Genomic DNA, 72,089 nt, shown 5'->3' with positions numbered 1-72,089 from the left:
TGACTGTTTATAATTTCTGTTTCTAATTATAAGAAATTTTTTTCTTTATATAAAATACATCATCTTTCATCTTTTATTTTATGGATCTGGAAGAGAAAGATGCCAAAGCTAATAAACTTTATACTCTCTCAATCTTTAAGCCATGTTTTCTCAGTCTTTAGGGAAAAAGTTAATAATATTCTGACTCTTGGGTTGCCTGGAGCTCCCCAACTTTCAAATTGTCTTGAGAAATGACTATTCAAAATGTGAATTGGCATATTGTGAATAGGTTCTTTCTAGGTTTAAAAATGTCCTTGTCAACTTTTTTCTTTATCCATAAATTTGTTAAAATTAAATGACAATATCATTATGATTTTATCAGTTTTTGAACTGTTATTTTTCTATTTACGTATGTAAATACATGTATATCTAGATCTGCACGTTTAAAAACAATAGACTGATTATGATTTTAAATGGTATAACATTCACTTAGTTTAATATGAGCATCAAAATATATCTTAATAACAATAAAAACTGATTTTTTATCCTTAAATATACATAGTCTTAATTTAAAAAATTTATATGTATGTATGTGTGTGTGTGTGTGTGTGTATATATATATATACATATATATATATATCACAAGCCAACAGCAACGTGAGTGTCTTCAGTGGTCAAAATGCAGTCTATAGAATGCAATTTAATATCATAAATGAGATAAAAGGGAAATCTCGTCATTTTTTTTAATGTGACATCTGTTAACATTTAAAACTTAAGATCATAACTCTACTCTAAGTTCTGGACGTGTTGCTGTACTCCATGCTTCTCCCATTTTTGCCAATAAGTCTTTTCCATTAACAAAATTAGAAAGTAAAACTTCAAAAATACATGATCACAAAATTTAAAAAAATGTGTTCATATCGAGGCTTATCATTCAAATCTATTTTTACAGGGTGATTGCTTTCTTCTTCTTCTTCTTCTTCTTCTTTTTTTTTTTTTTTTTGTCGGTGATGGGGCTTGAACTCTGGGCCTGGGCGCTGTCCCTCAGCTCTTCAGCTCAAGGGGAGCACTCTACCACTTTAGTCACAGGGCTACTTCCGGTTTCCTAATAGTTTATTGGATAAGAGTCTCACAGACTTTCCTGCTCAGGATGGCTTTGAACTGCAATCTTTAGAACTTCAGCTAGGATTACAGGTATGAACCATTGGCGCACACCGAATCATTGTGTGCATGCTGTGTGTCATTCAATATTTTTGTCTTCCTTTGGTAACAAGAAGACAGTCTCAGAATATTAGTACTTTATTTTATATTTTACCTTAATTTCACAATTAGTAATATTAAAGCATCCACCAAAAGGAATCCTCTCAGGCAAACTTCAAGAGTCTTTTAAGCTCTTTGGGTTTAATTATATAACTGTAAACATTCATAATAAAATATCAATTAAATGAACTAATTTTGGTATGGATCAGTAATGCAGCTATATAATTTAGTTTGTTTCTGCTTTTTATTCAACTTTTCAAGTTTATTTATTTATTTATTTTTGCTCAACCTTGTAAATTTAGTCTTATTTTAGAGATGGGGAAATACATACATATATCAAGTTTAAAAAGATACTTGTGAAAGTGTTACTCTTTATACTAATCATATTCCCATAAAATAAAACTATATGAAGAATATGCTGGAAGTGGCACTCACGTGACTGTGCTTCTTCATAGCAGTCATGAATCCCTGATTACAAATCACAGTACTACAAACAGAGAAGATACATAATATTTGTAAACTAGCTTTTATATTTAATAACATATACCATATATTTTTCCCTTATTTTTGTCTGTCTAATACTTCCATAAAACACAGCCTATTTATTATCATCTTCTACTGATTTGGCAATTGGAAATACCACAATAATCAAATATTTCCATTTGTTGTTTCATATATGTAGACATGAACCTTAAATTTAGTCTTATATATAAAATACAAAAGTACAAATATTTGTGTTTGTAGCTACATAATTACATTAATAATTGAGATTAGACATTTCCTCATAGCCTCCAGAATTAGCTTGTCCTGATCCATCAGGTGAGAGCTATTCCATTAAATTAACAGACTTTTAAACAATGTCTGTTCATTTTATAACATATAGTAGCTATTGATAATGATTCTACTTGCATTTATAAGGAATCATAGTTGTGGATTTTCTCAAGCCACAAGTCTTCTGATTCAACCATGTCCAGTTTATTCATCTTTGTTAATAGAGGCTTGTAACAATTACACATGGACACATATACCTGTAACATACACAAAACCAAGTGATGTTGATTTGTTTTCAGTCAGAATTTGGGAGAAAATGAATTGTGGCTGACATCCAGGTGCTATTTTAGTTTAGAATGGGAATTACTTCTCAAATTTAATAAAGAAAGCATATGAAGTATTTATACCAAAAATTGGTCTCATCCTGCTCTTTTAATTTCTACATCATCAGGTATTAAGCAAGCAAAGTAATTTTTTCTTACCTCTAGTCTAAGAACTGAAATATGACAATATATTGTAGGGTACCAACACAGATTTTAAATCCCTTGTTCAAAGTTACTATCATCTACTGAGAGGATGAACCAGTTTGTCTTGAATTGACACTGGTAGGTTCATCTCACTAACACTGTTAGAGAGAGGCACTTTATCAAACCTCTGCCTTTTAAATAAATGCTATTACCCTTCTCACAGAAAGGGAGAGGTAGAATTTTTGATATTTCTGCATTTAGAATTAAAAATAAGAAATATAAATAGAGTGAAAATCAACTTACCTTCCAATGTTCTAGACTATATCCACATATAATTCACACATATAAATTGGTTTCAGTTTTAATTCAGAACATAATTAAAATGGATTCTTAATGAAGTTATAGACAATATGTTAAGTGCTTTAAAAATTCACACATTTTAGAGAGAAACTAGATTTTCCCTTTACTTAGATTTCACTCTTAGGTGTTGGAAAAATGACAATATAACTATAAACATATAATTGATTTCATGCAGATAAAGAAGTTTTATAGGTTTTACAAATGTACTGCAAATCCAGTGGATAGATTTTCTGCACTCTATCCAAGGAGATCTTAAGATGCAGGCATGAGAATAGTGGTATGATCCCTCTCAGTAGAAATGTGACTGCATTTCTTCCTAATACCAAACTCACACTCAGAGTTTCATATTCCTGATGATCATCCTTACTTTCCTATATTAAAACAATATCTCCCATAGAAGAAACCTAAACACATGCCTGCTACTTCCCCACCAGACCTACCTCAAATGCCCAAAATTAAAATATTTACTTACCATCTTTTCTTACCATTTCCAACATTTATTCTGTATTTAACAATTAGAAAGTAACCATACTTACCTTCCTAAACAATAAAAAATTAGATAGATAGATAGACAGACAGACAGACAGACAGACAGACAGACAGACAGACAGACAGACAGACAGACAGACAGACAGACAGACAGATAGATAGATAGATAGATAGATAGATAGACAGATAGATAGATAGATAGATAGATAGATAGATAGATAGATAGATAGATAGATAGATAGATAGATAGATAGATAGATAGATAGATAGATAGATAGATAGATGATAAACAGAATAGTAATATGTGTTGGCTTAATAGAGTAAAGATTGTGATAATGGAAAGGAAAACAAATACGTTCTTGGTTCATGGACAAATCTCTCTCACCCTCCCACCCCCCCCCCCCACCTCAGGAATATTTTTGTTTCTTTGTTTTTTAACCTTTCTTAACTGATTATGGAAATAAGTGAAATTCTGAGATAAAATATGATTTTTCAACATAGTAAGCTTTCAGTTTTATAGAATCTCCTATCTTTTGGTAACTACCACTTTGTTGTCACATTGTACTCAAATTATGGGTGCTGTTTTTCCCCTCAATCTTGGCTCCATACATTTTTACACAGTGCCCTTGGGTTTCTTCGGGCCTATTTAAATACTTCTGATAGAGTTTAATTTCTTTCTTTCTTTTTTTTGGGGGGGGAGGGTCCTGTCGTGGGGCCTGAACTCTGGGCCTGGGCGCTGTCCCTCAGCTCTTCAGCTCAAGGCTAGCGCTCTACCACTTGAGCCACAGCACCACTTCCGGCTTTTTTCTTTTTGCTTATGTGGTGCTGAGGAATCGAACCCAGGGCCTCAGGCATGCAAGGCAAGCACTCTACCACTGAGCCATCTTCCCAGCCCCAATTTAATTTATTTCTAATTAAGAAACTGATGCATGAACAACAAATAATTATTAAGTAATTTATTTAATCACAGATAGGAGTACAAAGTCAAATTTATTTCAACATCACTTTTTTGTATATCAATTTGGTTGAGATATGTAACATAATCCAAAAAGCTATACATTTTCATATAGCCATAATTTATCTGTTATTTTACAAAATAATATTGTATATTATAGTTTTCTGAGAATACATTTCAGTACAGTGGAAAGGTAATACGGAATAGTGAAAAGTAGTGAATTGGAGAAGACAGAACAGGACTGACAGATACAGATGGCCAGTTTCCATTATTCAGATTTTTCCCTATGCGTTGTCCACTGATGTTATAAGACTTTTTTTTTTTTTTTTTTTTTTTTGCTGTCAGGCTGTGCTGTCTGCCCCCCTTCCCTTGGTCATTCTGAGAAGATCAGATAAGTTCTATGATGCTGTTCCAAACCAATTACTAATTTGGGCCAATGCAAAAATACGAGGAAAGCCTTTGAGAGCTGAGAGAGACAGACAAAATAACAGGATCAAACATGCTCACTGAGTGTGTGGGCACTTGCTCAGGGAAAACTGCCACTATAAAATTTGACAGGTATTCAGTGCCTATGCCCAGTCTAGTGAGGAAAGCTTCAGGTAAAAATACTTTATCATGAGCATACATCAGAACTTTTATTAGAAGAAAAATCTGAAAACAAAGGGTCTACATTATAATACTTAAGACATATGTTGGCTGATGGCTTATGTACATAAATATAAATAAATTTATATTTTATGGAACAATGAATAACTTTTTTGAATAAGGACTCCAGGTACATGTAGGTGTCATTTCAATTATATTGCCCTATTATATGCCATCAGTTTAGTAGTTCCAATGTTAAGAACTATGTGTAGGTACAAGGAGAAAATAGAACTCCAATGAATTCTGATCAGTATTCTAAAACTAATTTAATACTAGAAAATGATAACTAGTCCACATATTACATAAATTCCTATACCATCAAGTATTATGGATATTGTTTCAAGCAAAACACTAGTTACTTTGAACATATTTACAGTATTAGTATTTGCTTTTAAAGCATTTCATCTATTTTGTTCATTTAAATCCTATATATAGTATGTGTTTTAAAACAGTATTTTGTCTCATTCAAAATTCACAAGAAATTTTAGACTTGAAGATAACATGGTATTTAGGTACAAAATGGAATATTTTGGATTTCCAATATTTTGCTTCTAATTATGTTAGATCTTCTTCAAAGCATATTTGCTAGGGTTATCATTCAAGTTTCTGGCAGGAAAATTGTTTTTGCCTGGTCAAATTGAGCATGAATTTTAAAACTATATTGTGAAGAAATTTAGAGTAAACATGAATAAACGTATAAATAGAAGTAGATATGGGTAAACAGGTGGCTATAATATTTTGTTTTAAAATATATAAAACATGATTATAGTGAAAAATATTTCTGTTATGAACTGGAAAATAGTGGGATATTAGTGATAAAGGTCTACGTTTGCAAAATTACTTTGAAAGTGTTGTATTTATAGGGGTGAAATACTGCCCATCTCTATCCTCAAATTACTCACTTGGCTTTTATTCTTTTTTCACATTTTACTATTATTCTAAGTAACTATACAAAGGAGTTTGTTTTTAACAAAGTAGTTTTTAAATACAATGCATTTTGATCAGTGTTATCCTTTTTAAGTTTGACACCTATCCCTCTTCTCCACACCCCTTCCTTCATGCTTAATTTTGTGGCTTATACATTGGATTCTTGACTGTATTATTCCCACTTCTCTTCTTTATTCATCTACACCTGTCCTCTTAACCCTACCTCACTACATGTGAGTATCTGCTTCATGATATTTTCTTTTGCTAAATTTGACTTTGGGTTTCTAAGGAATTACACATTTGAGATCCACTTTCAATTAATACATTTGTATGTACTTGTATACCACCCATGTATTTACTTATGCATTTGAATCTTAATCTAATTTCCACATGGATCTTTCTTCTTTCTGGACCTGACTTACTTCACTTAATATAATTTTTCCAAGTCCTTGCATTCCTGTACAATATCGTTCTTTATAATGTATGAATAAAATTCCACTGTGTACGTATATCACATTTTCCTGATCCATTCATCCATTGAGGGTCATATGGGCTGATACCTTGGCTATGGTGAATAATGCTGCAGTAAATATAGTTGTGCTATATCCTGGTTTGTGAAGTTGCTTGTGATTAAAGTGACTACTGAACACTACCATGACATTTACATTCATATGTAAGAGGGACTGGTATTAATATAACACTAGGATTAATGGTTCTGTCAAGTTCTTTACAATCATTCACTCAAAATTTCACACAAATGTCTGTTTTCTCTTGTCCAGAATTTAGTCACATGTGGAAATATAAGCTAGAAATCTAATATTTCAGTTGGATATATTACAGTACTCTACAAAATACCATGAAACAATGTTGTATGGTAAGTAATTGCTTTAGCTATTGGATAGAAAAGGAAGATAAAAAAATTATTTCAGTATTATAATAGACATTGCTCTTGGGAAATAATTGAAACTTAACAAACTTATTCTGCACTTAAATCACTTTAATTAAAGAACTAAAAACTGGGTAGTTTAAGAGAAATGTCTATACTCAAAAGTTTGAAGGCTAAAAGGTTGGAATAAATAATATATGTGAATAAAAACGTATGTGTTTGTTTCAAACACAGTCCCATTTCTTGATTTATATCTATTGTCCTCTGTGAGGACAATAGTTGAATTTGATTAAGGTCCTTTAGTGTTCTAGTTTCAGCTCAACAATGCCTAAGCATATTGTTTCACATTTTTTAAATAAAACATGAGCTGAACACTAGTTGTTTGATCCAATAATCCTAGATACTAAAGAGGCTGAGATCTGATGATTGTAGTTCAAAACTAACCAGGTTCACCAAATGTGTAAGACTCTTATTTCCAATTAGTCAGCCAAAAGCCAGAATTGGAGATATGCGTCAAGTGGTAGAGTATCAGCTGTGAGCATCAGCAAGAACATGAGGTCTTAAAATGAAATCCTAGTATTGCTGAACACACACACACACACACACAAACACACACAAACACACTACATGAATATCTAACACAAAATCGTTGTTTTGGTTTTCTTTCAGTAAATGTAACATTGATTTTTGTATTTTCCCATATTCTTGAGTTTGCATTTTGAAATTGATACAAACAAAATTCTTGAAACACTGTGCTTTTAGAAGCAGAGATGTACACATCTACATTGACTTCTATGATACAAAGATATGGCCAAGTGATGTAAATTGACTATTTTCTTCACATAATATATAATTAGTATCTTTCTAAAAAAATAGAGTTTCCCATTCATTAAGGTAGTGGCATATTTCATAATAATTCTTTAGTTTATTTCATGTAATCAACCCTTTACAAAAAAACTATCTGATGGTTTATTTTTTATTTTCAACTCAGTAAAACTAGCTGCAGCAAAGAATAGGAAATTATTTTAAATATCAATAATCTTAGTCTTTGTTCTTATCTTATATGAGGGAGATATTTTTTATTCATCTTTCTCCTAAATCATACCAGAACATCAAGATAAAGCATGTATCCTATAAAAACATCCCAAGCTAAATATGCAATCCCATTTTTGATAATTTAAAGTGATGGTTATTTTCTGTCTGTTTTATAAGTAGAAAAAGCCCTGGGAGAAACAATTTAAATGCAAAAACCAAGGGTCTCAAAACAGACACTTATAATAGAGCCTGAATTTTAAAAATGTTATTTGGCTACATGAGATCAGCTATTCAGAGGAAAACTAAATGTCTAAGCAGTATTGATAGTGACACTGTAACATTCCCCAAACAATTGAAGCAGTTGAATCAGAAGATCTTTCAGTGAAATTATGCAATTAAAGAACTAGTGCTCATAATTACTCAAGGTCAACAATGGATGATATGATATACATGCTGTTAAAGCAATTGAAAATGTTTTTTTTTTCTTTTTGCTTCTTTTCAGTTTTAACATTTACAAACAATGCAGTTTATCACCTTTACTACATTCTTTATTTTGCTCATTTTCTTTTTTTTAGCATTTTCTCCATGGTAAATTTATGAAAATAGCAGTAATGTAAAAAAAATACTAAATCTGAATTAAATCTATACTATAAGATGTGTGTGTGTGTGTGTGTGTGTGTATGTTTCTGTATATACCTCACTGGAGTAGTATTCCAGTGTCTTCAACTATAATTTGTTCACTCCACTGTGGAGTAATTTATAACTTTTTTCTTCTTTCAAAACATATAATTTAGTCCTTTATTAACTATTGTTTTGTTCAACTTTCTGAGACTCATTTCTGTTTTTGCAAGTAGCAATGGCTTCGTTATCATCATTTTTGTGTAGTATAATTTAGATACCTGATTATTTGGTTGCCTTTTTACAAACAGACATTTGAGTTTTACTCTATTAAGAATGCAATTATTGCCTGGTGCCAGTGGCTCACGCCTGTAATCCTAGCTACTCAGGAGGCTGAGATCTGAGGATTATGGTTCAAAGCCAAGCCAGGCGGAAAAGTTCATGAGACTCTTATCTCCAAATAACCACCAGTAGACTGGAAGTGGCACTGTGGCTCATGGTAGAGTGCTAGCTTGAGCAGAATTGCTCAGGGAAATTGCCCAGGCCCAGAGTTCATGACAAATTTATCGCCAGTGCCAATGATTGACAAAAAAAAAAAATAGAATGCAAATACTTTTACACATACATGTTCGTGAACATATACACATACATGATAAATAACTAGAAATGGTGTTGCAATGTCATGTGGCTTGGGAATTAAGTATACACACAAAATTTCCACCTTGTTTTTTTTATTTAAAGTAAAAGGAGCTCTGTGTGAAACTACACATACACATGAATATATATATATATATATGCATAACTTGGTGCTTATATGATATATAATATGTATTACACATAATAGATAATACATTATATATTATATAAATATACAATATGTGTGTTTATATATATATTTATATGTACATATGATACATATATAGATGATATATAATACACACTTATTTATATTATATTATATATTAATATAACAATATAGATGTATATTAAAGTATATTATATAATATACATTAATATATGTAATATAATACATATGTGTATGTATATAGAGATATATCTATATATTACATGTATATAATATATACTATATAACATATATAAGTTTATATACATATAAGTTTATATATTCATGTGTCTATTAGCTGTTATTTCCTCTTCAGAGAAGTCTCTTTTTAATTCTTTAGCCCACTTATTAATCGGATGGTTGTCTCTTTGAGGATTTGTTGTTGGAGGATTTAATTTTTTGAGTTCTAAGTATATTTTAGATATGAGACCCTTGTCCGTTGTGTGGTTAGTGAAGACCTTCTCCCAATCTGTGGGCTTTCTATTGATCTTGCTAGCTATGTCCTTAGCCATGCAGAAACTCTGGAGTTTCATGCAATCCCACTTGTCCAAACTTTCTTTGATTTGTTGTGTTTCTGAGCCTTTATTAAGAAAATTTCAGCCTGTACCAAGGAGCCCTTGAGTTTCTCCTATTCCTTCCTGTAATGTTTTCAGGATGTCTGCTTTGACTTTGAGATCTTTGATCAATTTGGAGTCGATTCTGGTGCAGGGTGATATATAAGGATCTAGTTTTAGTTTTCTACAGGTGTTTAATCACTTTTGCCAGCATCATTTACTGAAGAGGTTGTCTTTCTTCCATTCCTTTTTTTTTTTCTTTAGATCCCTTATTGATATTAGGTGGCCATCGGTCTGTGGGTTCATTTCTGGGTCTTCTGTTCTATACAATTGGCTCTCAGATCTGATCCTGTGCCAGTAGCAAGGTATTTTGATTATCATGGCTTTGTACTAGAGTTGAAGTTTGGTATTGATATTCCTCCAGCACTCTTCTTTCTGCTAAGGATTGCTGTTGTTATTCAGGATCTTTTATTGTTCCATAAGAATTATTGGGTTGCCCCAAGGCCCCTCAGTAGATGAATGGATCAAGAAAATGTGATATACATATATATAATGGAGTTCTATGCCTCCATCAGAAAGAACTGAATCACTCCATTTGTTATGAAATGGAAAGACTAGGAAAGAATTATACTAAGCGAAGTAAGCCAGGCCCTAAGAAACATAGGTCCCTTGGTTTCCCTTATTTGCGATAACTAGTACATGTTTAGGACAAGCAAAAAAGGTCAAAAGCTATGTACATATGATCATATAAGGTGATGTTAAGCGAAATGAACCCCAAGACAGGGTCACAGGTGTTTTCTTTCTTTCTTTCTTTCTCATCATTGTTTTTAACGTACTTATAATGCACCATGTGATTCTCTTGTTTCTTTTGTATGTTCTTCCCCCACGGTATAACCCCTGTTTTCACTACACCTAATTCCAGTGTCCTGCATCTTTTATATGCATTTTTATAATTTGGGGAGGGGAAGGTATAATAAAATGCTTAAATAAGGATACAGGTTGACCCATTGTAACAAGACACTATGTTGAAAACAAACTTTACAATTTCGAGGGCGGGGAGGAAGGAGTTGGGGAGATGGAGAAGGGAAGGGATGGTAGGGGAAAAACAAAGGAGGCGGTAACTGTAACCCCTCTGTACAGTATTTTTAAAATAAAAAATATGGGAAAAAAAGCATTTTTCAGGTTTTTAGAGTTTTCATCATAGAGGTCCTTCACTTCTTTAGTTCACTCCCAGGTATTTTGTGTGTGTGTGTGTGTGTGTGTGTGTGTGTGTGTGTGGCTATTACAAAAGGAGTTGCTTTCCTGATTTCAGCTGCACTCTTCTTGTTATTGGCATACAGAAAAGTCATTGGCTTTTGAGGGTTAATTTTATACCTTGCCTACTTTGCCAAAGGTTTACATCACCTGGAGTAACTTGGGGGTGGAGTCCATGGGGTACATTAAATACAAGATCATGTCATCTGCAAAGAGGGAGAGCTTTACTTCATCTTTCCCTATTCAGATCCCCTTTTTGTTTGCATCTTACCTTATTGCTCTAGCTAATCATTATAATACTACATTAAAGAGAACTGGAAAGAGTAGACATCATTGTCTTGTTCCTGAATTTAGAGGAAATGGGTTTAACTTTTCTCCATTAAGTATAATCTGGCTGTAGGTTTGTCATATACAGCCTTTATTATACTGTGGAGTGTTCCATGGAGTCCTAGTTTTTCCAGAACATTCATCATAAAGGGCTGTTGGGTCTTGTCAAATGCTTTTTCTGCATCTATTGAGATAATCACATGGTTCTTATCCTTATCTTGTAGATGTGATAAATCATATTAATTGATTTGCATATATTGAATGAGCATTGCATCTCTGAAATGAATCCTGTTTAATCATGGTGTATGATTTTTTTTGATGAGTTGTTGAAGTTGATTGGCCAAAATTTTGTTGAGAAGTTTTGCATTGATGTTCATCCAAAAAAAAAAAACAACAAAAAAAAAACCAGGCGCCGGTGGCTCATGCCTGTAATCCTAGCCACTCAGGAGGCTGAGATCTGAAGATTACAGTTCAAAGCCAGCCCGGGCAGGAAAGTCCGTGAGACTCTTACCTCCAATAAAAACCAATAGGAAACCAGAAGTGGCGCTGTGGCTCAAGTGGTAGGGCATTGGCCTTGAACTGAAGAGTGTAAGACAGTGCCCAAGCCCAGAATACAAGCCCCATGACCAACCAAAAAAAAAAAAAAAATGCCTTTAATGAGTCTGTCTGGTTTTGGGATGAGGGTAATGCTGGCTTCATGGAAAGACTTTGGTAGTAAATTTTTACTTTCAATTTCATTGAAGAGTGAGAGGAGTATTGGTGTGAGTTTTGCTTTGAAGGCCTTGTAGAATTCTGCTGTAAATCCATCAGGTCCTAGGCTTTTCTTGGGTGGGAGGTCTCTTATTGCTGTTTCTATTTTAATGTGTGATATGCATCTGTCAATTTGGCTTAAATCATCTTGATTTAGGTTGGGCATGTCAATATTTGCTAGAAATTCATCCATTTCTTCCACATTCTCAAAATTATTTGCATAAAGGTTTGAGAAATATTCCCTGGATCTTGGTTGATTCTGTGGTGATGTTTCTATTCTCAACTCTGAGTTTGTTTAATTGAGGGTATTCTCATCTTTTTCTGATAAGATTTACAAAGGTTTTTTTTCAATTTTGTTAGTTTTTTTGAAGAACCTAGTCTTTATTTTGTTGATTCTTTCTATGTTTTATTTGGACTGTAATTCATGTAATTCTGATTTAATTTTAATCATTTGTTAGTTTCTACTGGATCAGAGTTTAGCTTGTTGTGTTATAGGTGCCTCATTAAATTGTTGGTTTCAGATCTCTACAATTTGTTGATGTAGGAACTCAGAGCTATAAACTTGCCTCTGAGTACTGCCTTTACTCTGTCCCAGAGGAGCTGGTAATTTGTGTGTTCAATTTTGTAAAATTTTGTTAAATATCATGATCATTTGAATTTCATTTCTAATCTTTAAACCACTGGTGGTTTAACAGTGTGTTTTTCAGCCTCCATGTGTTACAAGATTTTCTATGATGGCTTTTGGTGTTGAAATCTAATTTTATTCCCTGGTGGTCTGAGAGAATTCAGGAAATAATTTCAATGTTTCTGAATTTGAACAAATTTGCTGTGTGACCTAAAATGTGGTCTATTTTGCAGAATGTTCTATGTATGTGCTGATGAGAAGGTGTAATATGATGCTGTGATTGATCTTTTTCATTGACAGCTGGGTGAAATATTCGGTAGATATCTGTTAAGTCTAGTTGATCTATGCAGTGGTTTATATCCGAGGTTTCTCTGTTGAGTTTTTGCCTGGTTGATCTATCCAGCCGGGATAGTGGAGTGTTAAAGTCCTCAACAATTAATGTCTTTGTATCTTTATGAAATTTTATGGAAAGTAATGCTTCTTGGATAAAGTTGGGAGCTCCATTATTTAGTGAATTGATATTTAGAATTGTAAGATCTTCCTGAAGGAGAGATCCCTTAATTAGTATGTAACGACCTTTTTATATCTCTTCTCGCTAATTTTAATTTGAAGTCTATTTTATCTGATATTAGGCTTGCAACACCCACCTGTTTATGGGGGCCATTTTCTTGGTAGATTTAATCCAACCTTTCACTTTCAGAATATGTTTGTTTTTGTGGGCACATTGTGTCTCTTGAAAGCAGCAGATAGAAAGATCTTGCTTTTTGATCCAACTAGACAATCTATGTTTCTTAATTGGAGAGTTAGTCCATATAAAAATATTGAGTTAAGATTGAGAGGTGTTTGGTAGTTCATGCTATATTACCCATCTTTTTAGGAACTGTGCCATCTGGGTTCTTCCTATGATTCTTGAATTCTCTTTTTAGGGGCTGTTTCTTGACCAACACTTGTTGGTTTTCTATGTGTAGGATATCTTCAAGCAACGTTTGTAGGGTTGGTTTGGTAGAGATATATTGTTTCAATTTTTCTTTGCTGTGGAAGGTTTTTATTTGTCCTTTTGTTATTAAGGAGAGTTTGGCTGGGTACAGTATTCTTGGTTATTGGTTGTTTGTCTTTAGGGCATAGCATACATCATTCTAGGCTCTTCTTGCTTTAATAGTCTCTGCTGTGAAAGCTGAAGTGATTATCTTTTCTCATTGACAGCTTTAAGGATTATTTTCTTGGTCTCAATTGATTCTGTGTGGGTTGCAATGTGATTGTGGGATGTCCTGTTTTGTTCTGGTCTACTTGTTGTTCTAAAGGCTTCTTGAATCTGAATGGGCCTATCTTTTTGCAAGTTTAGGAAGTTTTCTGCTAGAATCCTAGTAAATACATTTCCTGGGCCTTCACTTCTGTCTCTAGGCCCTCCTCTACAGCCATTAACCCTAACTTAGGCCTTCTGATGGTGTATTCTAGATGTTGAATAGATATATCATATTTCTTGGATTTGCTTTGAATATTTGTCTATTATTTCTCAATAATGTCTAGGCTGTCTTCAATCCCAGAGATTCCACTTTCTGCATGGTCTTACCTACTTTCAAGGCTTTCTACTTTGTTTTTTATTTCATTTCCTTCTAATCAGTCAGATATGATGACTTCAAATTCTTTGTTGGAGCTTTGTTTTAGATCTTGTATGGACTTCTTTTCCTCCTTAATTTGGTTTCTGGTGTTCATTCTCAAATCCCTTAGTTGATTGCTTATAGTTTCTTTGGACTACCTTTCCTTCTGTTGGGCTTCATTCAGCATTCCTTCTGTGGTCTCCATGGATTCTTATGGCTTTCTATTTTTGGATTTCATGAATGCCTCTATTAATCTTTCTTTATTTTCACCCTCATCCAATTCCTCTATTAATCTTTGATTAGCCTCCTCACTCTCACAAAATTCCTGTATTTATCTTTCGTTCACCTCATTATACTCATGCATTTCCCTATCATGCTCACACAAAGTCTTTTCCAAGCTTTCAATCTTTTCATTCAGCATGGTTGCTAGTAGTATTTGTAGAGCATTTTGGGAACCTTCCTCTGCATTATTCATTAACTGCTCTGTTTTCTGTATCATGAGCAAGAGTTGAGATACCTGGACTTGCCTTTTTTTCTTGTGTGTCTCTGGCTTGTTCTGCCCATTTGGGTATGAAAGCCAAACCAAATCCATGCTAGAACTCTATTTTAAGGCAAGCATCAACCAGAGCCCTGTGGTGCACAGATTGTTTGATGCTGTCAAAGTGAGTACATGTACAACCTAGTTCAACAGATACAATCTATTTCAACAACAAACAACTAGGGATCAATGGACTAAGAAAATCTAAGAAGAAGTCAGCAGACCATAAATAAATAGGTTTAGGGAGAATTTTGAGGAGATAATAAGATTAGAGGAATGTTGGGAAGAAAAGGGAGAGAAGGAATATAACCAAGACCTCCTGAATTTAGAAAGATGAAAAGGATAGAAGGAAAGGAGAAGAGAGAGAAAGAAAAAGGAAAAATGAAAAAAATTAATTGAAATACTTTAAAAATTACATAACTATAAAGAAATAATACTACAATCAAGGGAGCTAAGATTGTGAGTTTGTGAACTGAGTAATCAATATCTGAATTAAGTATGCGCAAAATGAAGAAAAAGGTGTAATATTCGAAGATGAGTATATATCTGGGGATGAACAGAAAATCAATTAAATAAAGCAAAATAAATAAATAAATAAAGCAAAAAAAGACCAAAACAGAAAAGAGTAAAAAGGGAATTAAATAAATAAATAAAACTAAAAATTCAAATTATGAAAAATATACAAAACAATTTTTAAAATTTTTTTAAAAATTAGGTAAAAAAGAATTCTTTGATTTTTTTGGGGGGAGGATCTTATGTGTCCCCTGTGTCCATAACTAGTCTCTTGGTCAAGTGTCTGGTTTGCTTATGGTGTTTGGTTTTCCTCTTGCTTTATTGATTTCTTAAATCAGTTTGAGCAGGCAGAACAAAGCTCTGCCTTACGAATTACTTTATGACCCTCTTCCCAGACTACTTCAGTGGGAGGGCCATCTGCTTTGAGTATCACAAAAGGGGGAGATGGCTGTTTCCTCTAGCTTGGAATTGCTGTGATTGAGCTAGATTGTGGGTAGGGTTGAAGCCTGTCAGCAAGAGGAAGCTTTTCCCTGAGGGGCTAGTTCCTGAGACACTCACACAGCCCAGCCATTCTGAGGATTTATGTGTACTGAGTTTTCAATTGTTTTTCATATACCTTCTGCAGCTAGGTCTGCTGTCTATGCTTCAGTGCGGTGGGGCAGCCTCTATCACTGTTTTCCCAGTGAAGAAAGTCACTCCTCCACAAGCAGAGCTTTTTCTGCCTGGGAAAGGCAACTTTCTCCTGGGGTGGAGCTGAGGCCTGCAGATCAGGTTCCTTTGTCCTGTTGAATGGCTCCTATTGTCTTTTTCCAAGGCATTAGTTACTGGTTAGCTGCTCTGGCCCAGTCTTTATCAGTATCAATGAATGGAGTTCTTCCTCAGTGGTGGGGGAGAGGTGACCTTGCCACCGCTGCTCCATGAAAAGGAATGAGGATGTCTTGTGTGGTACTCACACCTTTCTCTTGGTTTCTGGACCATCCATGGTTTGTAACTGTGGTCAGCAAGATAAAGATTCCTGCTCCTTGTAAATTCTTGCTGCTAGTGAGTAAAATCTGCTCACACACTGTCGCTGGTGCCTTTATCCCTGGCTCTCTCTATTGATATAGCCACTGCTGCTGCTGTGAACAACAGTGAGTGCTCAAATCTGTCTCCTTTTCCAAGCTGCCTGAACTTTTCCTCTCTGGCCAAACTCTCTGTACTATGATGGCACACTTGGTAAATCTCTAGCCTTGGACTTTTCACTGGAACATTAAAACTGGTTTCAATGCAAGAGCTTGTTTAGCCCCCAGCTTCTCCTCCACCATCTTCCTCCAGATTCCCTGATACTATTTTTAACAAGTAAAGTTTTTAACCACATTTTTACTCAACTTACATTTTTCCTAAGTAAATTAGAAACCAAATATTCATAAGAAGATTGGCTAGATGGTAACCCCTTTTTTAAAATTTAAAAATAAATTAAAGTTTAAAAAGACAAGCATCATAAATGGCTAAATATCATTTTCAGATTCACAAAATTTAACATTATCACAGCACTGATTTCTTCTCAGAGCTAAGTATATGTAAGGATGGATTAATAAATCGTGTATTTACCTCAGTTATTAAACTAAGATAGAGTTTTGGATTTTCAAATTGATTTTAAGAAATAAAATTGGTATTTGCTATGTTTTAATTTTGTAGCCACCCCCATACAGGTTTCTAAGTAGCCCTGTTGAAATGGCTTGAAAAATAAATTCTTGGCTTTCTGACTTATTGTTTAGAGAAGAAGAAACTTATGTCTCACATTGGATATATAACATATATTCAGAAGCCATGGTAGAGTTTTATTAATAATTCATTCTTTGCTTCAAGTGATCAAATACAGAGAAAATATTAATTGGTTTTTGCATCCCTTCTTCCTGATTTTAGCTTGAATATGGCATCAAGAGAAGATAGATGTACATAAAATATTATTCTATATATGGGATTGTTTGGGGAAAAGGAAATAAAATAGAATAATAATGATAAGTTATATGAAATTATACTGTGTCAACATATGAAAATAATAAGTCATCACACTGAAAACTGTTGATAATAATCCTACATGTATAGAAAGAGCAATAGAAGGGGTCATTGTGATAATAATACATTTGAAGTTGTAAAAAAAAATTTCCTCCCAAAAGCAATAGTACATTGTTTGCATTTTCTTAAATCCTATTAAACTCTTCCTCAAAAACCTTTTCTATGTTGTAAGAAGTATTTTTTTTTTTAATGAGGAGGAGCTGTCTCTTCCTCACTAGGATTTTATGATTGCCCATGGACTGACACTGACAGAAGTGTGGGATAAAGCCCTTTCTCAAACCCACATTTATTTCCTGCCATGCTCTATCCAACATGTCAAACTAAGGCTTGTACTTTTTTTGAAAAGGTTCATCTTTGTTGGATAATGTTTTGTGCGTAGTATCATTCACACAGACAGACCTGAGTAGCTTTGCTCTAGGCCAAAACCCTTGTAATTGTGTAAGCTTAACCATTCATAATTCCAAAGATTTTGCACGACAATTTTCATAGATAAATAACTATACTGTCTTTATCTGTTTCCTCCATAGACAGTGACTTTCAATTTCTTAAAGAATCATAGTAGTCGAATATTCAGGGAGGACTGTACATGTCCAAATCTTTACAGTTATCTGAATTTGTAACCTGTTTGGTGAACTCCTTCCGTGGCTTTTGCCCTCATTTTATAAAAACATTTCTTTAAAACATTGACTTTTTCATCCCCCCATATGCCACTTTTCTTGGATGTTTTTTTGTCTATCATGGGGCCTGGGCACTGTCCCCCAGCTCTTGAGCTCAAGGCTAGTCTCTACCACTTGAGCCACAGTGCCACTCTGGTTTATTGGTTGTTTATTGGAGAAAAGAGTCTCATGGACATTTCATGCCTGGGCTGGCTTTGAACTGTGATTCTCAAATCTCAGCCTCCTAAGTAGCTAGGATTACAGACATGAGCCACCAGTGCCCGGCTTTTCCTTAACTTCTGAGTCAATAAAATAGTTGCAACCTTGTGTGGGACTCCATTTGCTATGAGAAAATAGACAGGCATCCTATCTGCAGGAGTCTAACTGATCATGACCTACTGCTTTTCCATGGGGAAAAATGAGTCAGTGGATACATATTCTTGTTGGGACTCCAACTTGAATTTTTCACAGTGGGTGATTAAAGGTTTGAATATTCTGTTCATTTATCTTGCTGTGTTGACTGACTACCTAGATAGTGTAGCTCATGTCTTTGTAGCTTGCCTCACTCGTTAAGAGACTCATTCAAGGTGTAATGCCACAAACTACATGTGACATAGGACTAGACCAAAGAACTAACCCTTAGTGAAGTACTCTACCAAAAAGTGACATATTTATAGCATATATAGCTCTCTTTGCTTTGCTTATATTATTTTTTTCATGCTTTTTAAAAAAAAATCAAGGCCTAAACACTTTCCTTGAGCTTCTTTGTGCTCAAGGCTAGCATTTCACTACTTGAGCTCCACTTCTGGTTTTTGAATGGTTAATTGGAGATGTGAGTCACACAGAGACTTTTCAGCTTTGAACTGCGATCCTCAGATCTCAGCCCCTGAGTAGCTAGGATTATGGGAGTGAGCCATCAGTTCCTGTCATTGTTCATGCAACCCACTCATTTATTGTACAATTGATTTTCAATGTAGTGTCAAGTACCACTGCTACATTTGTTCATCCTTTGTCCCTCTATTTCAATACATAACTTCCCTATCCTCCAAAAGACAGATTAAATGAACAAACAAAACAAAAAAAGAAAACAAACAACAACAAAGAAAAAAATATTCTGGCTTCCATTTCCTAAAGTCCATTTTAGTAAATATTTTATATGATCAGATGTATATAGATATTGTGCCTTTTATTTACTCATTTTGTAAAATTTAAATTTGACTACTAATATTTTCAAAGTTGTCCTCTCACCTCTGGAAAATCCACAATTTCTAAGACATGATACTTAGTTTACTTTTTTTCCATGTTCAGGAACAGGTGCAAGAAAGAAAACAAAATTATTACCCATTAAGCAGCAGATCTATTGAATGGGTGATAGGAATGCTACCCACTGCATATGCACTTTAATTTTACTCCTGGTCCATTAATTTATTATGTAATTTATACCAACTACTATTACTTTTGAATTTTACCTGTTACTTTACCTCTAGATTTTCTTATGATATTATCCTTCATTGTGATTTTATGTATGCGTGCAAGTATTTATGCATGTATGTTCTACAAAGGATAACCACTAATTAATGGTCAATCTATGAAACAATGACATAAGATGGGAGCAAAGAATATATAGAAACAAAATTGTAATCATTTCTGTTGTTATGTTTTATATTTTTAAAACTATCTTTTCCTAATCTGTGAATTTTCCACGAATCTGTCTGTGTCTTACAATGACTAAGTGAATAGGAAATTGGGTAGTAAAGAGAGAAAGGCACAGAGACACACAGAGAGAGTGAGTCAGACAGACAGTGATAGAGGCAGAGAGATAAGAGAAGGTGGAGAGAAGAAGTGAAAGAGGAACAAGAATAAACAAGTAAAACAGCAAAGAGAGATGAGAGAATGGAGACAGAGGAGAGAGAATCTCTGCTGCAAAGTCTTCCCTCTGTTGTCAAGTTCTAGATTCTTTAATAAAATATAAATGTTTCCCTTATGTGGAAAAACTGAGTTGCAATTAAATAAAATAAAATACTATTTAGTTATCTATGTCTCAAGTTCCATGCATTCCATAATTTATTAGATTTTATTATATTTCCAAGTTTGAAGTATTAAATAAAATTAGATGTTTATCAGTAGTTCTCAAATAGTTTCTTTGATATTTTGAAGAAGAGAAAAAATATTATCCTCAAATAAATTTAAGTACCTAAATATCTTTGGATCTTCAAAAAATATAGTCTCTATATTCATTTGATGTATATTACTGATACCTGAATAATTGTATAACAGAGCAATAAAAGGAAGCTGTGATTCTAGTTCACTGACTTTTAATGAATATGTAAATGAAGCACCATTAAGTAACACTTTTCAATATTTTAGGCTCATCAGAATTCCACTGTCAGCTGCCTAAACTCTGACAATTACAGGTTGTGATATTTTGGCTTATGATTGCTCACAATTCCAGCTGACAAAAATAAGGGTCTAATAAAAAGTGTCCCTAAAACTTTATTCATTAAAACAATTCCTAACCAAATAAACTAAAATTATTCATTTCTTGAGGGCAAGAAATCCTTAAAGAGATTGTGATGATACAGTCCGTAATAAAAATTGAATGCTTGTTGCTTAGAAAAAGTCTGTGGGAATCATATTTGTAACAAAACAAGTAAACACATTGTCTCAATGAATTATTCAATAACTTTTTAGTTACTAGTGACATTGATGAAAACTATATTAAGCCCCAAAGAGATCTCTTGTTCACATACTGGGAAGGCTCAATAGCAGCACTGATTCCATGAGAGTAGGATCCCAGGGTTCAAATATGTCAGAACAATCGGTGTCACTTAATGTTTATCTCCATAGTGATTTCCTTTGAAGACAGCTTCTAATCAGCAGTAAGTTGTTTCTAGGGTTGAGATATGACTTGGTTGGTAGAGTGTTAGCCAATTATCAAAAGGGTCAAGTACCATGGTCGAGTCCCAGTCTCAACCTAAGAAGAAAAGTGTAGCTTCTAGATAGTACTGTTTATCCCAAAAATCATTTATTATTATTTCACATATTGAAAAATCTCTATTTTCATGTCAAAACTCTCCTGACATCTTCTACCACTCTGACAGAAGAATACATCCCAACAAGTAAATCTATCAAATAATTCTATCTCAGCTTGAGACATATGGTCAAATCTAAGCCAATGAAGTGTGCAAGGAGAAGCAGTATCCTAATCAAAAGTTTGGCAGTTATGTATTGCACTAGTGGTTAGTTCCTTTTTTAAAAAAATATAAAAATCTAGTTGTAAAGAAAGAAGCCTTCCTTGTGCTGGTGGATTCTTTGTGTCCAAGACTCAGGTAGGGCCCAGAGGGAAAGATTTGCTGACTTTGCATGCTTTTTTTCTAGGGCTACTCAGCAGCTGTTGTCTGAAATCATCTGAAGGCTTGCTTTTACATATCTCTGAAAGCTGATACTAGATGAAGGGAAGTGCACACGGTCAGGATGGACAAGATTCTTCCAACATCTGATGATCTGATCTGATTTCCCAGCATGAAAGATAAGAGAAAAAATACCCAGACTTTCATCATGGCAGAACAGAAATACAGAGACTGAAAAGGTGTGCCAGGTGAAAGTTGCATTGCCATTTTCTAATACAACTGGAAGTCACACACTGGTACTTCTGAGGAATTCTATTTGCTAGAAGTTGTCAGTAAGCCTGCCAGTAATCCAAGATTTATACTTTGTGAATGGAAGCTTAAAGAATTTGAAGACATGTTTAAAATAACTTCAATATTCTTAACTTTGAAAGAAATAAGACATATTGACAGAAATCCCCACCAAATAGAAATATATGTATTGGAGAAGGTGTTTTTAATCATCAAAAATAATGTAGAACTAGTAATTACAATTAGGTTTTTCTTCAGAAAACCATAATACTTTAGACATCATTCTATGAATTATAATTTGCTGTTATATTTCTCACAAAATTTATAAATGTTTGCACTCTCTGAGGGATGTTTTGCTCACTGTTAAACATATTAATGAACTTTAAGTATATTTTTATATTTAGTTTAATTGCATTTTAATGTGCATTGATTTTGGTTTTTCCTCTCAATTGTTTAGAATATGTCTGCAAAAAAATACTTTTTAGATTTGTCAACCCCAGTCAATCAATCCGCAGCACTTCAAAAACCTACATTTTTAAAAGAATTAAATATTTTTCTGCTTTCTTTGATCCATATTTACCTACAGTCACATTTACCTTAAAAGATCATATGATTAGACAAAAAATAAACTGGTTGCACACTAATATTTTCACCATTTCATTATCAGAATCACTTTCACTCTTGTTTTTCTTTCATCCTTTTGCGTATCAACAGAAATTTGAACACTATTAATGTGTTCATTTTTGCTAGTTTGGAGTTGATATTTTTTACTTTGTTTTAAGGCGTTTTATGGATTGAAGATTCTATACTATCCCCACTTGTTTGTATGAATTAATTTTTGTCCAAAAATGAATCCTTCCTGTAATTTGTGCACCCCCCCTCTGCCCTTTGTAGTTTGTTCTAAAATAATCATCAATAATCTGAATTTTAAATGACCACTTTTGAGTTACTGTTGCATCTTTTTTGGGCTAATTTTCATCTTTGTCATCCACATGCTGGGAAAATCTTTTAATTTATTACTCATATTACACAATCAATAATTTGTTGTATTCTTTGGAAAACAAAATGCTATTTATTAACATTTTCCAGATACTTGTAATGGATCAATTTCAAAGCCAATATCTTCCTTTGACTCTTGAATATTGCTCAATAGATCTAATTCTCTGTTGTAGTTTAATGATTGTTATCACAAAGATTTTTTTCTTTTAAAATCATTTGATTTATAATTTCCCGAAAATTATTTACTAAGAGATAGAATATCCTAATTACATTACTATATCAATGACAGTGTCTTGGATAATGAAATTCAGAAATATTCATCACCTACCTTTGTTCTTTTTAAAAAATATTGTTTATACCTATTCATACACTCATTTTTTTCTTGTGTAAGTTTAGATAGTTTTGCTTTTTTTGTAAACTTATTACCCAGAATAATTTAATTTATATTATTATATATTTTCTTATAACACTATAAATGTAATTATACTATGACAGTATATAGTTCCTGTACATTATTTCATGAAAGCACATTCATGTTGCTATCAAGATGATTTATTTCTGTAAGACTGTTCAGACTTAATTGCAATAATTCTAATATTATATTCTTTTACATGATCATACTTAGCTAACATTGACTACCACATTTATCTTTTCAAATATTTAAATCTTGGATTTTATTGTTTGCTATTACTATCAACTTTGCTGTTTAGTGTTTTTCTGTCACAATTTATATTATTTCATGTTTTCTTATTACTTTGGACTTAGTTTACTCCAATTTTTTACATGAAAGTTTAGATTTTTGGTTTATTGTCTTATTTTCTTAATTTTAGCAAGAATTTATTTTAGTATAACATAGTTAATATAAGGAGGAGAAGAAAAAAAGTAATATTCTCTACTCCTCATGTAGGAAATGAGCGTTAAAAACTCATTATTTTGCATTTCATTATAAAATTTTAAATATATTAATCTTACTTTAACCTCCACTTTAGTGGCACCTAAGTCATAGTTGATCAGCATAAATTATAAAAATTAATTGGCATTATATTTCTTTTGCTTAATTGACCAATATTAGCTTCCATATTAATATATGCTATTCTTAATATTATGCATTCACCTAAAGATTTGTTTTAATTCATGAAGTTTTCCTAATGCATATCTCCTGTGGCCTCTTCAATTGTATCCCAGTTTTTCCTTAGATTGTTATTATTCATAGGATGTTTAGATGCTGTATTGCAACAGAAAGGCATAAATGGAAAAGTAAAGCATAAAATTTCCCTGCCAACATCTTTCCTGCAAGGATGTTCAATGCGTAGTTACATGCTATTTTCTTGCTTTATGGATAAAGGCCAGACTGCATGCAGGTTTTGCTGAAATCTGTTCAACTGTGAAATTATGAGCGACAAGGTAAAGATATAGGTTGGATGCTTTTTGTAACTGCCTTTTCAATTTTCCTCACATTGCAAAACAAAGAATCAATTGTTCTGATATTCTTGGAGAGCCTGGCCAACTGATACTAAACATGTCCCTTATGAAGGACTTAGGCTAATGACAGAATCTCAAGATTGGTATGTTTTGTTTTGTTTTTTTTCTGTTGTTGTTGTTGTTTTCTTCTTGGAACAAGGTCAAGAATTTGAAGTTATATCCAAAGTGGAAAGCAAATATGAGACTGTGAACTTTTACATCTTAGATGTGCCAAAATTCAAGAAGCAAAGGATCCTACCTATCTGAGAAATTGGAAGAAATATGATATAACAACAAAAATAGGTAAAAATGTATATCTAACCATTGAATAGCAAAAATCTAATTATTGAATTAATCAGGAATTTGTGTGTGTGTGTGTGTAAAAGAGAGAGACAGAGACAGAGACAGAGACAGAGACAGAGACAGAGAGGGAGGAGAGGAAGAGAGAATTGGAGTATATATTCAGGGCCTGCGCATTGTTGCTTAGATTTTTTTTTCTCAAGGCTGGCATGCTACTTAACACTTGAGACATAGCTTCAATATTGGCTTCTTGATGGGTTAATTGGAGATAAGAATCTTCTAGACTTTCCTACCCAGGGTGGCTTCGAAATAGGTTCTTCGTATCACAGCCTATGAGTAGCTATTTTTACAGGTGTGAGGCTCAGTCTCCTAGCTGAAACAGGATTTTATTGTACTGATTTGAAGATTTTTTATGATTTATCTAAATTTAAATAATTATTTAATATTATAGTATACAACATTGTGAAATTTTATTTTCTTAAGTAATTGTGCAAAGAGGTTTTAATTCCATTAGTTAGATTATGAATACAGTGCCTCTTAACAATGTACCCCTTCCTTCTTTCCTTTTCCCCCTCCTGTCCCTACTCAGAAGTTACATAGTTAACTGTTAACATGGTATGCATTGACTACAATTATTGCCTTTTTACATCCTTCTTCCCTTCACTCATGTGCACTCCTTTGCTGCCCACTTCTAAAAGGCATATTATAGTGTATAACATTAAAAAACAATAATTATTTACTCTTTGATCTTTGCACATAGTTAATAGTTAATATAAATATTTATGGAGAACAGTATAAAAACAGAGGCATTTCTGGTTACTGGAATTAAAATGCCATGACACTCATTTTATACAGTAGCCTATAATATATAACATTCACATGCACACAGATTTATACTAGGAATAATATTTTCCATGTGGTCAGTTCTCAGGAAACTTAAAAGTGAAGCAACAGAAGATGTCAGGATATGCTTTCCAATGTTTTGAATTTCAATAACAAGACAAAATGCATCAAATATGTACATTTATCATAAGCTCTAAGACATTTAGAGTTGTAGCCACTAAATTGAGAATGCTCTAAAATCATCTTAGTGATAGCAGCAAACACTTTATTCTTTTTTTTCTTTTCTTTTGTTTCTGTTTTTGTTTTTTAATGGGATCGGGGTTGAACTTGTTACCTGGCATTCGCTTTAACATATTGACTGCATAGGTTGGCCCTTGGCACTTTACCACAAACCTGAACCACGCCTCCAACAACCAAACGATCAGGGCTTACCTTTGCTGCTATGTTGAGTGTTGTGTGGCCCTCATATGTAGCTATGTGTCACATACCATATTCCTGTGCAGACATGGAAAGAAAATTCACAAGAAAGAAAGAAAGAAAGAAAGAAAGAAAGAAAGGAAGGAAGGAAGGAAGGAAGGAAGGAAGGAAGGAAGGAAGGAAGGAAGGAAGGAAGGAAGGAAGGAAGGAAGAAAGGAAAGAAAAGAACACTTTTCCAAATGACAACGATGTTGAAATTAGCCAGAGCAAAGCCACACCTTGTGGTATTATCAGAATAGTTGCCAGTTGTATCAAAAACCTGTGAAAACTCATAGTATGATTTATTCAGTCATGCAACCAAATACAAAAGTGAAGTCTTTCAATGAAATTTACAGCTTAAATTCTGAGATTTTTTTTTTCTTTTTGTGCTGTACTGTGATTGAATTCAGTGTCTGTTCACTGTCCTTAGTGTGTTTTTGCTCAAATTATCTCTCTCCTGTTTGAGCATAGCACTACTGCTGTCCTTTTGGTGGTTAATTGGAGATAAGAGTCTCATTGACTTTCCTGCTGGGGGTTGTCTTTGAACTGCAATTCTCAGTTCTTTGCTTCCTGAGTGGATGGAATTACAGAGTGGAACCAAGAGTGCTTTGCTTGAAATTTCTTATTGATTTTTTTCTGAAAAAAGTGAACAACTAGTCGTCATTTGCTGTCACATTAATAGCTACAATTATAGTCATCCTTCAAGTCTTCTGTGCTCAATTCTTCTTCAGACATTATTGTTTGATTTTATTTCCAAGTTGCCATTTGTTTTATATTGGGGGGTAACTTAAAATTTTAAGGATGAAAATTCATATTTAGATTATAGGGATTTTTATTTGCTTTGTGAATTTGGAAAGCTAAGCTTGTAGGTAAGAAAACATATATAATGCTTTTGCGATAAACAAAATTCTATATAAGCCTTTATATTATAATGCATGGAAGTATCGATATGTTAGTATCAAGATATTAGCAATATGTGCTAGCTTGAACAAAATAGTTCAGGGGGAGCATCAAAATTTTTAGTTGAAGCCTGAGAACAGGTATACACACACACACACACACACACACACACACACACACACAAATATTCTATGGTACTCTCAAGTCAAGCTTCTTTAGTTTAATATTTTTGCAAAGTATTAAACATGGCATATAGATCAAAACTATCTTAAGAGTAAAGTTTTATGTCCCTTTCAAAAATTATTAATATCCCAAATAATTTTTGTTTTATTTCTTTCTTAATTTAGTTGAACAAACTCAGGAATCATCATAGGTGTGGAATAGAGCCATGGAAGAAAGCTTTTCAAAATAGCTTGTGACATTGGATGTATACACACACACAAACACACATAAGTACATTTGTGTGTGCATTAAAAAGGAAAGGAAGTAGTACTACAAGGCAACAACTTTTATCACATTTGCTGTTCATTTATAAATGGTTTTAAATGTCTTTTTAAGTTTTCTACAGTTCATTTATTTTTCTCATGTTTCTATTTTCAGCCTCTTTGTGTCTTTATGTAAAACATATTCTTCTCACCAACTTATAAACTGTTTGATACATTTTGTGTGTTAGGTTTAAATGTCAGCTTGCTAATACATAAACTTGGAGTTACATATTTTATAGGAAGGAAAATAAGAAATGATGCAGAATAACACATTAAAAGTCCATGTATAATTTGTGATTTTAATCTTGATAAAAATAATGCTATGGTAAGATGAACATCTTTTAAGTAATAAAATGAATAATTTGAAATTTTGAAACATTAGAGGTAACCACTGATAATGCAAACAGATAGTCATGTAATTGTATAATTTAATGATATTCAATAAAAGATTGGATGTTTATAATGATTATCACTGAAATTTAGTTTCAAGAAAACTGAAAATATCTGCTAATTTCATAATTTGTTTCATAGTTTGTTACTACTGTGTTTGGTTTTATCTGAAAATGTATTTCAGAATTTTACTTTTAAATTCTTACCTATGGTCAAGAACTGTTTCCAGCCATTTAGTCACTCATAGTAAAATAAGATTCTTGATTAAAAAATACCCCATTACTTTTAATAAAAAATGCATTATTATTCATGACATGGAAAGAAACAAGAATTTCTGTCCCCATTGCTTGTGTTTGTCTTGATTCTTATTCTGCTAATGTAAACAAGTGTGGATTAGATGCTATAAACTCACTATTTGTATTGTAGGTGAGAAAACAGTAATAGTTTTAGACAGCTTCCAGATGACGCATTCAACCTTTGTTCCAGAGGATGGTGAAATTGCTATTTTCACTTTAGATAGTAACCATAGCCACCACCACCATTCATATCATAGTACCATTTTACCCAGAGTGGCATACTATATGTCTCCTAGGCTATTTGTCATACACATTCTTGAAGAACTTCTTGCAGAATACTGACAATAAACTTGTTCAGATGAGGTGCAGAAATAAGAGAAACACATGGAAAAATACATCTGAATTTTCAGATTTCTTTAACTTATTATTATATCCCCTAAGATATAAATTGTATCCCTTCCATAAAGTATGAGCACCACTACATTTCCACAATCTATCACATTTTATACAACTAATATGTTTTTTAAAATATACAAAAAATGAAAAATATTCATTTTATAATTACAGTCATGATTGTTATTGTAGGTTATAGTAGTTTCTGACAATTCTAGCATTTGTGTCATCCTAGTATTGACTCCTATAGAGTATTTTCTCTTTTAAGAATAGATTACAATGTCATCAGATTTACTGATTTGCTACCTTTTCCTTGTGTCTTCTTTTACACATCAGATATTTTTAAATTTTTAAACTTTTTTTTCCTGATAAAATCACCTACAGGAAGCTCTTTGTTTTATCTAGGGAGCAAAACAGAAAGCTTACAATTGTACTGTTTCTTCAAATTTTCACTTTTCTGATTGGGTGTGACACAAAATTTTAGTTGGTTTTTATATGCTATATACAGCATAGAAAATTAGCAACCTTTTCCCCACAAGACAATACAATGCTCTTTTCAGGAAGACACTCAAAATACACATAACTATCACAAGCACATGTGTATAGGAACCCAACAAGCTCAGAAACATAAAACCTATTCCATAAAATAATGATGCCCACTTCTATATTTCCAAATAGGACACTTTACTTTTTTTGTGGGGGGAGGGTCGTGGGTCTTGAAATCTGGGCCTGGGTGCTAAACCTCAACTCTTCAGCTCAAGGCTAGCACTCTACCATATGAGCTACAGCACCACTTCCGGTTTTCTGGTGGTTTATTGGAGATAAGATTTTCACGGACTTTCCTGCCTGGGCTGGCTTTGAATCGTGATCCTCAGATCTCAGCCTCCTGAGTAGCTAGGATTACAGGCATGAGCCCTGGTGCCTGGCAACACTTTCTTAATCTTATTCTAAACTATACATTATTATTTACCCCTTCTTTCATAGGTCTCTTTGTTCTTCTGGTCTATTTAAAAATTCTAACTTGTGGGCTGGGAAGGTGGCTCAGTGGTAGAGCGCTTGCCTTGCATGCATGAGGCCCTGGGTTGGATTCCTCCACAACACATAAGCAAAAAGAAAAAAGCCGGAAGTGGCGCTGTGGCTCAAGTGGTAGAGTGCTAGCCTTGAGCTGAAGAGCTGAGGGACAGCGCCCAGGCCCAGAGCTCAGGCCCCACAACCAGATCCAAAAAAAACCCCAAAATTCTAATTTGTTCTTTATTCAACTTTTCTTTGCATTATTTGTTTTAATCTTTCATACATTTACAACATTTTGTTTCTAGTTCTTATTAATAATTCCAAAATTCCTTCTTAGTTATTGGTATATAATTAAATTTCTTTATTTTCTTATTCCAGGTATTCTGATTGTTTACATATTAAGTTAATGGATATATTTTCTTTATGATAGTGAAATTATCATAATTACCTCATGGAAAATGAAATTGTTTTTATCTGATATACAACCAAATATGTGTTATATACATATATCGCATATGTGTACATATATGATAAAACACTATATATTTCATATATGTGATATATGTATATAAATGATATGTGTTTATCACTTATATATGTGTGTATGTGTGAATGCATCTATCTATATAATATATATATATATTTCAAATTATTTCTCAAATCTCAGCTTTCCTTAATTTCTGCATTTCTCCACAGTTGATTTTGGAAAATACAGAGAGGAGCTTGAGCTATATACAATCTTGCCTGGATATGCTAAACTCTTTTGCACAGTCACTCATTACATTTAAGTTACACATAATTTGATTTCTCTAAAAAGTTGGAAATTGTATCTGTAAATTATCCTATCACTGGTAATCTATTTAGAATCTTTCTTTGTTCTGAATTACTGAGAAACATTTGTCTACAAACATTAGAAAAATGTCCATGTTTATCTGTAGTCAATTTCCCAGATTACTATTGCATTTGATTAGTTTTTGTCAGAAGATATGTAAAATCTTAGCAATAAACATTTTGAAGAGATCCCAAAGTGATTATTTAAATCATAAAATACGTTATCACCTAAAATTGAAAAGATTTTAAGCTATTATTGAGAGAAACTGCATATGTTTCTTATGAAACATATGCATTTATTGTAATATGTGTTATTGTAATATATATTACAATTTTATGTGCATAATTGTTATTGTAATGGTGTATTACATTTACATAAGTCAGGTAACAAATACATTTCTTTTTGAACAATGTCACCCATTCCCTTGCTTTTCCCTCCCATCTCTTCACAAGTTGTATAGTTCATTTTCAACATAGTGTCTAGTGAGAATCACTGCTGCATTTGTTCACATTATTTTAAATCTTCTTGGAATAGATATTTATGGAAGAAGTTTGAAATAGAAGTCTGTAAAAAGGGAAGCAAATGTGAAAAAAAAAAGATTTAATGCCTACCCTGAGTATTTAGCTTCATTATTCCACATAATAAATTCTTCTGACAAAATGTTCAGAGTACTCTATAATGAATGATAATAGATAAGCTACCTAGTTATTACCTTTTCTTAAACAATGCTGAATTAATGGCAATAGAGAGCACATCATGCATAGTTTTATCCTAAATAATATGTTTTACTGCAATGTTGCTCATAAGTGTTCATAATAATGAGACTATACTTTCGAAGCAGGTAGGAGTTTTAACCAACTCAAAATCAGTAATACATACACTGTAATCCTAAATGTTCAATGTCATTGGAGCAGCCAGTTTTATAGTTAACTATACACTGTAATTTAACAATGAATAGAACTGTCCATTCAACACCTGCTCTACAGGTATGCAAAATAACTGATAAAAGACATAAGAGTTACTGTACATATGAGTTTAATAAACATTTAAAAGGACAATTCAGTCTTTCCTTAAAACAAATGCAGCAGAGGTATGCACTAGGACTATGTGGAACAAGAACTATATAACTTGTGAGTGGGACAGGAGGGAAACCTGGGAGAGAGTGAGGGAAGAAGTGACATTATCCAAAAATAAATAAATAAATGAATGTACTTACTACCTTACTTATGTAACTGTAACTGCATCACCATCATAATAACAATAATAAAATAAAATAGCTTTTTCTTGAAAAAATATGAATGAAACGTATGCAGAATGGGGGAAAATTCTGGGTAAACAAATACTCATTAATATAATTGAAACAAAAATGGGTAGCAAAATAACCAAGTATGAATGAGATTTGCTTACTTTAATAAGCAAAAGATTGAGAATGTCACAATACAAAATTGGATGTAATATATCAAAGACAGCAGATGAAACAGAAGAAAAAAATCAGTTGATTGATCAATTGACAGATAGGTAGATAGATTTATGTGTGTGTAGTATCTATTACTAGTGAAAAAATCAGAAAGAAAAGGACAGTGTCTATTGTAACTTTTTCATTTTGAATTGGGATGCAATTTATATACTCTCTTACCATGGATACTACTGAGATTCTTAGAGAAACATGAGTGTAGCTTTCAGAGAAACCACAGGATGATGTGTAAATAGCTGTCAATCTGTAGAGGCACAACTGTGCATTATTGTTCTGCATGTGTTAGAGCTGTACAAATATACTAATCAATAAATGACAATCTATTGATGAGAGTCAGATAGTATTTTGTAGTTAAACTCTAAAACTTGTTCTTCTAGATTTCACTGTCTATTATACTATTAAGTTGCATTGTACCAATACTTGGTATCAGTGTAACAGAGACAGAAAGGAGTAGCACTAAGTAGATCTTAGGTGATATTAAGCATTTTTTTGACACCAGATCTTGTTGATATTTAATATGAATATTTTGTTAACTACTCTTTCTCTAGTGAGTATATCTTCTGGTTTTAAATGATTCATAAAACACCCAGAGGATTAAATTGCTCATTGGGTGTATACATAATAAAAATAATTAAATGATATCCATATCCATTGCTGATTTACACTGATGAACGTCAGCTACCAATTCTATTGATGAATATCAGAACTGCCTTCTGGGGAATGTTAGGTGATGAATTTTCATTATTTTCCTAGCATGTACTACAAACAAGCCTGTATAGTGCAGGTTAGGCTCTCTAAGTGGCTCTTTTAATCAAGAGGAAGAGTAGAAGGACATCTTTGTTCAAATGCAAAAACCTCAAAATAATAGGACATGTCTTTGAAAGAGGAGATTGGCTGATAGGAAGAGATAAAAGAAGGCAAGGGTGATTAGGAGACCTGTGATTATTACAATAGTACATTACAATATACATATTTGTATATCTATCCATATATACTACATACATATATTTGAATGCAAATAACACAATGAAACACACCTCAAACTATTAAAAATAAAGAGAGAGAGAGAGTAGTAGGGTTAGGAAAAATAATATGGGGGTTTTCTTGAAAGCACATTATATGTATATTGTACATGTCACAGGGAAACCTGTTTCTGTAATTAATTGATGTTAATATTTTTAAATAGAGAGATAAGAATGCTGTCTTGAAGACAATCTGCTTTATAAGTGAGATCTAAAACAATGATAAAATGTATGGTAGACTATTATTTAAGCTAGTAAGACAGATATTTCTTATCAAGTACAATGTATACTTTCATATGTTATATTTTTTAATGTCTAGTAATGTAGTCGGGCTCATTATAGCAGCATCACCACAAACACAAATATTTCAGCATGATTATGAATTTATGGGAATACATATATGCATGTAAGTTAATATAGAACTTAGAATAAATATTATTCCACCATGGGCTGAAAACAATATGATACAGCTCTTGTATATTTCTTTTTGGAAGAGAATAAGAAAAGATGCTGTGCTAGGTTTTAGAAGGATTTTTGGTGAAAATATTTCAGTTTTGTTAACCAGGTTGTTATTTAAAAGGGACTCAGCTGAGAGCTACACATGCAAATCAAACCCTTTGCTGAAATCAAAATTGAATTACCCATCTATTGACTAGGGCACTTCCTGAGGCTGTGATAATACATCCAAGTTCGTCTTTCTACCATGACTGATCTCTCCAGAGAGTCCTCAGTCTCTAATGTAAATGCTATACCATTTATTTGATACACAAACATGTTGCATTTTTTGTGGTTGTCAGTGACATTTATATATTGTTCCTGACTTTTCACTATAATGCATAATGGGGAAATGAATATCTCCACTTCTAAGGCTTTCCACTTACATTGGTTTATTACTTTGGGATCACTTCCCAGAAATGGTATTACTTTGTCAAATAATATGAATATATTTATGGCTTCAGATACATACTGGTGAACTGCTTTAAAAAAAACAGTGCATATAAATTTATAGTTCCTCTAAAACTGCAAGAATTGAGCCAATTTCTGCACAAATGTACCATCCCTGGAAATATGAAACAAAACAAGAAAGCGAAGTTATAATGCAAGTAGGAAACTATATTAGAATCTGAAATGTATTTATACAATATCATTATACAAAACATAAATGTGTTTTAAATAAAATAGAAGATAATAGGGTTATTGTCAAAAGATAGCAGTACAAGTAACATTAGCACTAAAAAGGCAAAGGCCAGGTTGGGCTGATCAGTTTACAAAGCAAGAAACTGTAAAATAAAACAGGACTGAAATGAGAAAGCCATTAATCCCCAAAATCAAAAGACGGATCATGCCAAAAAATAATTGCCATGCTATGCAATCCAAAGAATATCATATCATTTAAAAATAGAAATTAAGGGCTGGGAAGATGGCTCAGTGGGCCAGTGCTTGCCTTGCATGCAAGAGGCCCTGGGTTCAATTCCTCAGCACCACATAAACAGAAAAAGCTGGAAGTGGAGCTGTGGTTCAAGTGGTAGAGGGCTAGCCTGGAGCTGAAGATATGAGGGACAGCACCAAGGCCCAGAGTTTAGGCCCCATGACCAACAAAAATAAATATAAATATAAATTAGATGATACTTAAAATGTACTACTTATACTACAAGGAATATTTATTCATATTTAGCAATAATAACCTGAAATATATATATCAACTGTAATTATAATAAAGTATATAAATAATTATGATATTTTCTACAGAAAGCATTGGGTAAAAATTGAGAATCAAAGAGTTTGATTCATGTTTGATGTTTATCCATATAAATCACCATTTATATGCATATTTATATCTACACACATATACATTAACACATTATATATACTACATATGTGTATATATGTGCACATATATTGTATAATTGTTTTAGTCTGTTAGGTCTAGCTTCTACATTGGAGTCAAAATAAACACTATATTTATTTTGGACTTGGCTTATATCACTCAATGAGTTGTCCTCCAATTGCATCAGTTTTCCTGAAAATGGAAATGACTTGACAAGTGCATGTGTGTGTGTGTGTGTGTGTGTGTGTGTGTGCATGCCAATACTAAGGCTTGAATTAAAGAATATGATGCCGTCCCTGAGCTTTTTTGCTCAAGGTGGCAAACAACATGTAAAACAATATGTAATGGATAAAAAAACATGATTATTTTTATATAGGTGTGTGTATATCTGTGTATACATTGGTATGTGAAAATAAATATGTGTATACATGCCACAAGAAATAATAAAGTTGGGTGCCAGTAGTTCATGCCTGTAATTCTAGCTACTGAGATCTGAGGATACTGGTTAGAAAGCAGACTGGACAAGAGAGTCCAGGGGATATTGTCTCCAATTAACTCTGAAAGTGTCAGACTAGAACTCTAGTTCAAGTGGTAGAGTGCCAGCCTAGAACAAAGTCTTCATAGTGTAACTGTCTCTGGAAAGAGTCTGACAAGATACATCAAGGAATGTGCTTCACTTATTTTGTATGCATTTCTCAAACAATAAAGTTGACAAGTAAGACTATTCATCATACTTAAACACATCAAAAGTCCTACACTATCTGCATTATACCATATATACCATCACTAAGGAGACCAAAATTGTCAGCTTAATCCTTTATTTTTAATACTGACATTATCATAAATTTAACAATACACTGCTTCCTATTCCTTCCTATCTCCCTGCCAATCCACCCCCTCATTGCACCGCCCCCCCGCCACAGTTGTAAAGTTTGTTTTTTGACATAACGTCTTGTACATCTCATTGTTGCAATGGGTCCACCTGTATCCCTATTTAAACAATTTTTTTTCCTTCCCCTCCTGAAATTATAAAAACATCAAATACAGTGATAACAGTGGTTATCACTATGGGGGAGGGACATACAAAGAAACAAAGAAATCATCTTATAAATATGTTAGAAACACTAGTAAAAAAAACCATTTGAGTCCTTATCTTGGGGTTCATTTTGCCTAACAACAACTTATCTGACCTTTTCTGCTTGTCTCAGACATATACTAGTTATTTCAAATAAGGGAAACCATGGGACCTATGTTCCTTCAGGCCTGGCTTACTTCACTTAATATAATTTTTTCCGAGTCTTTCCATTTCCTAACAAATGGGGCAATGTCATTCTTTCTGATGGAGGCATAGAATTCCATTGTATATATATATATACCACATTTTCTTGATCCATTCATCTACTGAGGGCCATCTGGGTTGGTTCCATATCTTAAATATGGTAAATAATGCTGCAATAAACATAGTTGTGCTGGTAACTTTAGTATGGTCTTGTTTATGATCATTCAGGTAAATGCCCAAACGTGGGATTGCTGGGTCATAGGGGAGCTCTATGTGGAGTCTTTTGAGGAACCTCCATACTACTTTCCAAAGTGGTTGAACAAGTTTGCACTCCCACCAACAATGCAGTAAGGTTTCCTTCTGTCCACATCCCCTACAGCATCTGTTATTATTAGAGTTCTTGATTACAGCCATTCTAACTGGCTAGAGGTAGAATCTCAATGTTGTTTTGATTTGCATTTCTTTCATGGCTAGGGAGGTTGAGCATTTCTTCATGTATCTATTGGCCATTCTTCTTCCCTCTTCATAGAAGTTTCTCTTTAAGTCTTTAACCCATTTATTTATTGAGCAGTTGTTTCTTTGAGAATTTGTTGTTGCGGGATTTAATTTTTTGAGATTTTAGAGATGAGACCCTCTTTTGTTATATGGCTAATGAAGATCTCTCAATCCGTGGGCTTTCTATTGATCTTGCTAGCTATGTCCTTTGCCATGCAGAAGCTCTGCAATTTCATGTAGTGTCATTTGACAACCTTTCTTTGATTTGTTGTGTTTCCGTGTCTCTATTAAGAAAATTTCAGCCTGTGCCAAGAAGACCTAGGGTTTCTCCTATTCCATCCTGTAATGTTTTCAGAGTGTCGGCTTTGATTCCACGGTCTTTGATCCATTTCGAGTTGATTCTGGTGCAGGGTGATATATAATGATCTAGCTTTAGTTTTCTACAATTGATTAACCAATTTTGCCAGTACCATTTACTGAAGATGCTGTCTTTCTTTCATTCTATTTTTTAGGTACCTTATCAAAGATTAGATGGCTATAGCTGTTTGGGTTCATTTCTGGGTTTTCAATTCTATTCCATTGGTCCTGAAGTCTGTTCTTGTGCCAGTACCAAGCTGTTTTGATTACTATGGCTTTGTAGTAGAGTTTGAAATTTTCACCAAAAATTTTAGTGACAAATCATTTTATTTCATAAACTTTTTAGGTTTGTATGTTTTTACATCAGATAAAATTTTAGACTAATGTATACTAAATAAAATATGTCACGTCTAATAACTGATATTCTATATCATAGAGAGATTCATGATTAATATCTATCGGTATTATGACTGTACTTGCTTGACCAATATGCACTATAATATTTCTTTCATTGTTAAATTGTGAACTTTTCTGGAAACAATATTACAATGAGCAGTATTAGCTCATTTTAAAAGATTTTTTAGTAACAAAAGAGTTTTCCCGTCTTCCTTCTTGGTATAAACTTTAACATGTATATTTAGAATATCATATCTATACATAAATGCACAATCTTTCTACCCTTTTATAGACCATATTTATCTAATATAAATATTGTAAATATGTTGGGAACACCCAATAAGCCTCCAGTGTCAGAAAGCAACATGACAGAGATATAAGGGATTTTGTCAAGTCAATTTATTTCAGTAGAGTAGATTGGTCTGCCACTCTCTTCAGAGATAGGCAAACACACTGGGAAAGGTGTTTTTCTCATTTTTACCCTAACTTAAGGACTCAGGCTCATTTTATTTATTTTTTACAAATTGGTTACTGAGGTGAGAAGGTAATACAATAAAGTCGGAAGGGACATTAACCATCAGTGAAAGGTTCCTATTGCTAGCACTGGTCCTTTTGGAGGCAAAGATGCACATTCTTTTTCTCTAGGCTGGCTGGGAACAGTACTGCAATGGGTCTGGGAACAGTGCTGCAATGATATATTGTAATGTCTGCTCAAGAATGGTCTGTTCTTTAACTCCATTGGTAAGAACTCTTAGTCCTGACATGTTTCTCTGTTTACAAAACACAGATGATAGTTATAGTAAAAGTCAAAAATCAAATTATACTAAGAAATACAGTGTATAATGGTGACTAGATGCAAGAAGAGACATTTTACTTAGACAGAAAATACGGCTTTTTCCTTCAGTTGCCATGAGAAATGACATCCAGACAATATATTCTCTCTGAATACAATAATAACTGTTTTAATTTGATCTGATAAATTACCTCATCTTAAAGTTTTATGCTATAAGAAAACTTGAATTAAATTATAAAATTCTCTGTACCTATTATTTAGTAAGAAATAAAGAAAAAAATGTTTTAAAACTAGGAAATGACTGAATATAATTTGCTTTCAGTTTACTACTTTGTATCAACCTTGAGCAAAAGAGGTTTATGAGGTACATATACCTGTCAGCTTAGGCTTCATTGCTTCTTAGGTTTCAACAGAAGAAACATTAGAACTGGAGCATTTCTTATGCTTCATCTGAAACAATAAGCAGAATGTCATTAAGCAGAAGCTCTGTAATTAATTGTTTCCCAAGGATAGAAGTGTGGCATAAGCAAGATGCAGACAGATGTTTGAAATTGTTTCAAAAAAATAAGAAATCATGACAGGGATATAGAGTAAAGTAAGCCAGATGTTTGCCTCTTGAGCCCATGTGATTGAAATGACAATGGATTACAAGGATGACTGACATGAAGAGAGGAAGCACTTTGAATGATCTCATTACCATGAACCTTGTATGAACTGGAATTTTACAATATAACAGGAAGAATGATTATGGTGTGATACAGTGATGCTGGAAAACAGAAATTACTTTCACTATGGACATTTTTCAGAGAAGAGCTTGAAAACATAAAGGGTTATACTGGTGCATAACATATCTACATGAGAAGATTCTAGCCTGGAGGTAAGTGAACAACAGAGTTAATGTGGAATTTTATTGATTTAAGCAGAAATGAGAATAAATTTAAAAGAGAAAGGTCAAAGATATCAGCAAGATATAATCAAGGAGAGTTCTGGTAAAACATATGCATAGCAAAATAATAAAAACATGAAAATACATTGATTACTAGTTTGATTGTAATAACTAATGTTCCCCTATTGATTTTCAACAAAATGTTTTCACATCAATTATGAATGACTACCTCTCATTTGTTTCCTATTATTTTCCAAAGTCTTTTATGTATCATTTCCACTTTTTCTCATTTTGCATCAACCTTGGACAAAAGGGTATTGATGGCATATTTATACCTGTCAGCTTTTGCTTCATTGTTCTTCAAGCTTTAACAGAAAATATGTAAAAATGGAAATTTTTTATGTTTTATCTGAAACCATGACATTATTGATGAGGAAACTTCCAAACTGCCCCCACCATTTCCTACTCTAGAGAGTGGATAGTTGGATGTTTGAATCAGATAGAGAGAAGAGAAAGAGAGAGAGAGAGAGAGAGAGAGAGAGAGAGAGAGAGAGAGAGAGAGAGAGAGAGAGAGGGAGAGGGAGAGGGAGAGGGAGAGGGAGAGAGAGAGAGATTTCAGTTACAAAAGTTATAATCTTTTTCTTTGACACCACGTTTTTGGTTAATAATTCAAGGGTTTATAACAGTTAAAAAACCAAAACATGGGCTGGAAAAGTGGCTCAGTGGCAGAGTGCTTGTCTTGCATGCATGAGGCCCTGGGTTCGACTCCTCAGCACCACATAAGCAAAAAGAAAAAAGCCGGAAGTGGCACTGTAGCTCAAGTGGTTGAGTGCTAGCTTGAGCTGAAGAGCTGAGGGACAGTGCCCAGGCCCAGAGTTCAGGCCCCACAAACGGAACTCCCCCTTCCCCCAAAAAAGAAACCAAAACATTACATTTATATCAGAGTTACAGGTAAAACATTCATGTAAACTGTGCAGTAAATTGAGTCTTATAATTACACGATTTATGACAACTATATGTAATACTTATTTAATACTTAGAGCTATGCTAATTATGTGCATATTTGTTTATTAAAATAATTGTTTAAAGCAATGTCAAACAAAAACTATGAAGCCACTATACTGTCTAATTTCAAATATACCACAAAGATATAGTTTTAAAAAAGTAACAGTTGATCTAAAATTAATGTTGATCTAAAATAAGGCATATACCTCAATGAAACAGAATAGAGTGACTGAAATAACTCCATTTACAGAAAACTGAGTATCTACAAAGTTCCCATAAGTATATAACAGAAGAGGCACAAAACCTCCTTAATAAATAGGATGGGAAGAAATTTAATATTGACACAAAGAATACAGAAACTTGATATCTAACTCACACTGAGTACAAAAACAAACTAAGAAGTTGAACAAATATTAAAATTTCAAGAATTAAATTTACAAAATTATTAAAAGAAACTTTAGGGAAACCAATTCAAGATAGCTCAGCCCTTTCCTTCCTTCCTTCCTTCCTTCCTTCCTTCCTTCCTTCTTTCCTTCCTTCCTTCCTTCCTCTCTCTCTCTTTCTTTCTTTCTCCTTCCTTCCTTCCTTCCTTCCTTCCTTCCTTCCTTCCTTCCTTCCTTCCTTCCTTCCTTCCTTCTTTCCTTCCTTCCTTTGATTCAACTTCGAAACCACAGGAATTAAAAGCACAATAACAAGATCAAGAAGATTATATTAAACTAAGCAACGTCTACACAGGTAAGCAAACAATTGACAGTGAGGAAACTATATAGAAAGATAAAAAATATAAATTCTTCTTCTGGGAATGAATCAATATGCAGAACATATGAGTAACTTAAAAAACTGGATGGCAGTGGCTCTCAAGTAAATGAGTTCTGAAGATCAAAGTTAGCTATCAGCCTGATCAGAAAAGTCTGAGAGATTTCTTCTCCAAATAACAAGCAAAATGCACAGGTAGTGAAGCAACAGGAGGGAACAGAAATGCTGAGCTAGGCAACCAAACCCTGAGTTCAAACCTTGCTACTGGCAGACACATTTACACACACACACACACACACACACACACACACACACACACAATTGAATTAAAATGTATAAAGAATATGAATGCAATTCTTAGAAAAAAATTCTAATGGGCAATACATTTATGGAAAAAGTGCACAACTTCATTAGCTACTGAAGAAATTCATTCCAAAATCACAATGATGTATGACCTCACTCTTGGTCATAATTATCTCTTTTCAAAAAGAAAACAAAAGCAAATTCTGACAAAGATTTTTTAGAACTAGAAGCTTGATACTGTTAGGTGTTTAAAAAGGGGTAGCCGAGTAAACACAGCACCAAGCACATGGTATTCAGGTAAGGGTTAGGTTTATTCATCGTTCTAGCTAGCACCAAGCCATGCTGGTCCTCCACATGGATGGGAAAGGCCTAGGAAAGAGAGAGAGCTGGGAAACAGAGCATCTGGGCCTGGGCTAGGCCTTATCTAGGGTATGGAGGGAGAAAGGTGTGGCTACATCAAATTCAGATGTGACCTCAGCGGATACAGATGTGACCTCTTCCAGGTGTGCCAGTTGCCTAGGTAAAGCAGGTATTGGGTGGAGACTTCACTGTGAGGAGGGTGGAGTCTACTCGCCATCCAGGAGCGAACCTTACAGATACATGGAAGGAAATATAAGTTGTTACAGTATTTATAAAAAAAAAGCAGTAGGGAATTTTCTGGTGAAAATGTGATCTAGTGATTTCTTGTTACAGTGTATATCAAAGAAGATAATAGCATCATAACAAAGAGATTCTTGTTTACCCATATTTATTAATCACTATACTAATAGATACACTAGAGAATCAACCTAGATCATGCTGGGAGAATAAATAAAACATTGTATGAGCATAGGATAGGATACTATTCAACTATAGAATGAATTAAATCCCAGTATTTTCAGCAAAATGAATACAACTCTTGGAGCACATGGGCAGCAAAGATGGCTGAGAGGGAGTAGAATGGGCAGAGCCCAATTTGCTTTACATTCATTTTGTAACCAGCCTGTGGAAGCTTAGGTGCATGATAGGGTGTGACTTTGACAGTGATTGGTTCCTCTTCTTCCCCTCCCATGCCACCCACTCTTTTTTGCTTTAAAAAAGGCTTGCTCTGTGTTAATAAATGAGTTTTCCTGCTTGACTGGACTCCTGGCTGGGTCTAATTGTCTCCAGGGCTAAGGGAGGCTGGGGAATAGGCAAGCAGCCTCACTTACCTTTCCTCGGACCCCATCCGTCTTTCGTGGGACAGAGGAAGACCGACAAAACTGGAGAGCACTATGCTAAGTCGAAGAAGTCAGATGCCAAAAGACAAATTCCACTTGTTCTCTCTCATACTTGCTAGGAGAAACACTAAAATGAGTTGAGATCTGTTACAGTGATTTCTGAAGGCAGAGAAGGATGAAGAAAAGGAGTCCTAGTTGGGGGTTTACCTAAGCCAAGCAAACTTAGATAAACATCTATGAATCTAATATACTCCAGAAGAGTGGAAGTACTATAGTTGACAGTAACCTCTTATAAATCTTATAACTGAAAAACAGGTGCTTGGGATCATCAAACACAAATGATATTAGCTGTAAATGTTAATTACCTTGTTTTGTCTAGAGAATATTACATACATATCATAAATTGCTACAAAAGATTTATTACACAATATATACAGACATATATGTATATGCTTATATAGTATTTCAACAATACATATATTGAGTTAATAAAACAAAATGTTTAATTTTGTGTTAATTAAATAAAAATTAAAATATTAACTATCAAAATAAGTAAAATAACATAAGAATTTACTAAAATTATTTTACATAACCAAGTGTAAAGGTGTAAATCTGTATCAGTAAAAATGAAAAGCATTATATTATTGCCAGATAAATATGATGGCATTCCAATAACAATATTTTTCTTGGACAGATTTCATCCTTTAAATTTGGGTAATGAACATTATCAGCATAAAAACCATAATGCTATAGAATGAACATTATCAGCCTAAAAACATAATGCTATAGAAATTGTTTTGGTGTCTTGCTAAACAAAAATAGGGGACACATACTGAAATACATTCTGTGATTTATATTTTAATGGAATGGAAAATGAAATGTATTAAGGAATAGGAAAACAAAAATAATAAATTTGTTTGGAGGATAAAGTAATATTATTTGTCTTTTCAGAAAAGTTTCATAATGTTTTTGCTATTATATTTAAACTATATATGGAAAGAAAATACAATATGTTGATGCTACAAGATTCCAGGCAAGTATCTCTCTGCTTGAGTGGGGCATTAAACAAGTTTTCTTTAAGCCCATGTTTATACCACAATTGTATTGCCTGTAGTTACCTCTAACCTCATTCTGCAAATAGTGAAAAGGTATTAAAAGGTTTTACTTTTATGGTTATTTGCTCTGTTCTGTCAGGCCAGTGAGCCTCTGCTGCAGTGTGAATATGCAACATTGTGAGAGTATTATCTTCACTTCATATATGCAATGATGGGGAATGAGGAATATTTTTGATATTGCAGCCTACAACAGCTAGGAACATAATTAAGCAAACCAAATATGACAATACTTATATAATTCATAATAGCACAAATTGTGTTTTTTTATTTTGTTTTATGATAAAAATGCTGTACAGAGGGGTTACATTTACATGAGTAAGGCACATTTCTTGTTGAACATTGTGCCCTCTCCATTGTTGTTTTTCCACGGTCCTTTCTCTCACTCCCAACCCTCCCCTGGCCAAGAAGTTGTAAAGTTCTTTTCCAACAGAGTGTCTTGTGAGTATCATTGTTGCAATGAGTCATCTTTTGTACTTCTTTCAGCATTTTGTTATTTCACTTCCGTTCCCCCAAGCAGATAAATACACATACAAAATGGAGGGTACCAGAATTGAAGACAGAGATTTCCAGGGATAAATCAATGGAAAAAGAAAAATGAAATAAAATAAGAAGAAAGATCCAGATTCAGTACACTGGTGACATCAAGATTGCCAAAAAAAAAAAAAAGCCCGGCACCGCTGGCTCACATCTGTAATCCTAGCCTGGGCAGGAAAGTCCTTGAAACTCTTATCTCCAATAAATCACCAGAAAACCAGAAGTGGCCTTGTAGCTCAAGAGGTAGAGTGCTATCTTTGAGCTGAAGAGCTGAGGGACAGTGCCCAGGCCCCAGGACTGACAAAAACAAAACAAAAAAAACCTAAAAACCTGTTATCTCCATGTCTTGGAGTTCATTTCAATTAGCATCATTTCCTATGGTCATGTGTTCATAGTTCTTGAGCTATTATGATTCTCTGTCAGGATTAACTTAGACTTACTCTGTTTTATACAGTTGTAAGGAAAGTCAGTTGTGACCAACAGAGAAGCCACTATGTACAAGGTCAGATTATATGTCTTTATTGGAGAACTGGAGGACTGCTAGTAGACTTAACCAGCATGACTAATTTGGCCTCTTAAGGGGTGGATACACACTTTCTTGCTACTGAGTTTCCTTCAACATTTGGGGCTCTTCAGCAAGACCCCAGTGCCAAGGGTGTACTTGGGTTCCTTGAAACCACACTGGCAAACAGCCTTGGCAAACAGTTCTGACTACCAGAGCATGGGAGACTCCTTAGGGAAGGTGCTGCTTGACTCTTTTCTTAGGGCCCAATGGCTCTTCTGCCACTCTGATAGCCAGGATTGTGGAGGACAGAAATGTCCTTAATCTTTCTTTAGTTTGGAGTCACTCAGGAGACCTCCAATGTTAAGTGTCTGTCTCTATTTTCTGTTTGAATGTTTTTTTTTCGTGTATCTGGGGATTGATCTATCTGGAACAGTGGAAAAATGGCAAGTGGAAAAATGGGGAGTGGACACACTCTGGGTAACCCATTCCATGACCTCCAAGAGTATGATGGAACTGTGAGGTTCTGTGTGGCCTTGGTAGGGTGAGAGATTCTTCAGCATCTGAGAGATTCTTCAGCATCTGGCCATGGTGGAGGTCTGTGGACCTGGCCACTCGACATCTAGCTGTGGTCCAGGTGTTTCTGTTTTGCATATCTGTGTCTTTGTTGTTGACATCTTTGGGGTAAAAATGTTTTAGCCTCTGGATGGGCCTGGTCATGGGCCTGCTATGTTCCCTCCACATGCTGGCAGTCAAGAATCTGTGCATAGGAGGTTGCAGGCCCAGTTTGGTCCTCTAGCAATCTGGCTAAAGGCATTCTGGCTGCATCCCCTCTCTGAGAGGTGTGGGGGGTTCTCGGGGAATGGGGCTATGGCACCAAAGGCTTTGACCTGGTTCAATCTCTGGCTGTTACTTGAAGTGTAAAAGTTGTAAAGTTGCTTTTGTCAACAATTGGATATCAAACACAATGATTAAATAGGGACACAGGTTGACCCATTGTAACAATGAGATGTACAAGACACTAGCTTGAAAACTAACTTTACAACTTCGATGGAGGGGGGTATTGGAGAGGAGTGGTTGGGATATGGGGAAGGAAGGGATGGTAAGGGAAAAACAAAGATAGGAAATGTACTCATTACCTTACCCATGTACCTATAACCTCTCTGTATAGTCTTTTTACAATAAAAAAAAAAAAAAACATTAAAAATTTGGATAAAAGAGAGTCAGTTTAGTTTCAGGTGACTTCAACCCAGCCTTCCTGCAACTGAAGGTATTCAAAGCTCAATTGATATGCTAATTCCTTACTAAACAAGCAGTCCCCAGAGAAATGTGGCCTAACTAAAGTAATTTGTTGGCAGTTTTGTCTTAAATCTTGGTCATCTACAAGAGTAAGACTGGCCTTAAATATCTCTTTACGCTAAAATTCTGGAAAATATATGTCTGATATTCATGTTTGCCTGTTTTAAGATCATTGTGCACAGTATGTGTATGAGTGTGTGAACATGTTCAAGATTAAAAACTGTCAGTATACTCTTGACAAAATTGTGTGGATTTAAACTTAAACCAAAAACGTAAATGTGTGGGCTTAAGCTTAAACTCCAAAGAAAATCATCAGGTTTGGGCATTACCAAATTTCTCAAAGGATTCTTTTAAATTCAAATTAACGTTGGTGAGTGGCTTTGGAAAGGAAATTAAAACAGCATCTGTAAAGTTGTTAGTAGTATAACCAAGAGTTATCTGGCTTATAAAAATTTGAATCTCTTGAGGATTTAGGATTTATTTCCTTCCTTTGTTTAAATTTTAGGGCTAAGTATTAGAAATTTGAGTATAAATGTTTATTACTGTTAAAGACATTATCTGTTTTGTCTGTCTGCAACTTCTTTGGTTTTAATCTCAGGAAGACATCAAGAAAAAAGGGACATGGAAAACTTAGGGTGGACCCATGGGCATATCTTTGGGGGTGAGAGTTCACCTGTTAAAGTAAAAAGAGGGTTAAAAGGGAAAAAAAGTTATGATATAATTTGGTTTCAATGCTATTTTGCAATGAGATACATTTTAGAGGAAGCAAAAATGTGGTCTGAAATTCCTTGTCAAGTCTGGATTCTTGGGCATAACATGGGTGCTTATAATTCTTGCATTATATTGTCATTTGAGTTCAATGGTTTCCTAAGAGAAGTGAGACTATGGGGAAAAACAACAACAACAAAAGCAAAATGGTGGCTTTAAAACGTGGCCCCAGAAAACTAAATAGATATTACCTGTTTTGAAGTTTCTGAAGGGTCATTTAAATGCAAATGAAAACTAAATTTGAAGTAAGGAAACTGTCTATTAGCCCTTAATTTCCCATGATTGTTTCCCTAGAAGGTTTGCTTTTCTTTTAGGTTTAAGTTTCCTCATCTGGTTTGCTTTGCTTATGTATAACATTCTTGTTATGTTTAACTCCACACACCTTGTGTGGTTTTGGCCTATATAAGTTTTGTGCAAGCTGCATTTGGGGCTGCTGCTCTTTGAAAAGAGAGTCCAACAACAATCCTCCAGCTCTCCAATAAAGACATAATTTGATAGTTTCTTTGTTTCTTGTAACCATTTCCTTACAAGAATACAACTTACAAATGTACAGTTTGTTAAACAATTTGGAGAGAATTTCCAGAGAAAGACATCAGTTCTTACAAAATGTAAAATATATGAGCTGTAATTAACAAAATCCAATCAACGTCAACCATCAGCATTTACCTTGTCAGTTGTAAAATAGAATGGTTTGGACTACTTGAAATCGTCAAAACTATGATAGGGAAACATGTAGTACTACTAAAAGCAAAGTAATTCTTAGGCAATTTCTCTCATTTTTGATAAAAAATATGGAGGCAAACAGTCTTGTGGAATTGAAGAAGTAATAGGAGTACAAATGGAGAAAGAAAAGAATAAAAGAGTAGAAAAGGAATAACTCGATAAAATTCAACATTCTTTTGGGATCAAAGGGTAGTTTAGGAGGATATATTCATATTGGTATTGGACATGAAAGACTTAGCACACATGGTTTTTATCTGTTTGTATTAATTCTGATTATCCTCAGAAGGAATGACCATACACAGAGGATCTCCTTGAATAAAGTATCTGGTCCATCAGTCATGGAGAGTGATGCCTATGGACTAGTCTCATGCTGAGAGAAACCCAGGAGTGGTGAGTTCAAGTTCTTGTGTTATGTTTAATATTACATTGCTTATTAATTCAAAAAGAAGCTGAATGATAAATCCATTTTGATTTACACTGTATTCTTAATTGTAATTTTGAGGAGTCACTGAATTGCAAATACTGATAAAGGAGACAAAATTTAGTAAATAGCCATGTATGTATATGAGAGATGTAAGAAAAGTGTCTCTTAAGAAAACAAGATTAATCAATTATAATAATTTATATATCTGTCTCAGTTTTCTGTGAGGGAAATAATATACTTAAGGCTCTTTATAATTAAAAAAGATACTAGAGTTTTCACATGTAAAGTTATTAACTCATCATGCAAATAATAGTGACCAGAACATAAGTAATATGTTTGTGCTTAAACCTACCTTATTTTTATTATGTATATGAACATACGGTAGTCATTACAATACAATAAGGTTTTGTTTGTTTAAGGACATATTTGTACTTTGATATATATTTACTAAAAGTGTTTTAACAAACTTGGTAATTGGTTTGATGATATTACATGAATTGAATACTGTACATATATTTATTTTTTTTTAAATATTGGCATGTATTATTTTACAAAGAGTTTTCACCGTGATATTTTCATTCAGATATATGATTTTATTTTGAACCATCATTCATTTTAAATGAGAGGAAAGTAAAATGTTCACTTAGCTTTCTGTCAGTTTTAAATATAAACAATATAACAATTTCTAGGGTAGTAGGTCTATTTTTCGTTGCCACTAAAATGCTAATTTATAATTCGTGCATTTTTCCTCAAGATGTTTAGAATATATTTGCAGAATAAAAACTAATGTTAATCCCTTATATGTCTTCAAAGAAATGGAGACCAGTTTGAATTCCTTTGGTTCATTTTTCAGCTGCATGTGTCAGGAGATCCTTTACTTCCAGTGGAAGGACTTATGAAGTGCACACGTAAATTGACCTTTTTTTTTTTCTCTTACACTCTGATGTTCTGTAGAATATGGCTATTTATTTCAGCATAGAACTTTTCACAGACTACTAACCCTTCTAGTCTTGAAATGAATTTTTTAATACATAGCTGAACTTTCGACTGTCTAACCCCTTAACACATAAACAACTTTCCTTTCTATTTCTCCAAATTGTTCTCACTGTATTGATCGTTTCTATGTGTGTATTTTCCCAGAGTATGAGTCTAGTGGATAGAGAAAATAATGAGATGGAGATGCTATATAAGTGAATTTACAATCCCTAAATAATTCAAAATGATTACAATTCCTGGATTAGTAAGGATATCATCATTGTTCATCTTCATTTCAATCCTTTTGTGTAATTATATATATTTTCTGTATTACCAACAATTTAAGATTCAAGAAAGTCCTTTTACTTTATAATTTTCATTTTATTGATAATAACCTAAATATCAAACGTTTGTATGTTGAACATATAGTTAACAGTAATCAGAGACTGCTTCAGATTTCCTAAATGGTGAATGAGACAATACTTTAGAGGATAAGTGGAATCTGAAAATGGGATAAAACTGCAAAACTACACTAACAAACACTATTCCTGTGTTTATTTCAAGTTCAACAATCATTTCTCTACTCAGGCATGAAAGTTCTTCACTACCATTTTTATAGAACAGCAGCAGCAATAACCAAGACTGAGTCTGGTGACAGTGGCTTGAGCCTGCAATCCTAGCTACTCAGGAGCTAAGTTCTGAGTTTGGTGTTGTGAAGCAAGCCCAGGAAGGAAAGTCTGTGAAACTCTTATCTCCATTTAAATCACAGAAAAAGCTGGAAGTGGCACTATGGCTCACATGGTAGGTAGAACATTAGCTTTGAGCCAAACATGCTCAGGGACAATGCCCAGACCCAGAGTTCAAAACTCAAGACCAGCGAAAAAATAAATTCTGATAACTTGTGCATTTTTACAGTTACTCTTCCTAGATTTAAAAGTGAGTTTGTGTAAAATTTTTCTTTATTTTGAACAACAATCTTAGTTCAGCACTCTTTTTTATGGAAAAACAATGAGGGAGACTCCTGGTTCAAAGATGTGCTAATAAAATAAGTTATGTATATTATAATAATGTTAAATAACTAGATTTAGGTTCATGCCAGTTATGTGGGAAGCATCAACAGTAACATCATGGTTCAGGCCCATAATAAGGGCTGAGGTACCAGAAAAGCACAAATAGTAGTATCATAGCCAGTAATAAGGTATGAGGTAAGGCGCTCACGTAGCAGAGTACCTTTCTGGCAATTGCAAGGCCCTGAATTCAAGGTGTAATATTATCACAAAAAGAGGTATTAAACTTTATCATTATTATTTGAATTAATTTTGACTCATATAACAATGTGATCTTGGCATTTATCAGTGATATAGGCCTACTTTATTTTCCTCACTTAATGCATGTAAGAAAATTTGAGTAAAATTTTAATTCATCAAGGAAGATTTCTGTGCTATTCTAGTTTATGAAGTTAGACTTCTTTGTTCCAGGAAGAAAAAAAATCCTTACAACATTTCTTAACATCAAAATTTTGTACTGTGAAAAGCAAAAAGCTAAAACAGGAAAACCAAATTTAGTAAGGAAACACATTCTACTAGAGCAAAATAAATAAAGAGCCTGTAACAAAACTTAGTAATTAGAAAATAAGTTGCAAAATAGGGGCACTATAATAGTAATTGTTATATTAAAATATATTAAAATTATTCAATTAATACAGGTAGGTTAAAGAGTTGTCTTCTAGTCCCTATTCTTTCATTGATCCTTATATCCTTTTATTGTTAATATCAGTACCATTACATGGCCTAATGTCAAATGTGGTGCTCTCTGCACTAGTCATTTTGCTCAGGATAACTTTGGCTATCTGAGATCTATTTTTGTGAGAGTGTAGTATTCATACAGAATTTTATAATTTTTCAAATTCCATGAAGAATATTGTTGATAATTTGACAAGGATGTAGTTGTTTGTTGGATCACTTTGTGTAATATGACTATGTTAACTGTATTTATTTATCTAATCAAGAACCACTAAATATCTTCCTTCCTTCCTTCCTTCCTTCCTTCCTTCCTTCCTTCCTTCCTTCCTTCCTTTCTTTCTTTCTTCCTTTCTTTCTTTCTTTCTTTCTTTCTTTCTTTCTTTCTTTCTTTCTTTCTTTCTTTCTTTCTTTCTTTTTTTTTTCTTTCTTTCTTTCTTTTGGTTATTCATGGAGCTTGAACTCTGGGCCTGTGCTCTGTCCTTCAGCTCTTCAGCTCAAGACTAGCACTCAACAACTGGAGCCATAGCACCACATCTGGTTTTCTCAGTAGTTTGTTGAAGATAAGAGTCTCATGGACTTTCCTGCCTGGGCTGGCTTTGAACCACACTCCTCTGATCTCAGTATCCTGAGTAGCTAGGATTACAGGCATGAGCCACTGTTGCCCAGCTTATCATATGCATTTTTGTGTCTTCATTTTTTTAATTGGTATTTATATTATGAAGATGTCTCAACATGGTGGATACATTCATGTCTAGGTATCTAATTCTTTATACCTCATGTCTTTCTTGATATCTATTTCAGAAAAACACTTACTGGACTATAGCAATTTAATCAGTTTAATATGTTGATTTTTGTATCAAAAATTTTAATTGTTTTGTTCCAATAATATTCAATAGTCTTTTAGGTTTCTGTATTTTAAAAAATCTGTTATCCTCAAACTCACAGTTTGCCTTCCTCTTTTACAATGTATTTCTCCAGTCTAAACAGTAGGACTTATAGTACAAAGTAGAACACAAGTAATACAAAAGGACATCCTTGTGGTCCTGCAAGTTCTAAACTTTTCTCCAATGTAATGCTAGCTGTTGGATTATTAAAAATGACTTGGGTTATAAGAAGCTATATTTCTTGGGCTGGGAAGGTGGCTCAGTGGTAGAGTACTTGCCTTGCATGCCTGAGGCCCTGGGTTTGATTCCTCAGCACCACATAAGCAAAAAGAAAAAAGCTGGAAGTGGCCCTGTGGCTCAAGTGTTATAGCGCTAGCCTTGAGCTGAAGAGCTGAGAGACAACACCCAGGCCTCCAGAGTTCAGGTCCTATGACCGCCCCCCCCCCCCCCCGCCACCCTCCTCCCCATAAAAAAAAGAAGCTATATTTCTTTTTATGCCTAATTTATTCAGATTATATTAATTGCCTACAATGCAACAATTGAAATAACCAAATGTGTGTTCTTTAATCTCAATTATGGTTTGTTTGTTTGTTTTTTGGTCATGGGGCTTGAACTCTGGGCCTGGGTTCTGTCCTTCAGCTCTTCAGCTCAAGGCAAGTGCCCTACCACTTGAGCCACAGTGCCACTTCCGATTTTCTGGTGATAAGAGTCTCATGGAATTTTCCTGCCTGGGCCAGCTTTGAACTGAGATCTTCAGGTCTCAGCCTCTTAAGTAGCTAGGATTACAGGCGTGAACCACCAGCACCTGGCATTGATTATGTTGACATACAGGTGTTAAGCTTATAGATTTGTACATATTGAGCCATCCTTATATTCTGGGATGAATGCTACTTGAACATGGTTGACAATCATTGTAATATGATGTTGAATTTGATAATCTTCCCTGTTTCTCTATTTTCCCCTCTCTTTTACTCTCATGTCCCTTATCTAGTTTTGGTACTAGAGAAATACTGGGCTTAGAGAATGAGTCTAAATAATAACCTCCTCTTCAAATTTTTAGGACTTTTATTAAGAATTGGTAATAGTTTTCCTCTAAATGTTAGCTGTGAAGCCCTCTAGTCTTAGTCATAGTTCAGGTGAAAAGATATATTATGATTTATCACATTACATACAGTTGGTCTACTCAACTTTTGGGAAAACCAAACTAGCTGCTTCCTTGATATCAGACTTTTAGCCTCTATATCTGTGAGAAAATACATTTTTGTATGTCTGCGTATGTACACACATATATACAATCCTTTTAGTGAAAATATACAGGTAGATATTAACAATTAAATATATAGAGAACAATTATTAGTAATCATTTGTGTTGGAGAGTGTGTGTGTGTGTGTGTGTGTGTGTGTGTATGTGTGTGTGTGTGTGTGTGTGCACGCTAAAGACCTCTCACAATTGCTTGGCTTTAAACACTAAGGCAACACCTCTACTTCAGGTTTTGTTTCTGGTTAATTGGAAATTCTTGTTCTTTTTAATGTACTAATGTACTATATGATTTTTTTGTTGTTGTTTCTTTGTATGTTCTTTCCCCATGGTACAACCGCTGTTGTCATGTATTTGATTCCAGTGTCCTGCATCTTGTATATACATTTTTCTAATTTGGGGAGGGGAAGGGAAAGAACAAAATGCTGAAATACGGATGCAGGATGACCCACTGTAGCAATGAGATGTACAAGACACTGTGTTGAAAACAAACTTTACAACTTTGCCTGGGGCGAGGGTGGGAGGAGTTGGGGAGGTGGGGACAGAAGGGATTGTAAGGAAAAACAAAGGAGGGGGTAACAATGCTCAATAAGAAATGGACTCTTTACCTTGCTCACATAACTGTAACCCCTCTGTACAATATATTTACTATATATCTACATATATTTTAAATCTCAGGGACTCTTCCACATGGTCTGGCTTTGAGTAGCAATCCTCAGAATTCAGCTTCTTCAGTAGCTAGTCTTATAGTCATGAGCCACCAGTGCTGGCAGGAATCATTTAATACTTAACTGCTCAAACTATCTAAATATAAAAGAAGAAGATAATCATTTGAGTCTGTTACAGACAGTAAATGCAACTTTGCATAATTAGCATTACAAATAATACAGATGCAAAACTGAAAAGTGCTAACACCTTAGTTGCAAATGTGTTCTAAGAAGTCTATGTCAAAAATACCTATACAAACAATACAAAATAACTAGAAGACTTGGACTTATTATAGTTTTTGTGCATCTACTTACCAACTCTATCTAAAACATTATTGAAAGCTAAATATATTCTTTTTTTTTTAGCCCAAATAGTTTTAAGAAAATCATATCAGCAAGAACTTGGCATAGTAACATGCAGGAAGTCTGTGTCTCATAGGGTACAGAGGAAACGTATGGAAATCTAGAGTGCATGACTAAGAACCTCAGGAAAACAAAAGATAGTAGTGTATTTGTTAATCTGGTTAAAGAATGCTAGAGATCATATACTTGCTATTTAGGAGAGAGGAGTCAGAGGTGTTGAACAAAATGAAAAACATGCCATATCTTTCATCAAGGTTGCATAATCGGCACCAACCACTAACCTACAGGAAAGCCTATCGTTTACTTCCAACCGAGTAGACTGTGATAGAAGCAGTTTGATAGTGAAGATTATTTTCTCTTTTCTGTAGTATTTTCAGCTCAATTTCAGTATTTGCTGTATTTCTAAATATCAAGCTAGTTTCACAGCAAGTCGAGAATTTAGAAATAACATCCCTGCCCATAAAGGGGGTGCAAAACTAACACTGGAAACTATATAGAATGTGTCAAGTCTCTAGGGGTCAAATAGAACTTCTTAAACAGTGGGAGAAATATGTTTAGCTTTCCTGTAGAGACTGTAATGTCCACAGGGGTAATCTAGCAATTTCCAATACTCTCCTTTGTTTAGTCTGTGCAGTGAGGGCAAGAAAAAAAAAAAAAAGGAAGATCACTTGGACTGATTTGAGGAGAATTTAGTGAAGGAAATATTTTCCAACATGCAAAGAGTATGTAAACAAAATATGAAGGCAACTGTACTACCAGGAAACCTGGGAGAGGCATGGGGAGGATGAGACTTAATTCATAAGAATGAAAGAAAAGAGAGTCCAGGAATTGGTGAAACTAATAAAAGATAGGACTCTTTACAAAGGTCTCTTTAGTAGATAGGAGGCCTGCAATAACATATAGACAGCAGGAAACCAAAGAACCCATTTGTTAATACTTTGTTCCTCTGTCCATCAGGTCAGCTAAAGCCCATCCTTAGAACTAATCCCTTGTGTGAGAAGAAAGGATGGCCAATAGACACATGAAGAAATGCTCAACCTCCCTAGCCATAAAAGAAATGCAAATCAAAACAACATTGAGATACCACCTCACCCCAGTTAGAATGGCAAAAATCAAGAACTCTGATAACAACAGATGCTGGAGGAGATGTGGACAGAAGGGAACATTACTGCATTGTTGGTGGGAGTGTAAACGTTCAACCACTTTGGAAAGTAGTATGGAGGTTCCTCAAAAGACTCCACATAGAGCTCCCCTATGACTCAGCAATCCCACTTTGGGGCATTTACCCAAATGTTTACAAACAAGACCACACTAAAGCTACCAGCACAACTATGTTTATTGCAGCATTATTTACCATAGCTAAGATCTGGAGCCAACCCAGATGCCCCTCAGTAGATGAATGGATCAAGAAAATGTGGTATATATACACAATGGAATTCTATGCCTCCATCAGAAAGAATGACATTGCCCCATTTGTTAGGAAATGGAAAAACTTGGAAAAAATTATATTAAGTGAAGTAAGCCAAGCCCAAAGAAATATAGGTCCCATGATTTCCCTTATTTGCAATATCTAATATATGTATGAGTCAAGCAGAAAAGGTCAGATAATGTGATGTTAGGAAAATGAACCCTAAGATATGTATTTAAATTTTTTTTCTTTCATGCATTTGTTTCTAATGCAATTATAAGATTATTTCTTTGTTGCTTTGTATGTCCGTCCCCCACAGTATAACCCCTGCTTTCACTGTATTTGATGTAGTTATAATTTGTGGAGGGGAAGGGGAAAAACAAGTCATTTAAATAAGGATACAGGTGGACCTGTTGCAACAATGAGAAGTACAAGTTGTCATGTCGAAAACGAACTTTACAACTTGGGGGTGGGGAGGATTGGATGGGGGGGAGGGAGGATGGGAAGGGATGGGAAGGGTAAACAAAGGAGGAGGCTACAATGCTTGATAAGAAATGTACTCACTATCTTGCCCATGTAATTGTAACCCCTCTGTACAGTATTTTCACAATAAAAAAAAAAGAAAGAAAAAAAACAAGAACTAATCCCAACTAGAGACCAGAAGGTATAAGGTTAATTGTATGTCTCTACTAGGTTACCTGACACTACAGTTTTTGAACAAACACTAGTTTACTAGAATTGTAGTTTTTGAGATCTGATTAGCATTCAAATCTGACTATCTTGAGTAAAACTCCTGACAATGTGTATAGGCTTTATTCAATCAGCAGTCTTAACCTCCTTTATGTGGGAATGTTGTATGTATGCAAACCACTTCTCCCCTTGAGACTGCAGCATCAGCCTTGCCAGAATTCCAAGCCGGTTGGCCAAGTCTGCAGATTTTAAATTTTCCATTCTCCACTCACTACAATCACAATTATATAAGCGAATAATTTCCTGAGAGAGCAACAGAGAGAGAGACAGAGAGAGAGACAGAGAGACAGAGAGAGAGACAGAGAGACAGAAAGACAGAGAACAAGTGTAGGGAATCCACTGAAATATCTCATCTATGTTGATGTCTTGGAAACAGTCATTAGAAGTAGTAGATTAATTGTTATAAATGAAAAGTATATATCATGATCCCCCTGTTGAAATACTCTTTGAAAGGATACACTTTTACATGTATAGAAAAATGCTGTGGTGGTAGAAACAATTTGAAGTCTTTCAAGGAATAGTAAGATGATACTCAATAGTTTTTAAGAGGTATTTGTCTGACACTAAATAAACTGTGGCCTCAGATGAACCTGTCTTTCTCTTGGACTTAGTTCAGCACCAATGTCAAAGCTACTTATTTTATAACAATGAAAATTCAGCATCATCACCTGGTAAACTATTGAAAATGCAAATTCTCTGGCCTGTCTCCACAACCAAAACTGATGGAATGAGTTAAAAATATATTTTAATGACTGTGAAGCTTAAAATCATGGGTAATCATTAAAATACAAAATATTTGTTAAAATATATTTTTAGCAAAGTATCAACTTTGTATTTGTTATTCTATTATTGTATTTGTTATTGTATTTGTTAAAATATATTTTTAGCAAAGTACCAGCTTTGTATTTGTTATTCTATTAGTTTGTGAGGATAAGAAATCAAGATAATCATATCACTTAAATATAATGTATTGATGAAGTACACATTTAACAAAAGACATGGGAAAATTTAATTAAATGAGCTACCAAGGTTTTGTTCCCAGACTATTTCTAGATATGTCACAAAAGCTACAGGAATAATTTATGATCCTGATACATTAGTAATGATTTTTTTTGGGTCCAGTCGTGGGGCCTGATCTCTGGGCCAGGGTGCTATCCCTCAGCTGTTCAGCTCAAGGCTAGCGATTAGCAATGATTTTTATGATTATCAACACCTACAGTGAGGAATAAAATCAAGAAAGCTCTGTTGTGTTTGGAAGAAAAATGAGAATGCAATATGGAGGATGTTCAGATTTCAGGATTTGGAAATAAATATATCAATAAAACATTGACAGATCAGTAACTACTATCTAGTAACAAACACAAAGACAACAAAATAAGAACTTCATAAAAAGACTCAGAGAATCAGTGCCTGTACTCAGTAGGTGTCAAGGTGGGATGTGGTGTGGAGCAAGTGGAAGTGATCTGGTCTAGGCTGTTGTTTGGAAGCTTCTTGGTTTAAGGCACATAGCATCTTCACTTCAATTCACCATCAAGGAGGCAATGGAGAGACCTGGATAGGTGCCAATCTCCTCAGATTCATCTTAACTGCCAAACTAGCTGCTCATCAGCAAGGGAAATGCATTAATGGGAAATAATTTGATAATTGAAAAGTCCAACTATAATTAAGATAACAATGAGAAGCGTAATGGGTTTAGAATGTGTGGAAGGAAGCTGCTGAGGGTATGAAGTTAGAATGTGCAATTATAAAGAACCAGGTGAGTACAAAATCTCTTACTTCGAATAAAGAGCTCAAAATGTAACAGAATATATAGTAAGTTATTGAGATACAAGATGTATTTGTGAAATTCTTTATTAACAGAAAACAATTAGGCAATAAGAAGCATAAAGCAGATGTAAACTACCTGGAGGACAGAACTATATGACGATATTTATAAATTGAAGTCCAAACTTCCTTAGTCAGGTGTATGACACAAATTTCTATTTCTATGTCAGATACTATTATACTGGAATAAGACTTTAGCTCCTTATACTTGAAGTGTTGTGATATCCAAAACCATTGGAGAGAAATCATATAACCTATCTTAGTATGTCTTAGGTTATGCAACATCAACATTAAATATGTGAGTATCACAATAATAATAAAAAGTTTTTCTTTTCTATTGTGATAATATCGAAGAATTTTCTCTTTTACTGGCATAGAGCCATGATCCTCCCAATTTCAGTCTTCCAAGTAGCTAGGATTAAAGTTATAAGCTACCTGGGCCCAGATAAACATGTATTTTGACTAATATATTTCTCAATTTTATTTAGTTTATTATTATTAATATTACTTATGTGTTTATGTCTGAAACACTGGGGATTGGACTCAGAAACTCATATTCACTCTTGGCTTTTTTGTTCAAGCTTGCTACTCTACCAACTGAGCAAAACATCTGTGTCTCACTTTTTGTTCTTTAATTGATAATAAGAGTCCTACAAGGTACTGGGAAGGTGGCTCAGTGGTACAGTGCTTGACTGTATGCATGAGGCCCTGGGTTTGATTCCTCAGCACCACATAAGCAAAAAAGCAGGAAGTGGTGTTGTGACTCAAGTGGTAGAGCTGAGAGCTGAGAGACAGTGCCAAGGCCCAGAGTTCAGGCCCCATGACGAGAAAAAAAAAGTCCTATAAATATTTCTACCTGATGTGGCTTCAAATGTAGATCTTCAGCTATCAGCCTCCAGAGTAGTTAGTACTATAGGTGTGAGACAGACACCCAACTCTTAATTTTACCATAGATCAATTTATCCATCATTCCTTTCCACTACCATTTGCTTATGTATTCTGTAGAAGAAAGAATTATCAATGTTTTGCTAGTAAATATATGGTCTTTTAGTATTATCTATGTTATGGTGGTCTTCCAACTTAAATATATATCCTACGTACAATTATATTGTTTATTTATTTAATTCTTGTCGATTTTAATTATGATTTCCCTAATACTTTTGTGTTCATCACAAGAAAGTGTAAACTAGGGAACATGTATAAGGTTCCATAAATAAAATGTCATCTGAGTCAGATATTTTGGCAGGTTCGTTGAATGGCTTTGGAGAAGTATCTGTAATCTTTTTAACTTAATTTTGCAAAATTAAATATTATAGCCTTTGTGGATGATAAAAGGAAATGAGTATGTATGTATGAGTTTGTTGATTATCTTTGGAATTAAAAGCAGTTGAAATTATTCCCATTGTAATTCATTTTTTTAGTCTACTGTGTTTAACAATGTGAAATGATTTTTAATTATTTAATTCCCCATAATTTCTGTATAGGTAAGAAAATGTCCTTGTAATACTTCATAGTCAGAAAATTAAGAAATTGATAATGCTCTTAAGTGAGAAAAACTTTCTGCTTTCATTTTTTGAAAGGGAGGAACCAAATTTTTTGTTGATAAATAAAAATAATCTTTGAATTACTCAGTCATTTATGGTATTATAAAGAAGCTGATGTCAATTAAAACTGTGATTTATGATGGTTGTTATATTTCGGAATTAATTAGTTAACATTATTTATTACTTTATTTTATGGTTATTGCTTGCAATTTCAGATATTAAATATTGAAAGCATAAACAGTGCTAATTTAATTAATGTCAAAATTTCAAAACTGGAGGCAATGATAAGATTATTAATAATATATTTCAAATGGATATCCTAATTAAATTTTTACATTTTCCCAGCTTTCTTACCTATTGTCATTTTAAATAAGTTGATATGTTTATAGTCTTGAAAATTAATATCCAAGAGTAAATGTCATTTTCTCAAAACTGTTTTTGAGAATTCAAGTTCATGAATTTTGCTGATAGCAAATGAAACGTGATAAAATAAGTGATTCTACATAAATTATTAGTGAAAAAGCATAATCTGAACCTAAACTATTAATATATCACACTATTAAACAATACAAATACATGTGACTTATCAATCTCATATTTTATTTATTTGTTTGTTTGTCGGTCATGGGGCTTGAACTCTGGGCCTGGGCGCTGTCTCTTAGCTCTTCAACTCAAGGAAAGCTCTACCACTTGACCCACAGAGCCACTTCTAGTTTTCTGGTGGTTAATTTGATAAGAGTCTCACAAACTTTCCTGCCTGGGCTGGCTTTGAGTGCAATCTTCAGATCTCAGCTTCATGAGTAGCTAGGATTATAGGTGTGAGCCACCAGTGCCCTTATTTATTTTATTTTATTTTTAATTGTAAAGATATTGTACAGAGGGGTTACAGTTGCATGAGTAAGGCAATGAGTACATTACTTGTCGGTCATTGTTACCTTTTCCCTTGTTGTCCCACTATCCCTTCCCTTCCCCACCTCTCACACTCTTTCTCCCCCTTAACTCCTCCCTCCCCCCCATGCAAGAAGTTGTAAATTCAATTCCAATATACTGTCCTGTGGGTATTATTGTTGCAATGGGTCATCCTGTGTCCTTATTTCACCGTTATTTCCCTTCCACTCCCCAGATTAGACCAATGTATATACAAGATGCAGGGTACTAAAATCGAGTACAATGACAACAAGGGATATACCATAGGGTGAAGAACATACCAAGGAAACAAAAAAAATCATATAGTACACTTAAAACAACAACAAAGGTAGACGTCTTGTGTCCATATCTTGAGGTTCATTTTACTTGCCATCATCTTATATGGGGCAATGTCATTCTTTTTGATGGAGACAAAGAATTCCATTGGGTATATATTCCATATTCTCTTGATCCATTCATCTACTAAGGGGCATCTGGGTTGGTTCCATATCTTAGCTATGGTAAATGATGCTGTGATAAACATAGTTGTGCTTGTAGCTTTAGTATGTTTTGTTTGTGATCATTTGGGTAAATGCCCAAAGTGGGATTGCTGAGTCATAGGGGAGCTCTGTATGGAGTCTTTTGAGGAACCTCCATACTACTTTCCAAAGTGGTTGAACAAGTTTACACTCTCACCAACAATGCAGTGTGGGTTTCCGTCTGGCCACATCCCCTCCAGCATCTGTTGTTATTAGATCTTCATTATAGCCATTCTAACTGAGAGGAGATGGGATCTCAATGTGGTTTTGATTTGCATTTTATGGCCAGAGAAGTTGAGCATTTCTTCATGTGTCTATTGGCCATCCTTTCTTCTTCAGAGAAATCTCTGTTTAAGTCATTAGCCAACTTGTTGATGGAGTGCTTGTTTCTTTGAGGATTTGTTCTTGGAAGATTTAATTTTTTGAGTTCTAAGTATATTTTAGATATGCGGTCCTTGTCTTTTGTATGACTAGTGAAGATCTTCTCCCAATCTGTGGGCTTTCTATTGATCTTGCTAGTTATGTCCTTTGCCATGCAGAAGCTCTGCAGATTCATGCAATCCCATTTGTACAACCTTTCTTAGATTTGTTGTGTTTCTGAGTCTTTATTAAGAAAATTTCAGTCTGTGCCAAGGAATCTTAAAGTTTCTCCTATTCCTTCCTGTAATGTTTTCAGGGTGTCTGCTTTGTCTTCAAGGTCTTTGATCCATTTGGAATTGATTCTGGTACAGGGTGATATATAAGAATCTAGCTGTAGTTTTCTACAGGTAATTAACCAATTTTGCCAGCACCATTTACTGAAGAGGTGATCTATTTTCCTTTTTTTTGGGGGGGTGGTCCCTTATTGAAGATTAGGTAGCTGTTGGTCTGTGTGTTTGTTTCTGGGTCTTCGATTTTCTTCCATCGGTCTTCAGGTCTATTCATGTGCCAGTACTAAGATGTTTTGATTACTATGGCCTGGTAGTAGAAGTAGTAGAAATCTGGCATTTTTATTCCTCCAATACTGTTCTTTCTGCTAAGGCTTATTTTTGCTATTCAGGGTCTTTTATTGTTCCATATAAATTTTTGGAATGCTGCTTCTATTTCATTGAAGTATGAGGTTGGGATATTTTTGTGTATTGCATTGAATTTGTATATAGCCTTTGGTATTATTGCCATTTTCATATTAATCCTTCCTAACCAGGAGCATGGGAGGTTTTTCCACTTCCTGAGTTCTTTAGTTTTCAGGTTTTTAAACTTTTCATCATAGAGGTCCTTCACTTCTTTAGTTAACTCCTAAGTATTTTATTTTTGACAAGGCTATTACAAAAGGAGTTTATTTCCTGATTTCAGCTGCGCTCTTCTCATTACTGCCATACAGGAAAGCTATTGATATTTGAGGGTTAATTTTATACCTTGCTACTTTGCCAAAGTTTCATATCACCTGGGGTAACTTGGGGGTAGAGTCCATGGGGTACTTTAAATACAAGATTATGTCATCTGCAAAGAGGGAGAGTTTGACTTCATCTTTCCCTATTTGGAACCCCTTTATGTTTACATCTTTTTCTTATTGCTCTAGCTAGGCATTCTAATACTAAATTGAAGAGAAGTGGAGAGAGTGGATATCCATGTCTTATTACTGAGTTTAGAGGAAATTGCTTTAGCTTTTGCCATTAAGTGTAATGCTGGCTGTAGGTTTGTCATAAATGGCCTTTTTGTATTGAGAAATTTTCACTGGATTCCTAGCTTCTCCAGAACTTTTATCATCAAGGGGTGTTTGATCTTTTCAAATGCTTTTTTTGTGTCTATTGAGATAATCACATGGTTCTTATTCTTGCCCTTTTTTGATGTGATGTATTTTATTATGAAGGTCCGGTACAGCGTGGTTACAATTACATGTCAAGTAATGAGTAAATTTCCTTTTGAACAGTATCACCCCCTTCTCTCCTAGTTGTTCCCCTCCCAAATTCCCTCCCTCCTGAGTTGTAAAGTTCATTTCCAACATATTGTCTAATGTGTTTCATGAATGAATTCGTTCATCCTTTGTCTCACAGTTTCCCCTTCCCCTCCCCAAATCAGATACATTTATATTCAGGACAAAGGGTATAGAAATAAAAAAGAAATAACAGCAACAAGACAATCCAATAAAAGGAAAAGAAAAGAAAAAGGCAAAGAACCACAAACAGTACAACAAAAGACTCCTTGCTTCCATTTCTTAGAATTTGTTTCAATAATTACCTTTTATTTATTTATTTTTGGTCGGTCATGGGGCTTGAACTCTGGGCCTGGGCACTGTCGCTCAGCTCTTCAGCTCAAGGCGAGTGCTCTACCACTTGAGCTACAGTGCCACTTCCGGTTTTTCTAGTGGTTTATTGGAGATAGGAGTCTCACGGTCTTTCCTGCCCTGGCTGGCTTTGAACCGCGATTCTCAGATCTCAGCCTCCTGAGTATCCAGGATTACAGGCATGAGCCACCAGTGCCCGGCTTCAATAACTACCATTTTACATGATCACATGTACATAGATATTGAGCCCTTGCAATACTCTTTTTAAGAATATCTCCCTGAATGCCTAGCTACAGCAATAAGACAAGATGCAGACATAAAGGGGATCCAAATAGGGAAAGAAGAAATAAAACTCTCCCTCTTTGCAGATGACATGATCTTGTATTTAAAGAATCCCATAGACTCCACTCCCAAATTACTCAAGCTGATTCAAAATTTTGGCAAAGTAGCAGGGTATAAAATTAACCCCCCCCCAAAATCAATGGCTTTTCTGTATGCCAACAATGAGAAAAGTGTGGCTGAAATTAGGAAAGCAACTCCATTTGTAATAGCCCCACAAAAAATCAAATACCTAGGAATTAACTTAACCAAAGAAGTGAAGGACCTCTATGATGAAGACTTTAAAAACTTGAAAAAGGAAATCAAAACAGAACTTAAAAAATGGCAAAACCTCCCATGCCATTGGAAAGATTAACGTCATGAAAATGGCAATACTTCCCAAGGCTATCTACAAATTCAATGTGATACCTATCAAAATTCCAACCTCATTCTTCAAGCAAATAGAAGAGGGAATCCAAAAATTCATATGGAACAATAAAAGACCCTGAATAACAAAAACACTCCTCAATGGAAAGAACACTGCTGGAGGAATATCAATACCAAATTTCAAAATCTACTATAAATCCATAGTAATCAAAACAGCTTGGTACTGGCACAAGAACAGACCTTAGGACCAATGGAATAGAATTGAAAACCCAGAAATGAACCTGCAGACCTATAGCCATCTAATCTTCGATAAGGGAGCTAAAAAACAGAATGGAAGAAAGACAGCCTCTTCAGTAAATGGTGCTGGCAAAATTGGTTAACTACCTATAGAAAACAAAAGCAAGATCCTTATATATCACCCTGCACCAGAATCAACACCAAATGGATCAAAGACCTCAGAGTCAAAGCAGACACTCTGAAAACATTACAGTATGGAATAGGAGAAACTCTAGGTCTCCTTGGCTCAGGCCAAAATTTTCTTAATAGAGACCTGGAAACACAACAAATCAAAGAAAGGTTGGACAAATAGGATTGCATGAAGTTGCAGAGCTTCTGCATGGCAAAGGACATAGCTAGCTAGATCAATAGAAAGCCCACAGATTGGGAGAAGATCTTCACTAGCCATACAACAGACAAGGGTCTCATATCTAAAATATACTTGGAACTCAAAAAATTAAATCCCCCAACAACAAATCCTCAAAGGAACAACTGCCCAATAAATAAGTGGGCTAAAGACTTAAAGAGAAACTTCTCTGAAGAAGAAAGAAGGATGGCCAATAGACACATGAAGAAATGCTCAACATCCCTAGCCATAAAAGAAATGCAAATCAAAACAACATTGAGATACCACCTCACCCCAGTTAGAACGGCAAAAATGAAGAACTCTAATAACAACAGATGCTGGAGGGGATGTGGACAGAAGGGAACCTTACTTCATTGTTGGTGGGAGTGTAAACTTGTTCAACCACTTTGGAAAGTGGTATGGAGGTTCCTCAAAAGACTCCATATAGAGCTCCCCTATGACCAGCAGTCCCACTTTGGGGCATTTACCCAAATGTTTACAAACAAGACCACACTAAAGCTACCAGCACAACTATGTTTATTGCAGCATTATTTACCATAGCTAAGATATGGAACCAACCCAGATGGCCCTCAGTAGATGAATGGATCAAGAAAATGTGGTATATATACACAATGTAATTCTATGCCTCCATCAGAAAGAATGACATTGCCCATTTGTTAGGAAATGGAAAAACTTGGAAAAAATTATATTAAGTGAAGTAAGCCAAGCCCAAAGAAACATAGGTCCCATGATTTCCCTTATTTGCAATATCTAGTATATGTTTGAGTCAAGCAGAAAAGGTCAGATAAGGTGATGTTAGGAAAATGAACCCTAAGATATGTATTTCAAATGTTTTTTTCTTTCAGGCATATGTTTCTAACGCAATTATAAGATTATTTTTGTTCCTTTGTATGTCCCTCCCCCACAGTATAACCCCTGCTTTCACTGTATTTGATGTCGTTATAATTTGTGGAGGGGAAGGGGAAAAATAAGTCGTTTAAATAAGGATCCAGGTGGACCTGTTGCAACAATGAGGAGTACAAGTTGTCATGTCGAAAATGAACTTTACAACTTGGGGGGGGAGGATTGGGTGGAGAGGAGGGAGGATGGGAAGGGCTGGGAAGGGTAAACAAAGGAGGAGGCTAAAATGCTTGATAAGAAATGTACTCACTATCTTGCCCATGTAATTGTAACCCCTCTGTACAGTATCTTCACAATAAAAAAAATAAAAAATAAAAGAAGAATATCTTCCTGACATGATCCTGTATTTATTTTATTTATTTTATTTTATTTATTTATTTATTTATTTATTTATTTATTTATTTTTGGTCAGTCATGAGGTCTGAACTCTGGGCTTGGGTGCTGTCCCTGTGCTCTTCAGCTCAAGGCTAGTACTCTAGCACTTGAACCACAGCCCCACTTCTGATTTTCTAGTGGTTTTCATTGGAGATAAGAATCTCATGGACTTTTCTGCCTGTGCTGGCTTTGAACTGAGATCCTCAGAACTCAGCCACCTGAGCAGCTAGGATTACAGGCGTGAGCCAACTCCAGCTGTTCTGTATTTATTTAAAGAACCCCATAGATTCATCTCTCAAGTTATTTGAGCTGATCCAAAATTTTGGCAAAATATCAGGTAATAAAATTAGCCCATATAAATCAGTAGCTTCTACGTTTGCTAAAAGTGAGAAGGCTGAAATCAGGAAAGCAACTCCTTTTGTAATAGCCTCAAAAAACAGAGGGATATAAAGGAAAACCTAGGAATTAACTAAAGATGTGAGGCACTTTAAAAACCTGAAAAAGGCAATTAAAGCATAAAGTGTTAAAACCTCCAATGCTCCTGGATTTGAAGGATTAGCATTGTGAAAATGGCTATACTGTCTAAAGCTATCTACAAACTCAATGAAATAACCACCAATATCCCAACAAAATTCTTCAATGATATAGAAAAAGCAATCCAAACTTCATATGGAATAAGAGAACACTCCAAATAGGAACAAAAGAAAACAAAAACAAAGAAAACCTTAGCAAGAGGAACAGTAATGGTAAAAAATATCAATACCAATACCAACCTTCAAACTCTTTTATAAAGCTGTAATAATGATAAAGTTTGATATTGGCACAAGAATAGGCCTGAGAACCAATGGAATGGAATCAGAGAATAATGAACCTGCAGATCTATAGCCACCTAATCTTTAATAAGGGAGCCAAAAAAAATAGTATGGAAGAAAGACAGCCTCTTCAAAATTGGTTAAATTTGGTTAAACACCTGTAGAAAACTGAAATTAGATCCTTATATATCACCCTGATCCAGAATCAACTCCAGATGGATCAAAGACCTCACTGTAAGACCCGATACCATGAAAATATTGCAAAAATGGATATTGGAAACACTGAGGCCCCTTGGAACAGGTCAAAAATTCCTAAGAGAAGATCCAGAATAACAACAAATCAAAGCCAACATAAATGAGATTTCATCAAACTGGAGAGTTTTGGCATGGCAAAGGGCGTAGTTGGCAAGATAAATAGAAAGCCCACATAATGGGAGAAGATCTTTACTAGATATAAATCAGACAAGGGCCTCCTATTTTATTTTATTTCTGATACAACAGAGGTTTTCTATCAAATGTAGAATATGATGTATATGCTTTATTATTTCCATCATCCTTTGGTAATTATTTATGACTTTGTATTTCTAACTTTATGTACAGCTTATGTTCAAAATTCATGATTCATATCACAACACATGAAAGGACTTCATATTTAGTAAATGATATCTCATTGGAGCAATAAGAAATCATCAGATGAATAGTTTATACATACTTACAGAAAAAAAAAAACAATTCAATGAAGTCTTCAAGTTCATAAAAAAGCCAGGTAAAGCTATTTGAGCAGCCATAAGAGTTTGTCCCAAAGTATTCACTCAGATTCCCTGAGAAAGACCAAGAGATCTTCTAAGAAGTTCATTCAAGTTTGCTTTGGGATCCAGGTAAGCAAGACTAAGAAAGAATTAAGCCCAGCCTGATGGTAGTTCTCACACCTGGTATCCTAGCTACTAAGTAGGCTGAGATCTGCAGATTAGGTAACATATACACAACAAAGAACTTCACTGTCAGATAGTGTCATTGTGGTATTCTCCACAGCAGCCAAGATGGAAATATACCCACATACAATGAGTAATATATACATATATACTAGATAATTCATCCCTCAGAAACAAAGGAAATTTCTATTTGCAACAACATGGATAGACTCAAAGAAATGAAATTAGGCATAGACTGAGAGAGTAAGAGAAAATATTTAGGTGTAACCTTTCTATTTGCAAAATAAAAATCAAAATACATACTTCACAAACTTTTGTGGGGGAATTAGGCATCAGTGAATTTAAAGTCTCATAGAACAAAAAATAATAACTCACTTTTATTTGAGAACAATGGAAATTTTCAGTAATTTTTATTAATATTCACAATGTTTCTATGGAAATATTTATAAAGTTTCATTTCACCTTACAAACTTACCTTTGTTGTTTCATTTTACAGATAACTATATATTAATTTTTAGTATAATTAAATTTCTCTGTTCCCTTGATTGAATAACAATAGTGTAATTTGATCATGATGAAGAGATTGGAGCATTACATTATTGTTTAATTCACTGAAAACCATGTTAATAATAGGTTGTGTAAATCATAAATCTGGGAATCATGTTTACTTATTCCCCTTTACAGTAGGGATCTTTCAACTAGGTTCATGTCTCTCCATTCTTCATGCCCACAATTTACTTTATCATGCTGCACAAATCTTGAATTAGCAGCCTCATATTTTGGAAGAGAATACACACAAGAATGCTTGATATTAAAGGCCTATCAAAGCAATTGAGGAGTGCTTATGTAGAGTAATTTCCTTCCATAAGGTTACATGAATCAGAAAATTATTCTAAAAGCATTTCAGTAACTTTTAAATATTCATTTTAAGTACAAACTGAAAATCATTTTAGAATGAAATATTTTATTTGCAAAATCATGCTTTGTACATATTTGTGCATATATATAATATATACATATATATGTACATATATATGAAACCAAAGACACTTAGTAGACAATAAAACATGTACATATATAGAGAGATATTTAGATATATGTAAATAGAGGCACACATGTATACATACATGCCTACATCCCTACATCCTCTTATAAGCTCATTAATACAATTGAACATATATATATATATATATATATATATATATATATATATACAGACACACACACACACACAATTTAACTATACTACTTGGCATATTCTTGTTTGAGATAATGGGTTTATAAATCATTTTATTGTGGCTTCTCCTTAATTATGCTGAAATAATCAGGTTGTATGTACTTTAATATAATTATGTATGTTCCACCTAAATAGATATGCACAAAAATATAAGAATTTGTTTGAATATATAGAAATTTAAACTTGAATCAGCAATGCAAACAAACAACAATAATAATAGCTATAAATTATGATAACATAAGAACATGGAAATGCATACATTCTGCTGGACATCTATTGGAAATGTACCATGAATCTGATGTCTCCTTAGATATCAAAGCACAAAAAGTCAATAACAAAATTACTAAACTGTCAGATCCTAGAAGTACAGATTCTCAGGTGAAAATTGAGTCTATTTTTCTCCTTTGTCCACTCAGAAAGGATACTTGGATTATAATATGTGAGGTCTTTACTGCATTGCTGTCTTAAGAAAAATGGCAGGCATTATTAACTTGATATGTTACATGACCATTGTGTTACAGAATAAGATTCAATACTTTGCAACATAAAAATAATGCTGAGTCCAATAAGATAAATTATCTCTGAGAGGAAACTATTGTTTAGAGAAAGTAGAATGACACAAAGGAATGATTGGAAACAAGTGCCCAAGCTCACAGATTCTGTTAAATAAGGTTTGATCTTGATTTTATCTTTAAAAGGTTAGCATTCCCTGTGGGAGGCTCCCTTTTTGGGTAAAATCATTCTATTTTACAATAAACCATGGTGAAAACTTACATTTGCCCTAGAGGGAAAAAAATCTGTTTCTGAGATATTTAAGTAAGCTATTATTTGGAGAAATCTTCAAAATAGAATGTTTCTAGAAGGTACACTGAGTGTTCTGAAAAAAATATTTTAACCTTCTCTTTACAATTCTACCATGAAATAATACAGTCTACAAAAAAAGGTCCTGAAGCAAAACTTAGAAATATGGAGGAGGATGTGTATTGTTTAACCAGCTGCTATAAATCCAATGTTATAATGTTACTGTTAGAAAGAATGTTATTGATTTTTTTCCAAGTTAGTTATCTGCAACATTTACTGTGTCAGTTCCCAAATTTATCTTACTTCCAATTCCAGTAAGAACATATTAATTAGCTACTATTGAAAGTGAAAGTAAAGAAACACGATCTAATTGGAGTAAAGTTATAACTGAATACTAAAACCAGATTGACACTTAAAGTCTTTGTATTTGCTTGGATTTGAAAAATGTCACACAACTTGAAATTTACTTTATTTTATCAACATATGCCGCTTGAGTTTTCTTGAAACAAAGCTTCAGGTTGTGTTTTTCTTATTGTATGAGATAGTTATTAATCAAAATAATAATTCACTTTTAATTTTACCTTATTATTATCTTTTATTATTACCTTTAAAATATATGGATTCTTAAAGTTTATGTGTGTGTGTGTGTGTGTGTGTGTGTGTGTGTGTGTGTGTGTGTGTGTGTGTGTGTTTTAGTAAGTAGTGGGGCTTGAAGTCTAGGCCTGGGCTCTGTCCCTCAGCTCTTCAGCTCAAGGTTAGCACTCTACCACTTGAGCCACAGCACCACTTTGGATTTCAGAGTGGTTTATTGAGGATAAGAGTCTCACCGACTTTCCTGCCCAGGCTGGCTTTGAACTGTGATCCTCAGATAAGCCTCCCAAGTAGCTAAAATTATACATGTGAGCCACCAACACAAGGCATATGTTTAATTTTTAAATAGAGAAAGACTATTTGGCACCGTTTTATGCACAATTGTTCCTTTGAGAGTAACTTAATTTTTATATATATATATATTTTTTTTTTTTTCCTATTTTGTAACAAGGAATTGTATTCACTAAGACGGAAACCATTTTTTTAGAATGTGGATTTCAAAGATAGCACATTATTCTTTAGCTTACACGGCCTTCATGTTTAAATCTGTGGGTGTTGGATTCTAAATCCAAAGATAATAAACTTCCAGCTCCTTCCCCTCATCCATATCCTGGGAAGGAGTGGGGTTGTGCAAGACTGATAATGTTGAAGTTCATAAACAAGGAGATGCTAGTCCAGTGATAATCCTCTGAGCTATATACTTGTGCCCTATGCTTATGCCTTATACAGAGAAATTGAAAAGAAGTTAAAGCTGCAGGAGACATCTGCATGTGTTCAATGTAAGTCCTAACCTGAAAGAATAAAACCTTTGAAGGGGAACATTTTGGCAACATGTAAGCCTCCCAACACCTAAACTTGGCACTTCTCTACATTGAATTTGTCTCCTTTCATTCAGCCTGAAATATTTTCTTTGTAATACTTGATTATGAGCCATGAAAGACAAAAAACAAAGAAACTAGGAAATTGGAGAAAAAATCATTTAATTGCAAACATAAAGGCAGGCTAAGTTTGATTGGTCATATTTCATCTTTTTATTGGGATAAAGTATTTATGATATTACCAAAAATGTAATTCACAAAATAATGCATTTAAATAGACCTTGGAATTTCATATGCATGCTTTTTCATGCTACTCACCAATCAAATGAACAAATCTTTGGACCTTTGGACATCCATTGATATTTACTACAGAAGAAAACATGAAAAGTAGGAAATGAAGAACATTAAAAGAATGAAAATTAATATATTCAATAAAACAGGGAGTAAATGAGAGGAGAGAGTAACACTGTTCGACAAGACATTTACTCATTACCTTACTTATGTAACTGTAACCCTTCTGTACAATTCCTTTGTAATAAAATAAAATAAATGGATAGATAAAAGGGAAAAAATAGGGTTGCAAACCTGGTTCAAGTGATAGAACATCTACATAACAAGCACAAGGACCTGAATTTACACCCCAATAATACACACAATCACATACACACACACTCACAACATCAGAAAAATGAATAAATATACAAAAAGCAAAAAAATGCACATAAATGTTATCTAACAGAACAACTAAACGGTAAATTTTTGGTTTAAAGATAATTTCATGGTGTGAATTTACAGGTATAACTTAGCTAAAGCACACAATCCAAACATAAGAATTTTTGGAAGCATAGATATAGAATAATATCCAAAATCTCTTTAACTTGCATTGTGACAAAAAATTGCTTTTGTTGGAAAACTTCCCTTTATTGGTTACACTTCATATTCCAGACGTCAGACCTCTGCAAGGTTCAGTACAGAGTTCTTAATATTCATTTGAGTGTGTAACAATAGAAGGTTTTGGAGAAGTATTATTTTATTGATCTTATTATTATGGAAGCAAAACAGAAAATAATTATATTCTTCAAGGTAATTCACTGCAGTCAAAAAATTAAAGAAAGTAAAAGTTGTGTGTGAGATGGTAAATTCTAATACATATAATGAATAACTATATATATATATATATATATTAGTGAATGCATATAATGCAGAAAAGGCCACAATGTAATGTCACACTAGCTTTTACAACAAGAAAAACATGGGTATTTTTAAAATGCATAGAAATTTATGTCAATCAGAGAATCTGAGTTCTTAAGGCAGTCTTGTAAGTTGAATTCCAAAAGGTATCAACGAACTCCAAGGAAAGACTGAACACATTATTTCTTTCATCTTTGGAAAAGCACAGGAGAAAAAGTGGAATCCTTTAGAAATAGTTAAAAAAATGAAATTAGAAAAAGTTTATTTATTTATTTTTCTGTTCAAAGAATTAGAAGAGTCTAGCATGGCCATTTAGAATTTCTAGTATCACAAACACAGTTGAATACGGATTTACCTGCTGGAAATTTCGAAGGATTTTCACATCATTCTCATACTAAGAAACTATTGTCTACTTGGAGGGAAGGGAAAGGAAGTTGATGGAAATGTCAACTCTGCCTTAGTTACACAGTGTTTGAAAGAAAGGGAACTGACTGAAAGATCAATCCCTTTGCACTTTGCATGTGTATTAAATCAAATAACAAGCATCATTTGGGAGAAGACAATTTCCCTGTGGTATAAGTGTCCCTAGTCTGCTGATTCAGAGAGAGGAACAGGAATACAAAGAAAGAACATTAAGCCTTCAAGGTTCT

This window comes from Dipodomys merriami, unplaced genomic scaffold (genome assembly GCF_024711535.1).
Source record: "Dipodomys merriami isolate MVZ:Mamm:240054 unplaced genomic scaffold, mDipMer1.0.p SCAF_37, whole genome shotgun sequence".
NCBI classification, from domain to species: Eukaryota; Metazoa; Chordata; class Mammalia; order Rodentia; family Heteromyidae; genus Dipodomys; species Dipodomys merriami.
The sequence above is the reverse complement of the archived record's forward strand: the minus strand, read 5'-3'. Positions refer to the sequence as shown.